This window comes from Cydia amplana, chromosome 14, assembly GCF_948474715.1.
Source record: "Cydia amplana chromosome 14, ilCydAmpl1.1, whole genome shotgun sequence".
Taxonomy (NCBI): domain Eukaryota; kingdom Metazoa; phylum Arthropoda; class Insecta; order Lepidoptera; family Tortricidae; genus Cydia; species Cydia amplana.
In genome coordinates this window covers 5577054-5649142 of record NC_086082.1, presented here as the reverse complement: position 1 = coordinate 5649142, position 72089 = coordinate 5577054, and the positions used below count along the sequence as shown (strand labels likewise).

At 37.5% G+C, this 72089-nt stretch overlaps 2 protein-coding genes across 2 annotated transcripts; both read left to right on the top strand.

Moving 5' to 3' along the window:
• Positions 1–45456: 45456 nt before the first annotated feature.
• On the top strand, positions 45457–46559 carry LOC134653975 (enhancer of split mbeta protein-like). Its single transcript, XM_063509343.1, has one exon. The coding sequence runs from the start codon at positions 45630–45632 to the stop codon at positions 46371–46373; it is 744 nt and encodes a 247-aa protein (XP_063365413.1). The 5' UTR covers positions 45457–45629; the 3' UTR covers positions 46374–46559.
• Positions 46560–68498: 21939 nt separating this feature from the next.
• On the top strand, positions 68499–71706 carry LOC134653974 (uncharacterized). The gene is made up of 3 exons (XM_063509341.1): positions 68499–68633; positions 68960–69104; positions 70190–71706. Exons 2-3 carry the CDS (start codon positions 68967–68969, stop codon positions 71258–71260), a joined length of 1209 nt encoding a protein of 402 aa, XP_063365411.1. The 5' UTR covers positions 68499–68633; positions 68960–68966; the 3' UTR covers positions 71261–71706.
• Positions 71707–72089: the final 383 nt, after the last annotated feature.

Sequence of the window (72089 nt, the reverse complement as noted above, 5' to 3'; positions counted from 1 at the left end):
TCGTCTTATAAAACGACATTTCTAGTTACGGGTTTCGAAGAAAGATGACGAAGCTTCGTTTTGAATTCACAATACTACCTGGAAGTGACGAAAAAACAAATGTCTGTTGTATAACCTCAATAACCACCGAGGACAACAAGAGTTATGCATTACCGGACGGACTACAGTCAGTTGGTCATCACAAAGAATTGATAAAAACAGCAGCATATAGTAAAGTAAAGAATAGTTTATCAAAAAGGTACCAGACAAGGAGAATCTGGATCTCGCTAACCGAGGAACTAGAGCAAATTTATATGGATGAGGACGGTAATGTGCAGTTTGCAGACAGATACCTGGAAGAATTGAATCAGGACCAATGTGCTTCTACCGCACCCACTGCTGCCGGCACAAAAGGGGCCAATACCTTAGAAAACTTATTAGCAAAGTTAATAGAAAGTACACAGGAAAGTAAACAACAGAGCTTGAAGAATATTGCGGATAAGTTTGTGATTGAGAAGTTTACTAGCAAACATTCGAATGCAGCTCAATGGATGGACATTTTTGAAAAGGAATGTGAGCGTTACCAGATATCGGATGAAAAAAAGATAGAAGTTCTTAGGCTCTTTATGGATAAAAGTTGTGCAGATTGGTACAGTTCCATGATTGTAAAACTGACTATGAATGCAGAATGGTCTGAGTGGAGGAAAAAATTTTGTGAATCATTTGTCAACAAAGGGTGGAGCCCAGTTACATATGCATTACTGTATAAATATAAGGATGGCTCACTGTTGGATTATGCTATAAAAAAGGAAAAGCTTTTACTCGATATGAGGAAGTCAATTGATTCTGGTACATTGGTGGATCTTATCGCAGTGGGTTTGCCGGAGTACATATTAAACAAAATTGATAGAGAAGCGTTGAAGGACACAGTTGAGTTGTTCAATGAAGTAAGCAAGTATGAGCATATGGTTACCAAAAAAAGCTACATATTTAAGAAGAAATATGGACCCTCAAGAACAAATTTCAGGAATGAGGAACTAAAGCCATGCAAAATTTGTGAAGGGTTAAACAAAGGCACCCGCTATCACGCTGAGACTGCATGTTGGTTTCGTACAAAAGAAGATGACAAAGTGAAGAAAAACTTCATTAAACATGTTAATAATGCATTGATAGAAGCAGAGTTAAATGAATCAGTTCCAAAAAACGAATACTAACACCACTGATAAAGGTCAAATTACTAATTAATGATAAACATCTGATAAATGCAGTCTATGACCCAGGCTCAGTTGTTTCCATTATAAATTCTAAGCTCTTAAGCCTAAAAGGGAGAGGAAACGAATTAAATGAAGAAAATTTAGTAACAGTTGGTGGTGTTAAAAAAACTGACGGTTTGACCAACCTAAAAATAAAAATCTTTAACAAAGAAGAGAATGTTGATATATCCATTGTGGATGAACAATATTTCAAGCATGATTTTCTGATTGGCTTGGACCTAATAAAAATATTCCGATTAACTCAAGATGAGAATTTGGATATACATCAGGTACTGGGTACAAACATAAAAGATAATGAGAAAGTGGAAGTCTCAAATGAAGAAATAAATCATAACCAATCAAAAGTTCCTGGGAATGATGAGAACACAACAAAAGAATATTATGTCAATTTTAATGAGCATATAAAGGAGGAGGATTTTAAGATAAAAATTGATCATTTGAACAAGGAGCAACAGTCTGAAATAAATACATTGATCAATAAATATAACTCAGTGTTTGCAAGGCATAAATATGATGTTGGGACTGTCAATGGGTATGAAGCCAGAATAGACTTGTTGGTGGATAAATATTGCAGCAAGAGGCCATACAGATGTACCATGGAAGATAAAAAAGAGATAGAAGAGCAAATTGGAAAGTTACTAGATAATAAGTTAATAGAGGAATCCTATAGTCCATTTGCTGCACCGGTCACATTGGCATTTAAAAGAGAGGAGAATAAAAAATCAAGATTATGTATTGACTTTAGGGACTTAAATAAAATAGTAATACCACAAGCTCAGCCCTTCCCACTGATCGAAGACCTTATGACGAAGACTAGGAATTGTAAATTTTTTTCGACACTTGATATCAACTCAGCGTTTTGGTCTATTCCTTTACGGATTGAGGACAGAAAGAAAACAGGATTTGTAACCCAGGATGGACACTTTCAATGGACCTGCCTGCCTTTTGGGTTGAAGACCTCGCCAGCAATCTTCCAAAGAATTTTAAGCAACATATTGAGGAAATATAAGCTTACGGACTTTGCAGTTAATTACATTGATGATATCCTTATATTTTCCAGAACGTTCACCGAACACATTGAACATTTAACAAAGTTGCTGGAAGCAGATTAAAATTTACGAAGTGCACATTTGCATCTGACTTAGTAAAATATTTAGGTCATATAATACAAAACAATTCAGTTAAGCCATTGAAAGATAACTTGACCTCAATAAAGAATTTCCCTATTCCTAGAACGCAGAAAAATATAAGACAGTTCCTAGGGAAAATTAACTTTTACCATGAGTATATTCCGAAGAGTGCAATAATACTAGACCCATTGCATAATCTATTAAGAAAGAACCAGAAATTCATATGGACCGCTGAATGCCAAGATGCATTTGAAAAGATAAAGAATCTCTTATGTTCTCAACCAGTTTTGGAAATATTCGATGAAAATTTGCCGATACAAATTTACACAGATGCTTCATTAGAAGGCGTCGGTGCAATTTTAAAACAAATACAGCCTGATGGTAAAGAAAAACCCGTAGCCTATTTTTCAAAGAAATTAAATCAAGCTCAGAAGAAGAAAAAAGCAATATATTTAGAATGTTTAGCCATCAAGGAAGCGGTACGATATTGGCAATACTGGTTAATAGGTAAATCATTTACAGTATATTCAGACCACAAACCACTAGAAAACATGAATTTGAAATCAAGAACCGATGAGGAACTAGGTGATTTAACTTATTACCTGTCACAGTATGATTTTAAAATAAAATATTCTCCGGGGAAGGGAAACTTAGAAGCCGACTGCTTAAGCAGAAATCCTGTATTAGAACCTAATGAAAATACTGAGGAACAATTGAAGATAGTAAATTTAATAAGTCTCAACGACATTGTAAGGGATCAGAAGGAAAATCCAGAAGTACAGAATAAAAGAGGAAAATTAATTGAAAGACACAATGTATACTTAAAAATGGGTAGAAGAAGAGGAAAAATTATTTTATCAGAGGAATTTAGTGTAAAACTTATGAAATCTATACATGCTGACCTAGGTCATATTGGAATAGGACAAATGCAGAAGACGATTGGCCCGTTTTATGCAGCTAAAAACTTGATACAAAACATAAAATCAGTGTGCACCGACTGTGAAGTTTGCATTAAAAATAAGTCGAGAGGACACAATAAATATGGATTTATGTCACAGCTGGGCCCAGCTACCAAACCATTCGAAATCATGTCTATAGACACTATTGGAGGTTTTGGTGGTTCAAGATCTTCAAAGAAATATCTGCACCTGTTAGTCGACCACTTCTCTAGATACGCATTCATTTCTACTTCAAAAACCCAAAATGCCAATGACTTCATAAAGCTAATTAAAACTATATCAGATACAGAGGATATTGGTATGATTCTTACAGACCAGTATCCAGGAATCAATTCGAAGGAGTTTAAAGATTTTTTGAGAAGCAACAATATACCTTTGATATTTACAGCAGTAGACTCACCTTTCTCAAATGGATTGAACGAGAGACTGAATCAGACTTTGGTGAATAAAATAAGGTGCAGAATGAATGAGAAAGGCAACAAAAGAGCTTGGACAACAGTAGCTCACGAATGTGTAAAGAACTATAATCAGACCAACCATTCAGTGACCCGTTTCTCTCCTAGTTATCTTCTAAACGGTACAGATGTCACATTATTACCAAAGGAACTAAAGGAGGAAAAATCGCTTAGTGACTGGATCAAGGACAGGGAAACAGCATTAGAAAACACAAGAAGATCACATAACTACAATAAGAAGTTATTTGACAAAGATAGAAAACTCTTTGAATTGAGTGCAGGTGACATGGTGTATGTTGAAAATGGAAATAAACTGAACAGGAGGAAATTGGATGAACTCAGAATTGGACCATATGTGATCATTGAAAAAATCTCAAATTCAATATTTAAGGTAGATACAGGACACAGAAAAACAGAATCCAACTTCTTTCATATTACAAAATTAATTCCATGTCATAGGATACAAGAAGAAGAGGAGTAGTTTAGTAGCGAAAATTTTATATAAAAAAATTTCTCCTTCTAGGGGGGGAGATGTAAAAAAATAAACGATATCGTTTACCTTTTTAAATGTGGCCACACTTTGCTTTGACTTGTCAATGTCATGTCATACGTCAAAGGTGGAAAGTGAGGTTAGAGAGATTGCAATGCCGCTTTAAATAATCGTCGTTATAATTGTTATTTGTTATTGAGAAAGGAGTGACTAAAGCAGGAATAAACTTTAAATGTCGTTTCTTTGTTTACAGGTCGGTATTTTTTGTAATAGTACATACATTGTAGGTTAACATTAAATCTTGTAGTATAAAAAATAAAACTTTGTTTACAGAGCAACACATGAAGTTATTCTTTCGTCCAATTCATATCAACAAAAGTGAAATCGTCTTATATGTATTTATTATAGGGACAACTACAAGGTTTAGAACATAAAAATGGTAAACATTATTTAAGTAATATATTTATATAAGCAAATTGTAAGTAAAAGTATATTGTAAATTTACTGAACAATTAATCGGCTTTATTACCACATAATTCACAAAAATCTTAATAATTGTATTGCTAAATTAATTAGTCAAGTAGGTACGCTGCGTAATAGATATCGGTGGCTTATAGTTAGTACTGGCTACCTTACCGTACACACTTGACATAATTTAAAACAGTAATAAAGATCTAGCAATAAGCTACATGATGTATTACACCGTAATCAGTTGGAATATACGTTACATAGCAATTGTTAAAAGGTCATCAAAGGTTGTAACGTACATACCATCAGACTATAACACAAAGAAAACATAAAAGTCATAAAAACACAATAAAATGGATACTTAGCTTCGTTTGTCGTTGTTAGCTCTCCAACTGAGAAGTGAGCCACAACTGTCAGACACCCGCTTATATTCGATCAGACTTCACCCCTTCCACCACTTCTTGGTAGGAATAACAAGTAAGATGTTTCCTGCACATCCGGTTATCATAATAATTCAATTTAACAAATGTATTTGCTACATTTTAATTTAATTTATTATAGAATAATTAATCGCAAATTAATACGAATTTAATATCATGGCTTATTATTATAAGATACTTTATTTACGTTACTAATGTTCTGACAGTTATGGTCAAGAAATATACATGGAGGGTAGTTGTGTAATTAAACAGCAGTTCTAACTTATTATTTCGATATACGTATTAGCTTAGCAAAAGTGGACTATTTCGTGAAAATGTAAGTGTGATCTTTTTATACTACGTATCTCACACATCCATCCCACCTACATCACAGAATAAATAATAGTAGTGAGTCTAAGACTCACTCACTAACAAAACGCGTCTGTTACGATCAGCACAGATATGGCCGCTAGATGGCGACAGCGCCACGCGCGGCTTATGGCTTTCCCCAAAATTGAGGCCGAACGGATGTACTTTTAGCTACCTGTAGCAAAGCGACGAAATCACGGAGTGAGACACGCCTGCCTACATATAGACATCAAACATCAACATTTATTCAGCAAATAGGCCACAAGGGCACTTTTACACGTCAACATGGAAATACAAGCATAAACTATAATAATACATAGTATTAAAAAAAGCCACAAAGATACAAAAACTATGTACAATCTAAAATTATTTAGAGGTGTAAATGACGAACTATAAGTCATTACCCATTGCGTCAGCTCCATGATCTCTGGTGTTAACATATAATTTACAAACCAGTAAATTGTCCCGATATGAACCACATTCTTCCCAAAGTGTTAATTAAAGAGTGTCCTACAGTGTGTGCCCGCCCTTACAACCGCACCTGCTTCAAACTCCCACGGTGTGGCTTTATTTTGCTTTTCTTTTTATATTTTTTATATTTTTGAAGCACTTTCGACAATTTTGCAATTTTGTAGCATACTTTAAGACCTTTAAGTGCCGTAGTCAATTTGCATAGCGCTGTATCACGACTGGATATCGGTAGTTTTAATTAATGTACCTACCTACTTATATTTTATGTTATTTTATTCGGGTATTTTAATTTTAAGTTGGACGATTAATGCTTTAGTGATAGTCCACGGACAACTTAGTTGAGTATCACCCAGGCGCCACATTACTTTTTAATAGATTCACTTACTTATAACGTTTATTATTTATTAACTACAAATAAAACCAAACGAAATTTCGCAAATAAGAAAACTGCTTTATTTCGATCCCCAACTACATATATACCTATTTAACTACCAATATAAAGCTGCCAGCCTATTATGGATAGCTTTATCCATCTTTATCCACGTGATAAAATAACTGTCACTGTTTAACACCGTGGGAAAGAAAGTGACGGACACCGTTTTATCACGCTGTCACGTAGACAAGAACGACCATCATATCCGTACAGGTCAACCAAATCTTATCAGTAAAAAAAGGCGCGAAATTTAAATTTTCTATGGGACGCGATCCCTTCGCGCCTACATTTTCCAAATTTGCCGCCTTTTTCTACTGTCAAGATCTGGTTGACCAAGTATACGTATCGAAATAAAACCCACTTAGAATTTTTCCTCATGGTAGGCATTATCTTTACTTAACAGGCTTTTGTGTGCAATTAAACTATTTTTCTGTAATAACCCATTACGATCTACTTAACAAATAAATGTCTATTTTTTTTCAATAAATAAGATCTGAAAACCCTCAAGCACGCAAAGTGCTAGGAATTTATGGATTATTAAACCGTTCCAGAAATTTCTAAGTAGGTAGGTGAGGGTGGGGAGGGTCGATCCCTAGGGGACACTTGGTAAACTTCATTTTTAATCAAACCAAACGAGATACATTTTTTTGCACTGGTAACACTCATTCATTCGTTCCTTACTTCACGTTCTGTCATGGCACTGTATCGGAAAAGTCAGTGGTTCAAAAATGGCGGACGGTGAAAGATTTTCTGCGTACTATATTAAACTTTCGGTAAGCTTTAACTGGATTTATTTTATAATATGAGATGGAAATGATGTTAGTATATATAATGTAATAATAATGTGAGCCTATATACGTCCCACTGTTGGGCACAGGCCTCCTCTCATGCGCGAGAGGGCTTGGGCTATAGTCCCCACGCTAGCCCAATGCGGATTGGGGACTTCACATACACCTTTGAATTTCTTCGCAGATGTATGCAGGTTTCCTCACGATGTTTTCCTTCACCGAAAAGCTAGTGGTAAATATCAAATGATATTTCGTACATAAGTTCCGAAAAACTCATTGGTACGAGCCAGGATTTGAACCCGCGACCTCCAGATTGAAATGATTGATGAATGATTGAATGATGTTAGTGAGTGTGCTTATTTTATTTGTTGTTTATTGAAGTGATGATTAACTTGGATTACATTGATATACGCGAACACACGTTTCGAGTACGGCACGTTTTATAATCTTACTATGTATGGGGAGACTGTCTTTTTCTTCAGGGGAGATATGATTCCGGGATCATGTCACCCCCAAAGCGATCAAGTATATACATTGTAATAAATTTACTTACAAAATGATTCATAAAGCTATCATAAATATTTTCTTTTCTTTAGTAAATCATGCCGCAAAAGTACGACCAGAGAAACACTGATTTAAACTTTCAAGGTTTTTGACTGATTATTGTTTATTAAAACGGGATTTAATGGCGTATAATTCAGTTTTTAATTATACAACCGACTCCGAACTCCGAAAACGGAATTATCCCCGTGGCCTTTGAAAAGACTAACTAAAGTTGACATCAACATTTTACGAACTACCCGCACTTGGTCTTGTTTATCAAGTTAAACGTTTTACACACAGGGGATGTTACTCGGTCGATAAACAACACTTATAACGATATTTGGTTTTCAACCGGCGATATTTGTTTTTATGGATGAAATGCTATTTCAATGGCTTTCCGACCTTATGTACTATAGAACCGACGGTCCATAGAAAGGATTTTAGGATTATGCAGCTCAAACACCGTCCTCGAAACGTGAGCAGTAAATTTCTAAAATTATTTATTATAGTAAACAATAACGACCAGGGATAGGTAAAAAATTTAAAATTGCTGTAGGTATCTGACGCTAAAAAATACCTTCATAATAACTTTAAAAAATTTAGCTTGTTACAAGAAATGTTATGTTAATAACTTAGATTTTTGTTTTTTTTTTACTTTTTTTTGGTTCAAAAATTGATTCCTTATTTTATGTTGTTTTATGGATAATACGATTACATTGTTTTTTAAAAGTATAAGATTATGGATTAATATGTGTTAGATATCTTCATATATTAATTTTCTGTAGATAAAGTGAATAAATTAATGTAGATACTACCCTCGAAATATGACATTGCCGCTTAAAATCTTTTTACCAAGTGTCCCCAAATCTGGAAGACTTGATCCCTTCGGCTTAGACATCTGATTACCGGAAATACAACTTCTAAGCATGGAAGATGCAATTTAAATATGTTTGCTGTGTATTTTACAAATTATAGATGCATTGCTAATAGCGATCCGAGTTATATAATCAATGAGAATCTGGTATGGGGAGACATGGTAAAAATCTGTTTACCATGTGTCCCAAGAACCAGGGTCACTTGATCCCCCTAGGATCAAGGCTCCCGACCAGGCGTAAACAAGTCTCCCTTACATAGGGGACACATGGTAAAAGTCAACAGTATGGGTTTTCATTAAATAATGGTCTAATTTATTGCACAAATCTGTTCTAATTCAAACTATTAATGAAGAGATAAATTCTGAATCGTATGGTCTATAAAGTTTTTCAATACTACAAATAGTTAAGAAAATGTATGCTAAAAACAAAAGGGGTGATCAACCCTCCCCAGTTTCCCCTATCTTGCGGTATAAATACCAATTAGACAAGTTTAATAATCTCACGAACCGGCTTTGCTCGATAATTGGTCGAATTATTGTTTATAAAAATAAAATAAGGAGCCTGCATAGCATGGATCAACCTCAAGAAAAAAACCTACAAATTTGAACTTTATTTTGTTTCAATTAAAGGTGATAAAAACTGGGATAAGTGTGCTATTTACTAACTTATTAGTACATATTAGCAATATTATATAATATGTAATATAATCTGTGGTATTAGTATTACCTACCACTGGTAATTTACCAGGATATACTAAGCTGTTTATTACTACAAATTATTTATTGGTACGAGCGCATAAGAATTTTCGGTTGAAATGAAATATTTTGGCGCTTGAACGAAAGGAAGAGAGAACTACCTAATTCGATAGTGAAATGTCTCTTTCACCCATAATTTTAATATTTTCTCACACTTTTTCACGTCAAATACGAAAACAGGGACATTTGCAACTATCTATAATTTCTAAAAATGAATAGTGGATTTTGATTTTTTGATGCAAATGCAGTAGGATTATAAATTTACTCATGTCGTTAAAGTCCTTGCCTTGATAAACCTTAAACCTTAGGTAGGTATATACTTAATCCAGTCTTTCAACTAATACCTATATCTACCAACTTAATATTACATTACTAACTAGTTCCTATATATAGTTACCTAATAACTAGTGCAGCCCGACTACACTAACGAATGCTTACTTGCTAAACGCTATTACCTACATTTAGGTAATTGTATGTAGTTATGTATGTACCTAGTAATAGTACCTAAGCAATAAAAAATGACATTTGACACTTTTTAACATAAAACAAATACAATTATTTGTAAGATAAAAGTGTAAACACAAGTTTCTATTACACAAAAGTCCAAGTCTAACTCCCTACCGAAATAAGTAGGTAGGCGTATTGTTCGATTTCAATTCAAACCACGCCCTCTTAAATCAAGTTAATGCGCTTTCTTTAAGAACCCTTTATGTAAACGTATGAAATAATATCTCATACTCACCACATCGAGATAAGATAACACTTAATCAAGAAAATTATTTCATTATTATTAAATGAAGTGTTTAAATCGGTTCGCCAACCTTTTTCCGGCCTTAGGAAAAGCGGTGCGGCCAACCTCTGGCCGTGATTGGTGGCCCGTTAGCCAATAGAAACGTAATTCGGCCCATAGGCGTTGCGCGCGCACGCCCTCACGATTCTATTTTTGAATTTGAATAGATTCGTTTGTTCTAATAGCGGATGACGGTTATTTGCCTGCTTTTGTTAGGGCAGTGTTTTTCAATCTTTTTCATGACGCGACCCCTTTTGTATGAACAAAATATTTCGCTTATGTAATTGCCTCACAGCTGGTAGAGGATGCGCGACCCCCAGGGGGTCGCGACCCACAGTTTGAAAAACACTGTGTTAGGGCATGAGAGAGATGAATAAGATTTGTATACAAGACGACACATGATGTATTTACTTACCTATAGGATATCATAATCTTTCCTAAATGATTAAACGTTATCTTTTGATGTTACTTCGCTGTTAATATTTATACAAAATGTTTTCGTTTTATGGATAAAATATTCATAAATCTGTTCTTTTTAGGGTTCCGTACCCAAAGGGTAAAAACGGGACCCTATTACTAAGATTCCGCTGTCCGTCCGTCCGTCCGTCCGTCCGTCTGTCACCAGGCTGTATTTCACGAACCGAAATTTTCACAGATGATGTATTTCTGTTGCCGCTATAAAAACAGAATAAAATAAAGATTTAAGTGGGGCTCCCATACAACAAACGTGATTTTTGACCGAAGTTAAGCAACGTCGGGCGGGGTCAGTACTTGGATGGGTGACCGTTTTTTTGCTTGTTTTGCTCTATTTTTTGTTGATGGTGCGGAACCCTCCGTGCGCGAGTCCGACTCGCACTTGGCCGGTTTTTTTTCTCAACAAATAACCAACAGTTCATACGAACAGTAGGTATACCTCCTTACCTATACGTACCGACAAAAAAACTTATAAATTTTCCATTACCTACACATACATTTAAACACAAGTTAGTACCTGTAAGTATGCTTAACTGTAAGTTACAACACGCCAGAAATTACATTACCTACTAGTAGGTAATATGTCATTATTTATAAAACGTAGGTACAACTGCAAATGTAAGTATCTTTAGCTGTGTCTTACCTTATTTAACTACATAACGGAACTACATATCAAACTACCTAATTCTTCCATTATAACTAAATTAAAACATTTTAATCAAATTCTCATCTCAGAATTGAGTTCCGATTAAATTAATTGTGTATCATCCTAATCCAGTTATCTTGATTAATGACGAGTCCCACGAGATTTAGACGAGTTTACCAATACCTACAAATATCTTATGAATAAATCAATCTCATTTGACTTACAAATGTATCGCCCACTCGCTCCTCTTGTAATTAATTATAAACTGTATTAACAACTTAAAGGTATCAATCGGTTTGTATGTTACCTAAATAAAGCACCCTAAACTGTAAAGGGGTAAATTGCAAAAATAATTGTACATCCTAGTTAATAATAATTAAGGACCTGTAACATGTAATTATTCTGAAGTTAATTGATTTCATTGTGTTACGACCATTAAGCCAATGCTATTTCAGTTACAATACATGAAGGTTTGTTAGCGTAAGCTATAGACATATGAAAATGTGTGTGTAACTGTGTAGTACAATAAATACAATACAACACAATTTACATGGTTAATTATCGTAACACAATTGAATCAATCCGACCTTCACTACTGGAGGGCTTCGTTCGGCTTTTTCTTTAATATGACATCTATTTCAGTTTATGACTCATTCAAATTTAAAATTGGAACTTCACAGCGTAGGTACCTATTTGTCGCGCACCGGCAGCCATCGGTAACGCGAACGTATGTTGTGATAACAACCGACGGCACCCGTGCGGCGCCGATAACACTTCAGTGTTTGAAAACATACACGTCGTAGAAACCTTTCTTTGCGGCCCACGAGTACGTGCTGTACCTGTATGAGTACGATGTATTTAGGTAGGTATAGTTTTATTTTGTGAAGACTGTAGGCAAGGCCGTCTTAAACTATGCTGGGACCCTTGGGCACATAAGAATTTAGGGCGCTTTTGGAAAGTAAAGAAAGCTAATTACTTAAATTGTTTATGTTTAGTAATACCTACTCGTTGAAATTCTTTGTTATAGAGGCCCAACGAAGCCGACATGTCTTTTTGATAAAGGCTTCTTTTAAATAAGTATGTAGATAAAAAAAAAAACTTAAATCAATATTTTTCTACTATGATCTTCTATTTATTATGGGTATTCAAATATAATGTTACTTTGAATAATTTTACGGTTTAGACTCACTTGTTTTAAGTCACTCGCGCGACATGTTAGTGCTTGAGAAAGGAGACCTGGGCTCTCCGAAACATGTCGCGCGAGTGACTTAAAACAAGTGAGTCTAATGGTAACATTCCATTTCTGACCGCAGCTGCACTACTGGTACTGAACGCGTCGCTGTTACTGTCAATTTCCATAGTAAAATTAACAGTAGTGCAGCTGCGGTTGGAGATGGACTGTCACCTTAAACCGTAAAATTATTCAATGTTAGTCTCACAACAGTTTAAATTCGATTATAATGTTACTGTTTGTTTTTTGGAGCCCCTGAGGGCCGCAGTGTGCCTTTATGGTAACGCATGCGAGCTTAGTTACTTACATTGCGGACTAATGGGGTTAGATCCAATTTTAGCTTCAGCCGACCGATCAAATACCGCAATGTAAGTAATTAAAGTCGCATGCGAGTTTTCGCACCGTCTAAATGAGCCCTAATGGTTTTTTTGTTTCATTTCGACTAATTACTTAGATCATTATTCAATTAAAGTGTCAAAGATTATCAATAGTTATTTGCGATACAAGTGCGGAAAAGATGAAATTCGAAACGAGTGGCCATAAATTAAAACACGACCGAAGGGAGTGTTTTAAATCGGCACGAGTTGCGAATTACCTATTCGCACGTGTATCGTACAACGTTTTACAGTACATATGGCCCTTTAAATTTTCGACATAGGCACGGAAACTGCTTATTCCCGCACTAAAGTACATATGTACTGTAAAGTAAAATACATTTCTCACTGTTCTGTCAAATGATAGAATTTGTTTTTATGATAACTACCCGTATGTATCTAAATAATTACCTACAGAATAACTGGGCCAACCGGTAAGTCAACAACAACATTATGGAATTAATTATATGACTATAATTATATCACGTTCATAATTAGAAAAATAACATAAGATGAAACTATAATTAACTCTTTCAAGCTCTTTCTAATTCAACATACTAAAACTATTAAAATTATTTTGTTTCCTGCGCCATCTAGAAAGGTGGCGATGAACTAAAATGCTACCAAAATCAACCACAAGCGCTAGCGTCGTCAACCATCCCCTTTTACATTAAGTTCCTGAAAAGTTTGGAAATTCAGAAAGTATTTTTTTTTCTGTTTTTGTTTAATTTTAAATTCACTGGGAACTCTAACTTAAGAAAAAACAATGAAATTTGTAAAAAGATTTATACATATTAAAAAATATATATACCTACCTATCCAAATGCTTTATTCGAATTAGACTTCTGTTTTTTTAGACGGTTGTCTTGCTAAATTATTGTTATTCAAATAATAATATCAATGTCGCAACAAATCTGTGCAAAAATCGAGCTAAAGTTTAGCCGACAGCGCCATCTCTGGAAACTTCCGGGAAACAACTGCCGAAGCGTGCCCTGAAACTGCCACGAGCCAATCCATCTCGCTTCTCGTTTCACCCGCGCGCGCGCCGCATCTATCTCTCTCACACCTTATTTGAGCGCGCGTCCCTCTCTTATCGCATCGATCATTGATCTTTGAAATTCAAATGCGGTAACTCGAGCGCGCGCGCACACCTTCACCACTTGTCCCCTCTCGCTCGCTCGCGGGCCGTTCGCTCGCGCCGTCTCGTGTTTCTTTTATTGCCGTTTTATTATTTCTTGTAGATCACGCGATTGTAAGCTGTCGCTTGGCGCGCACACGTCACGTTCAGCGTCTCGGTCTGGCTTGGGGGTTTCTGTATGTTTCGTCTTTGTCTGCGGGGCGCATGTCTGACTCGCTGCTGTGCGTCGATGTTTTGGGAAGTGCACCCGCCTGGCGTTCCCACGGTTCGCCTTCCTTACGAAAAAACAAACAAGAGCACTTTGTTAAAGAAAATCGACGTCTGCCGGTCGCGGGGAATGATTAAATACAGTTGAAGCACGCGGCTACCTATCGGGGTAATAATACTTAGCTCTTTATTAGACACGTGGTCGCGCGATGTATTGTGACTCAGGTTTTGACAATAGACAGCCGATTATTACCGTAACACGTTAAACGTAGTTTGACGTAATTTAGGGAAATAGGAAATGTAACAGTATTTTGGACCGTCTCTGAGTTATGTTCATTGATGGAGGATTTACAGGTAGACAGGTGCGGCTTTTTGTAATTTTTAAATGTTCACCGATATTGGTAAAAAAATTAGGTACCTACAATACCTACCTACGTATATTAGAGTTATAAATACAAGTAATTAATCGTAAAATTACGTATTTGATGCATGAGGTAAGAGAGAGTGCAATTAGGTAGGTATTAAGGAAGGAAGACTAGTAGATAAAGTTTTTTTGAACCCATTTTCATCGTCATAACCTAACCTAACCATGCACATAGATTAGTGAATCTATCTATGTGCTACGAGATTCGTAGCGCTACGATAAAGTTTATGGGCCATTTTATTTAAAGTTGTCCCCAACACTTTTTTTTTTTCAAATTGAAATTTGGGATTTTTAATGTTACTTCTACTCAGAATCACGAACTCTTTTGATCCTAATAGCAGAAAAAAAGTGTCCCAAAATTTCCATACATTTTTCAATCTTTCCATTCCGTGACCGCCATATAGGGATTGCAATCCGGTCTGGTTTTGAATCCGGCCGGATCCGGCCGGATTTTGGCCTCAATCCGGGGATCCGGCCGGATTGGTATTGCGGATGAAAAATTCGTCCAGACACGTATATTTTATTATGTTTTTTAGCGTTATATGCGCAGATAAGGATATTTTTCTAATGGGTTACTAAAACGACAGTTTCAGGTTTCAATAATCAACGTTTTTATTACGTAGGTAACCACGAAGTCTTATTACAATAATCAGTCTCACAAATTAAAATCTTCTTTTTTTCTTAAATATCTATAGCCCCACAACTCCCACAGAAAGGTGCTTTCAATTCTTCGCTTTATTTAGTAGCATAATAATAACAAAATAACATATTCTATTTACTTTAAATTCGACAAAACATTTAAAAAAAAAAAAAAAAAAAAAAACTTAACTTAACTTGACTGCTGAATGAAGTCTTATAAATATTTTTTCATTCTATTTTAAATGCAGTTAACACTTATTATAACTGGGCTATAATGTTTTGTACTAAATTAAACGAAACAACATGTACGATATATTATCATGTAACAACACAATTAATTCAATATAAAACAATTCAGTACTTACTTACGGTGCACGGGAATCTCAATTCTCAACCAACACTACGATGACACATATTTTGTCGGTAGAAGACTGGCATCAACTAACAAACAAGTTGTTGTGTTGCTGTTTGCGAGCGGGAACGCGGGGACGGGAGCATTAAAATAGAATTACGTTCGAATATTGGCGAGAACTTTTAAATTGTAGCAGTGTTTTAAGCTGTTATTTTATATTTTAGCGCTTTTATTCCTTTTACCGGATCCGGGACCGGATCCGGTGAAATTTGCCGGATCCGGTAGCTTGAAAAATGTACCGGATCCGGCCGGATTCCCGGTTTCGCCGGACCGGATTGCAATCCCTACCGCCATACAAAGTCTATGAAAAATGGTAACGGAATGGAAATAAAAACCTTGGGACATTTTTTTTCTCCTATTAGGATAGAAAAAGCTCGTAATTCTGAGTAGAAATAACATAGAAATTCACAAATTAAAAAAAAAGTGTAGTTGACAACTTTAAATAAAATGGCCCTTATGGTACTTGTAGTAGATGCCATAAACACCAAGCTCGGGCTAAATGATAATGTAAAATACTTAAGAGCATAGTGGACGGCCGGTTTTCCATAAAAACGTAGTACCCATTTTCCTCCCTAGATAATGTAATGACTTTATGAAAAACGTTTTTACAGGTCCACGTTCATCTTAATTTACCATCAACATATTTTACTATAATAAAAGATTCCATTTAAAATCATTTAGTAAAAATCAAGACATGTCAAAAATTATAATACAAAATAAAATTAACATAGGTACATACACTCTAAAAAAAACGTCAAGTAAAAAAAGTCTAATTATGACAGACACAGTTGACACAGTAGTTACCTAACTAAACTACGGTAGCGGGTTAAGCGCCCACAGAACAAGTAGAATGGCGATGCGAGCAGGGTACGTGTCGCCGCCGGTTATGAGCAAACGCTCGCATGCTAGTACTCGCCCGCGCTGACCGAAAAACGTAAACATGCCTTTTGCGCCACATTAACGTTCAGATTAAGAAGCCAGACATCAAATCTGTCTAAAGGAGGCGTATCCATTCACCAGGCAGACAAGTTTTTACTACCGTTGCGCGAGAAATGTGGAAATGTGGAGAGGAACGAGCGGCGACACCGGTTCCGATACTAACTGCGCGCGATAGCCGTTCTAACCTCTTTAATATGTTCTGTGTGAGCGCCGGTCACCGCAGCGGTAGTAAAAGCTTATCTTTAGATCGATCTATAGTTACTTAACTTATTAAAAAAAGATATCAATAACATAAGCAGGTTGTACGTACTGTAAAGTAAAATATTATAATATAATGATGTTACTTTTAGTTAAGTACGGCAGATTTAAGTAGGTACAGAAGTTTAGTTTTCTATTTAGAAAACTAATTTCAGCGTATAGCGAAACACCATCTTGCGGTAGCTGAAACTTATCTACTTATCGTCAAAACTGCCTTTAAACTGTGTAAATTAGATATAATATTCTTTAATTTTACACTGTAAAATGTAAAAATAGGCACTTCTACAAGACGACAAGTTTACAGTGAATTTATAAGCCGCGGTAGCGAATTATAGGTAGCCAAGCGCCGTCCAGCGGTAGTCGGCGGGGCTTATCTATCATCAAATCGATCGATTGAGTCATGCGGCTGCTTAATGATTCATTACGTAATGGTCGTAACAGTCATTAATATGGCTTTGTGTTGCCGCTATTAAATGAATAGGCGATATTACTGTGGAAGCCAATTTGATACACTTGACTTGTAGATGGATATGGTTGTAATAATTTTGTGTAATGGTGTTACATACATACATTAATTGAGACTTTTTCATTTAAAGCTTAAAAGAAGTAAGGTTACATTCAGAGATCATCTACGGTTATAAAAATATAGTACCTAAGTTTGTGGTTTCATATGTAATTTACTGTGTTAATATTTATACTAAGTATAATAATTTTCGACACATGTTAGTAACTACATTCAAAAGGTTTAACGGGTGTCAGACTTAGGGCTGCTTGCACCATCCCACTAACCCGGGGTTAAGCGGTTAAACCGTTAACTCAGTGTCAAATTGTACTGGTAACCATTGTAACTCCAGGTTTAACCGGTTAACCCCGGGTTAGTGGAATGGTGCAAGTGGCGCTTAATAGTTTTATTTAGGAATTGTAAGTTAGGGATTAGAAGTAGAGATGAACTCTATGTCAAAACTTATCTTATCTTATCTTAGTTAGTATAAAGTTTCAACTTTTATTATGACTCCCGTATTTTTAATATGTAAATTTTGCCTTATTAAATACCTAACAACCAAATCTTAATTGTTATCTTTTACCAAAAGCGGTAACCTGTACCTTGTTCTTCGTTAAAAAATAAAGTTTTCTTAAAACTGTTTTTATAATGAACATTAACACACCAAAAAGGATTCGTTTAATATTTGTCTCACTTGTGGAAACTTTTAAATGGGGTAGTAATGTTCAACACTTGATAAAAAGCTCTGAAATAGTTATGTACATACGTATAGGTTTTTAGTCTTATGAGGAGCTTTATCAAATCAAATCAAATCAAATAATTTATTTCAGAATAAAATTCCATATACAATGTAAAATTACATATATCTTGCAATGTAAGGAGACGCGAATGGAACAAATGGTGAAAGAATCAAACTTCGTAGTATTCTTTCACATACAGGTAAGATGTAAGAGTTTTAGGAAATGTGCGTTGCCGTTTTTTATGGTATAAGTAGGTAACACACACTGAAGTAGACTTAGAAAAATATTTATAAGTTAAAACAGAAGTAAAATTATTTTGAAAGATTTCAGTAGGTACCTACCTAAGGGAGCTGCGGAAGTTGGTGTATGTATATGTGACGTCCCACGGGTAAAGGTACCTTATGGCGGTTGGCGCCTACGCTATTATTAACGCCGCTCCAATACAATTGCGGTGCTATGCGACGTAAGCGCCAAGTGCCTTAAGGTACCTTTTCCCGTGGAACGTCACATATTATCCAAAGTATGAGTGGAGTTCATCGCGAATTAGTTGTATTGCGAGATTAATAATTTGATTCTGGCTAAAAATATATTTACATACTCAATCTATGTTTATTATGGCCTAAAACAAAATAAAACCGGGTACTTCCCCGCGTCAGTCCTTGTGTTGTAAGTACTAACTGAAATCTGGCCTATTTAAAATTCTAAGTAGTCTACACTAAAACATAACGAGGACCTTAAGCATTCAGACTTAAGGGTTGTTTTAGAATTACAGTTTATGTTAGTGTGCTTTGCAAGCCCGTACGGCGCGCCGCCGCGGCGGCAGATGGCGAGTCTTCCTTTTATGCGGGACGCGCATTCAATCAAACGGGAGTGAGGCGGGACTAGGGTGGATAAGACCATAATAGCTGTAACAGTTACTGACTTACTGCAAGAATATTGAATTTTATAATATTCAACATGCCTTGATGTCATAAAAAATCTGAACGTAGCGTAGGCACGTTAAGTATTAAGGGAACGTTAGAAGTAATATTTCTTTAGTGTTCTAAAATGCAAGGATAGTTTAGTTATAGTTTTAGACTTATACAGGGTTACATAGTTTAGTGTACGCAACTCTGTAAATGCTAAATCTTGATACTCTTTTGTCCATAATCTAGCGTAGGAATGACATGTCACCTCTTTAGTGATAAATTGTAATTAAACGTCCTTATCCTACAGTCTGATCTGAACTGCACGGTAATACTGTAATTTCTGCAATTGTCTGTAACTTGTTTTGTGAGCCAAATAAAAAAATGCCACATTTAAGAAACATCAATCGGACACCGGATTTAAACGTAGGACCTTGACATAATAGAGATTAATAAATCTTAGATACCTAGTATATTTTATACACACTTAACCAAATGAAGCCGAATAAATGATAAAAATCTGTTCAACGCATTTGTCTATCAGTCGTTTACGTCAATTAGAAACAATTAGATCTCTTTTCACGTAGACGGAAGTTACGGGAAGGTACGTAATTTAGGTGTTTAAATGTTGCACACAAGTATTATATCCTGATTTATTTATTTTATAGCAAAAAGTAATATTTAATAGATACCATACTTTACTAATATGATAACTACGTTGATAACGATCGCTGAATATCTCGTAATCAAGGTCGTATCCATACAGCGCGCGCGCGCCAGGCATGTGCTCAAGAAACAATATCCCTGCCCGCGCGCCGAGACGTTCCCACCCCACGCCACGGTCCGCACACGTGGCCCGAGATATTAGCCGCATTAGCGTACTGGTAATTACCTACTTACGCCACAAACAAGCCCCTGAATTAAAGTGCCGATTAAGTATACTTTTTAAATTTAGTATGATTTTGAAACGGGGAAATGTAGAGGTAGGTACCCCATCGTGCACATTCTATATTTTTAGAATGAAATTTACAAAAAGGCAGGCAACTGTTTAATTAATATGTAGTAATAGTACCTAATCTAAGATGACTATTTGGAAAAAAAACATACCTACAAAAGTCTAAATCTCTAATTTTTTTAAGTACACAATTACAGAATTTCAAACTGACATGTTTGTATTTCAAAAGTTTTAAATAAATTTATAAAATGCAAAATATCAACGAAGATTAAATTCAGATTTACATTATCAAAAAGACAATTTAGCTTTTTAACAATATAATTAAGATAAATAAGGAAATCGATAAATCATACTTTGAAAACATTAAAATTTAAAACCTAAAAAAAAGTGCTAAAGATTTTAGCAAACCAACCGGCTCATGACTATAATAGTCCGACGATACTGTTATACGATTTACCTACCTGGCTATTAAACAAACTTCATATTATTAACACTTCTAAAACCAGTAACAACAGAACATTAATGCATATTAAATGGAAAAGTTCCATAGCTGGCTATGAGAATTTAATTATGCTGTCAATTTGCTATGTAGTTATAGCTAACTAGACAGGTACTCTACAAATTAGCAACACATTAAGGTTAATGTGGATCAAGCCTTGTCCAATAAGTGAAATGGCCCAGTCGACTCCCCAAGTAAGGACTATACTTAACCGGCTTGTCACGAGTCTACTTCGTTAACTATGATCGTAATGAAAACTGTAAACAAGCCTTTGTTGAGTAACACAAAACAAAGTTTAAAACGGAGTTATTCATGAGAACCGTCTAACTAATTACTTTAAGATGGGATAATGTTCATATATCCCTGAAGTTTTAAGGCAATAGATGAAAGTAAGAACCGCCTATTGTTTATTCTAATTATATTATGGCCCATTTTAAAATAAACGGTACCTATTCCAGGAAAAATAACATGAGCCTTACGCAATAACTTCACATAAAATAAACCGTTAGCGCAAACTACCTGCTCATAACGTTTTGCACTTCTTTGGCTTATTCCGTAACAAAATACCCTTTTTTTACGCCAATATTCAAGGCCGAGTGGAAGTGGTTGTGATTTAATCCCAAGGAACTTAAATGGTTTCTCTCAACTCCGCACTTCACTTTTCAATAAAGTTTTATAGCTGTTTTGATACGTTGATGCGCATAGCCTTTAATTATTATAATAAGCGTCAAAAACCACTCTTATCTCAGTGGTTACTCAACGGATTATGAGGCATAAAATGCACACGTTTAAGTATGTTTTTGCTTGTGATCGGTTTGTAATTAAGACGTTGGCGCTAGCTGGCGCGATAAGTGACAACACCTGTCTACTTTTCCCACAGTGAGCGGATGTCGCTTGTCACGTTATCTGAAACACGCGAGAAGGATTTACTTCTGGGAGAGAGCGATAGGGACTTTTACAATTTGTTTAATTGCAATGAGGTGGTGAATGTGGTGACTGTAACTGAAACTTGCAATTGCAATGCGGTTTCTTTTTGACATCGTATGCAGGCATAAATATGTCTAGTTTTACACAGCCCAGTCTATAAAATATGCTAAATATAGAATTTTGGCATTAAAAAAGGGTATTGTTTAACGGTAAGCCAAAGAAATGCAAGCAATTTGTCCTAGCGGTTCAGGTGTTTTTTTTTTCATTAAAAAAGAATCTTTTTTTATAAAAGTTTTTACAACTACATATTGTAGATTTTACAAACCAAACTTTTTTTAAATAACAAAAACTGTATCATAACATTAATTGAAGCTCATCATTAGCGGCCTACAGGTGTTTCTTTATTAATTACAGTTTCGGTTTAGAAATCGGACCACCATGCAGGCCGTAGTATAAATCATTTCGGAAGCCATAGAGCAGTTAGTTAATTGGGCCGTTGTTGGCCGCAGGGATTTTATACTACATACATATAGTTTTATGACGCTGGGAGATTGGAGGGTAATGTTTCATTGTAAGGATGCTACAATTATGATCTTATAATTAATTAATAATTGTGCAGTTTAACTGTTTATAAGTATTTAACTCCCATATTAATTTTCAAGTCCCATTACCCCTTAGACAGAGGATGAGTTAGGTACAGGGATAAAAAGCGGCCAAGTGCGAGTCGAACTCGCCCATGAAGGGTTCCGTATTTAGGCGATTTATGACGTATTAAAAAAAAACTACTTGCTAGATCTCGTTCAAACCAATTTTCGGTGGAAGTTTACATGGTAATGTACATCATATATTTTTTTTAGTTTTATCATTCTCTTATTTTAGAAGTTACAGGGGGGGGACACACATTTTACCACTTTGGAAGTGTCTCTCGCGCAAACTATTCAGTTTAGAAAAAAATGATATTAGAAACCTCAATATCATTTTTGAAGACCTATCCTTAGATACCCCACACGTATGGGATTGATGAAAAAAAAAATTTTGAGTTTCAGTTCGAAGTATGGGGAACCCCAAAAATTTATTGTTTTTTTTTCTATTTTTGTGTGAAAATCTTAATGCGGTTCACAGAATACATCTACTTACCAAGTTTCAACAGTATAGTTCTTATAGTTTCGGAGAAAAGTGGCTGTGACATACGGACGGACAGACAGACGGACAGACAGACAGACAGACATGACGAATCTATAAGGTTTCCGTTTTTTGCCATTTGGCTACGGAACCCTAAAAACGTATCTTATGTTTTATGCAAACTGTAACATTTGCGTATTATATCAGTTTTCCTGGAGAATGGTACGACCATGTTGGCCTATCCCCTTTAGGTAGGTACTTATTGTAAAAGTAAATAAACGTAACTAAAAACTTTTTTGCAAGTCGCTGTTGAACCATAAATACCTATTATGATGAACGTCTTATGATGAACAGGTATTTTCAAGGTAAAACTATCCCATATAAGGTCTCAGTATCGTAACTTTTCACTAGATTTTACGAATTTCGCACCCATCGTGAATACAATTTTATACACCTTGTCTGGCAAAAGAAATTTGTCAGTTACAGTAAAGTAATAGTACATTACATACCTAGGGAGGTGAATTCGTGAATGCTCCAGATCGCAGGTGTTTGTGGTCCGAACCGAAGGCGAGGGCCATAAATATGCGATCTGGGGATTTACGAATTACCGCCCGTGGTTTGTCTAAAGTCTAAAGTTTTACGTCTTGCCTTGGCCAGGAAGTGAGATTTTCTCCTCGCGTAGCGGTGGTACTCCAGGGTGACGTAAAAAACTTTACTCCTTCTTTTTGGGATTATAAAATTAGCTCCATTTACAAGCGACTCTTACGAAACAAAACTTCGTACCTATAACTGCAACCCCGTATATAACTTTCCCGTAGTCGCGTGACAGGCAGTTGACAATAACGAATCCTAGACTCAACTTCGACATGCGATGAAACAATTCCGATGCCCTCGTGAAAGTCTTTAGCGTGTCCCACGATGTACCAATATGGCCTGCAAAGGTCATTGCCGTCTAATTTAGGAGTAATTTAATTGCAATTACTATTTCATTCCAATTGTTGTATGATTGAATCATGTCGTGACCCATCCTGTGGCGGTATTCGGTGAGCGAAAAAAACTGCAACGTACTTAGAAAGGAAGGAAGATTAAATAAATATGTAAAAATTAAACACAAATATTAGGAATCAGTATACGTAAAAAATGTGTGTACAATAATCATCACAAAGCCACAATAGGTAGTGCCGCGGTTAGTGGTGACGCTGGTTTTCGGGAAAAGGTTTTGAATCAAACTTTAATTCGGGATTATAACTTCGGTATTTTTAAATAGTAATTTTCAAACTCTATTGAGGAATAATTTTAACTAAGATTAATCGTAGGTAAAAATATAATTTTGGCTCAACAAGCGTTTTTGACTAAGTATCCTGATTATTGTTTATATTAAGCTGAAAAAATACAGATAACACTCACACTCGTGTTTTAATGCTTTGATTTTGTAACAGTCACATAAACTACTATTTGTATTGTAATATTTTTTATGATCCACCTGAATACCGCTGCTGCAATCTGTGCATTTGTCGGCACGGGATTACTCGCTGAATGAAACAAATGAAACGTCGTAAAACAGGCGGTTACGGAGTCGTTAAACCGCGATAAGCGCCCGGTTATGGGCTGATGAATGTCTCCAGTAGTGCTGTGGTCGAGGTCCTTTAGTGAGAAAAATGATGGCAGCAAAGTGGTAAGAAGTTGACAGTGTGATGAAGATTTTATTGGCGAATTGATGTACGTAAATGAGTCTCATTTATTCAGCATGCTTAAATGTCTTTAAGCTTAAACCGCTTAAGTTTGAGTCGAATTAAAAGGAAATAGGATAGTTTTTATAACGTAAATCATGCCTTAATCACATGCCTTTGCGTCTATTGCAGACGATTTATGCATTGCTGTTTAGACAATGGGTTTGGTGACTGTGGAGGCCGATGCGTGAGCGGCACGACCTCCCACATTTTTGGCAGAGAAAGCTCATGCTACCTGAGGTTCCAGTCCCGGTCTGCTTTCTGTGACACCTGCTATCTAACGCATTAAACCAGGCTTGGTCGCATAGCCTTCTCCCCTTCACAAAACGCTTGCGCCATCCATCACGGTCTTCAGCTAAGGTTTCCCAGGCATGGTGGTCGATTTCAAATGCTGACATGTCTCGCTTAACCCTTAAATGCATTATGATGTAGATCTACATCATAATGTTCATCATGATGTTGATGCCCCGTGGCTCAATATGCAGGTATCCAAAATGACATTTATTCTTATGATTCATATATGATGGTTAGAATTTTATTTATTTTTAATTACTATGATTTTTTTCTTGATTTTTCCCACAATCTATACAACATTACCCATCTATTTCAATGTATTAGGAAATTACCTATACAAAAAATCATGCATTTAACGGTTAACACAACAGCAACAGAGCCAATTAAATTATTTAAATTACATATGCATAAAGATAAATACGCGTAATTTTAACAGTGACATGTCTTGGACATGTCATTAAAATAAATCTGAAGAGGTCCGTCCCGTGCTGGAGACGGGAGCCGGAAACGGACCGTAAGATTACTTAAATTCTCCGGTTATCTAATGATATTCTGTCTAATCTATTATGATCCCATAGTTCTATGAATTTTGATCAAGTATCGGGTAACAGATGTGTCGAGGCTTCTGAGGTTTTATCACGCTATATAGCTATTTCCTATTTCGAATTTTCGATGTCAAACTTTATCTTACCACTATCTTTCTGACAACCGAGTACCTGAATTGAATACTTTCTATTTGTTTCGTTTAATGTATGTGTTATTTCGTTTCAAGCGTCATTAAAGCTTTAATTAAATAATCAACTGGTAGAAGGAGAACCAATTATTCAATATATTAAGAAAGTATCTTCTCCAAATCAGAACACAGATGTGGAAATGTAAATAAGTTAAATAATGAAGTTTACTAATATATTCACTTTTGCTAAATAATCCAGTCTCTGCCTATCCAGAAGCTTGTAAAAGCTGACTTATAAGAGTTCCAAGTCCAGCTGGGTAAGTAAAAATAAAAATAAAAACTGTACACATACCTATCACAAATATATTACGGCAATGATATTTGTAATATTGATAATAATTACTGGATTGGTTCACTAAATAAATAATTGACTCTTGTTTAAATAACTTGATCAATCGTCATCAATTTACTGATGGTATGGTTGATACTCGTGCTCATTCTTTTATTTGATAGCTTCAGGCACCAGACAATTTAATATTAATCTTATTAAATGAATCTAATACCTTTAAACGAACAATTCTTGTTTATTTATATATATATATTTCGGGGATCTCGGAAACGGCTCTAACGATTTCGATGAAATTTGCTATATGGGGGTTTTCGGGGGCGAAAAATCGATCTAGCTAGGTCTTATCTCTGGGAAAACGCGCATTTTCGAGTTTTTGTATGTTATCCGAGCGAAGCTCGGTCACCCAGATATTTTAATATTAATCTTATTAAATGAATTTAATATTAATCTTATTAAATGAATATAATATTAATCTTATTAGAGTAAAATGTGACATATTATTTAAAATGAAAATAGTAATATTTATTTTATTTTATTTGATATTCTTATATAGGTACTCTTATATTCTAATTTGGTCTGTAGAAATCGATTTCATTTAAATTATTATCATTATTTTATTTAGAAGATTTTGACATTGATATTGTTCCTAATTCCATAACTTATCGGTATTGTACATATAATTTAAGTTTTGATTTAATCCGATTTTATTTTATTGTATTTATTGCAGTTAATGCATGGTAGACACTAAGTAATGTAATGCCAATTAGCACGTAAGGTTTATCTGTAAGTGCTGATTGATTGAAGTGAATAAAATATAAATGAAATGAAAAAATAATTTCATATTTTGTCAACCCAATGAAGAAACGAACCGGACGCGACTTGTTATCGAAAGAATAGTCTCCAGCGTGTAATTGGGAAGTAATTATTGGCGCGATTACGTTTATGTTCCCTTTAACTACATACGTGCACATTGCACAAATCGCAAGGCTGGGATATTTGTGTGTGTGTAAGTTTAGGTGAAAACCAGCCAAGAACATACCTGCCATGCAACGTGTAGGATTCCGTAGCCGTTAATACTTTAGGTAGGTAGGTATAGAGCGTCTAGTAGTGTAGGGCAAATGGAACAAGACCGCGTAAAAGGGTAACTATGCGATGAACTGACCCGATTTTGAATTTGCTAGAATGGCCAATCTGGCTAATTTCGTCTTCCAACCGCGGAAAATGGCGAGATTCGAGATATTGTAGGTCAAGCAACATCTGTGCCTGATATTAGCAGTTGACCACGACACTACAAGGAATACAGAGAAGAAGAGGTAGGTATAATCAACACTTTGAATGGCCTTCATGTCACGACTACATGTGGCAATCACGTTAGACGTTTTAGTACATAATTAGACTTTAGACGTTTAGTACATAATTAGAACGAATGCAGTCTGCATCTTGTTTTATATGATTTTTTTTTCACGTGTTTAAAACAGCAATTCAGTTGTCACGTCACAATATGGCGTAGATGAGGGAAAATATGTAGACAAGGTACTTTTCTTATTTCTACTATATTTCTTGATTTTCTCCACTTATTTTTTATTTTATTTTTATTTATTTCATTAGACAGCACTTAAACAGCATATATTCAGTATGTGAAATTATGCAGGTGGACAGGGCGGATGGCTAGCTGTACTTCGTAGTTGACTTCGGAACCCTAAAAGGGAGTGAAGTGAGGGTAAGCTCGGGAGTAAATGGCAAAAAGCACGTGTCGCGATGTACGCACACCAAGGTAAAGTCGGTTGGTGCTGATTATCTCGGTGAATGATACGCGAGATTTTTCGACAATTGTCCGTTGCGTGACAGAATATCCTGTGGTATACGTGGTCGATTTTATACAGGAGCGTCATTTTTCGCAGTAGGTAATAAATAGGTATACTTACGAATTTTAAAGATTCTAGGGAATTTTACTTAGGCACTACATATTTTATAACCAAAAACAATAAGACAAAAAATTCTAGTTAACAAATGAGAAGTCAAGAGAGATGATTAAATATCGTCGGGTGACAACCAAAAGTCACTAACTAACACCATTGAAATTATTGGACAATAAACCGTATTACAAGTGTGCATTGTTGCTTTAATTTTTTGATAGTACTTAGTGACTTTTGGTTGTCAGCCGACGATATAATGCAACTTTGAATCAATATGGCAGGAAAATTTTGCTCAGAAAAATTTGATACTCGTAGTAATTAGATTAATTAAATAATTATCTCATAACATTGTATTTAAAAGAATCTGTCAATGGCCAATTATTATAGACGCAGAGACTTATCTATTTTCGAAAAGCTATTAAGGGGCCCACTGAATATCAGTGCGCTGGCATCAGCCTGTCAGTTTGAACAAAAGAATGACAGTTCCGAACAACTGACAGGCTTAATTATATCGTCCAGCTGACTGACAATCAGTGGGCCCCTTTACAGGATGGCAGATACTTTAGATACTTTCGACGCGTAAGTACATTTACATCCAACCATGACTATTGATGCCGATTGTAATGTGATCAAAATGTTCAGTGTCCGGCTTCAGAGATCACCCTGTAACTCACGCCATTTTGGCAGCTGCAGGAAATCGAGCTAATAGCTGCGAGAACGCTAAAGTGCGGATACTTACCCGTTATTGTTCAATGTTTACCGTTATTATGACTTTTCCCATATAGCCCTTTTCCGGTTGCATACTACGATTTCGGAATCCGCTTGGCATTTTGATCCCAAATTTTGAGGAAAATTAGTCTCCTAAAACGACTACAAAGTGCACACTGACATTAAGAAACTGTGCCTAGTTAAAGCACAGGAGTTTTCTTTCAAGGAAGAGTAACAGGTAAATTAAAAGACTGGCGACACGCCCCGGCTTCGCACAGGTTACAACACAAAACCTTGACATTTTACACACCTTCCTCACTCTATTGATAGGTAAAAACCGCATGAAAATCCGTTCAGTATTCGCGGCGGGGACTTTGTATTTAGAACATTAATTCAAAGAATTCATTGTTACGAGGCAGGGTTTGCAAAGTCGCACGCCTTACCGCTCGGCTTTCGTTACTGCAATTCTCTCGTAATATAACAGTGCAGTAACTGTCAGTATCGTTTATACATTATACGTCTTTTGTCTTCTAAACTGTAGATCATTGTTTCATGCGTGACAGAGCTGCCAGTTTGAAACACGGTTTTGTTGGAAAATCAGGGTGAAATTGTTTTTTTGCATTTAAAATAGCCGCTGAGGTTTGGCCTGCATTCTTTAATGTAGAGTAATTTTACGCCAGTGCATCAAAGTAAATTATTAAATGAATAATAAGTGTTTTTAGGGTTCCGTAGCCAAATGGCAAAAAACGGAACCCTTATAGATTCGTCATGTCTGTCTGTCTGTCCGTCCGTATGTCACAGCCACTTTTTTCCGAAACTATAAGACCTATACTGTTGAAACTTGGTAAGTAGATATATTCTGTGAACCGCACTAAGATTTTCACATAAAAATAGAAAAAAAAAAAATTTTTGGGGGTTCCCCATACTTAGAACTGAAACTCAAAATTTTTTTTTCATCAAACCCATACGTGTGGGGTATCTATGGATAGGTCTTCAAAAATTATATTGAGGTTTCCAATATCATTTTTTTCTAAACTGAATAGTTTGCGCGAGAGACACTTCCAAAGTGGTAAAATGTGTGTCCCCCCCCCCCCCCGTAACTTCTAAAATAAGAGAATGATAAAATTAAAAAAATATATATGATGTACATTACCATGCAAACTTCCACCGAAAATTGGTTTGAACGAGATCTAGTAAGTAGTTTTTTTTAATACGTCATAAATCCCCTAAATACGGAGCCCTTCATGGGCGAGTCCGACTCGCACTTGGCCGCTTTTTAAGTAATATCTAAACTAGTACCTAGTTATATCATAATCGAACTCTCAGAGCGTTTAGTTTATAGCGATTAAGTTATTTTTCTTTTTTCTTTTAAATTTAAAGAAAACAGAAGATCTTTGGGGCCTGTCAGTCAAAGTATTACATTCCATTATTGAATCGATAACACCATACTTGGCTGAGATTTTCAACAGATGCATTGATGCTGGTATTTTTCCAGATATTATGAAACATAGTAAAATCATCCCGCTGTTTAAATCAGGAACGAAAACAGATCCAGCGAACTTTAGACCAATTTCAATACTACCGGCATTAAGCAAAGTGTTCGAGAAACTTATTCTGAATCAACTATTGTCACATTTCAACAGAAATAAACTGCTGGATAGCAATCAATTTGGTTTTACCAGAGGTCGATCTACTACTGACGCCGGTGCGGTACTTCTAAAACACATCTTTGACGCTTGGGAAAAAGCTCAAGATGCTGTGGGAATTTTCTGTGATCTGTCAAAGGCATTTGATTGCGTTGATCACGAAAATTTAAAGAGAAAATTAAGCCGCTATGGGATAAAGGCTAGTGCCCTTGACCTAGTCTCATCGTACCTTTCGGATAGAACTCAGCGAGTAGTTATTAATGGAGCTCAATCAGCGGGGTCCCCGGTAGCCCTCGGAGTGCCTCAAGGTTCAATTCTTGGTCCCTTCCTGTTTTTGGTATACATTAATGATTTACCAAAAGTTGTGCAAGATAGACATGATATAGTGTTATTCGCAGATGACACTTCCCTTATATTTAAAGTGGACAGAAAGGAAAATAGCTTCGATAGCATTAATGAAGCGCTATCTACCGTAGTAAACTGGTTTACGGCAAACAATTTGCTTTTGAACGCCAAGAAAACCAAATGCATCAAGTTTACGCTACCTAACGTCAAGCAGGTAACTAACAGCAAGATTAAAATAAAAGGTGATACGCTGGAATTTGAAGATCGAACTGTTTTCCTGGGAGTCACTTTAGACTCAAAACTGCAATGGCATGCACATATAGCCACTCTAGCGGGCAAACTCAGTTCAGCAGCCTATGCAGTGAGGAGAATCAGACAGCTAACAAACGTAGAGACGGCCAGGCTGGTATACTTTAGTTATTTCCATAGTGTTATGTCGTATGGAATTCTGTTGTGGGGAAAAGCGGCAGACATTCAGACAATATTTGTGCTGCAAAAACGAGCTGTACGTTCCATCTATGGACTGGGCGCTCGAGTATCTCTGAGAGAGAAATTCAAAGAGGTTAACATTCTTACCATTGCATCTCAATACATACTTGAGAATATTATGTATGTTCGGAAAAACATCCACGAATTCAAGCTTAACAGTGACATCCATAACTATAACACTAGAAACAAACATAAACTTGCTGTGCCCGCCCACCGCCTCCGTAAGGTTAGTACGTCTTTCGTCGGGAACTGTACACGTTTTTATAACAAAGTCCCTACTGACATAGCGAATTTACCACTTACCAAATTTAAGTCACACATTAAGCGCTCCTTGTTAAGTAAGGCGTACTACACTGTAAATGATTTTATACACGATAGAGATGCCTTTAAGCCTGTAGCTTGATTTCGATAGTATGATAAGAGTTCAATAAATATTGTTTTTTCATTGTAAATTAAATATGCTAGTGTCCAGTAGAATTGACACATGAGACAATCATGTTCTCGCTTGATTATATTGTTTAATTTAATTTTAGTTTTGGACACTTGGAGACCATATACATCTCTAAGTAATTATTTATTTTATTTTTAATGATTCTGACACTTGGAGACCTTTACATCCCTAAGTATTTATTCATTTTATTATTTTTATTTTATTGTACATACTTATATTTTTAATGATTCGGACACTTAGAGACCTTTACATCTCTAAGTCAATTTAGGCTAGTAATTATGTGAAGCTATACCGTCTTTTATGTAACATACGAGCACAAAATGCTGTGTCTCACAGCTAAGTGTTATCACTATTTTAATATTAATATAGGCCGGTAGCTTGAACATGTCATGCTCGCTTAAAAGTCTTTGCTTACGGTGGCGTCGTTGATCGGGTCGCCACTTTCCCGAATGAAGGTTGAGGGAGGCGATGGCTGAGATACGCGTCGTACTTGTGAACGGGTGCTGTTTGTGGAGACGGGTCTGTTTAAGCTAACACGAATATATTTAGTAACTTTATTTTTTAATTTAATTGCAGTGAGACGCCTCATTCGGTTCTCGTATGTTTTTTTTTTCTCGTAATGTGTTAATCATACAGGATTGTGACTCTTGGAGACCCTATACATCTCTAAGGATAATTTGATAAACTATGTTATTTTTTAGTTCTGACACTTAGAGACATTTACACCTCTAAATAAGTTTAGATTTTTTTTCCATGTATCTGTTTTGTTTTTATTTTAATATTATTATTATAGTTTTTTTATGTAATTCGACATTAAGAGACCTTATACATCTCTATGTAATTGTATTACGTTAGTTTGATTTGGTAGTTGTAGTTGTATTTAATAATTGTTGATGTATAATTATTATTATTTTGCTTTTATGTAAATTCAATGTTGACGTGTAAAAGTGCCCTTGTGGCCTATTTGCTGAATAAATGTTGAAGTTGAAGTTGAAGTTGAAGTTGCGCAATGGGCGATTTACGTCAAAGATTGTGAACCGAGTTTCCTTGTAATTCATTAGATGTCACCACAAATGATGGATCGACGAAATGACCTTATCAAAGTATAAATCAGGGCAGGGACAGGAAAATCTTATAACCTATAAGGTAAATCTACCGTACTCTCACAAATTAGCTATTATCATGTAGAAACAATAAGCTAAAAAAATGCTGGAATCTTGTGTGTAAATAAAGGAAGTACTATGTCGGAAAACGGCCTTCAAAGCAGAGGCAAGGATTCGGCAGTTGTCCCACCAAGAGCGAGTAAGCGATTAGCTATTGGCGATTTTTTCGCCCATGAAACGAACAAAAGATAGGGATCCTGTGTTAGTAAAAGAGATACATATACTTATAGTTCATCGCTGGCTATTCACACTGCCGGCGAGAACACTCGCTCTACTAGTTTGTCGCCGAGATAAGAGCGATGAGATAAAACTAGCTCAGCGGTACTCGCTCGGCGATGCTCACTTGGTAGTTGAACTCAAGCTGCGAGACCAATAGCCCGTCGCACTCGAACACTCGCCTATAGCCGAGCGACAAAACTAACTATTGAAGCTAACACTCGCTTCTCGCCGCTCGCCCATTCGTTTCTAGGTTATCGTTCTACTCGCTTATAGCTCATCGCTCGCGGTGGGACAACTGCCTTAATCTGACTGATATTACCTACCCCTATAATGTAGGGGATGGGCAGAACGAAAGAAATTGGTATACTTAGTTGTACATTATTTGCACCAACATAGAAATATAATTCTGTAAGTTATAAACAAGGATATAAAGTAAAAATGCGAACTCTACTTAACCCTTTATAGCAATGTAAGGTCACTGCGGGCAAGACCGTCTATAGGGCAAGTCCGTCAACACGTTATAACCTTTGAATTTGAAGGCGTATGCCGCTTTGGAGTCTAGTAGATTAATCAGTTTTGCGCGTTAGTTCCCACACTCTAAAACAGATGGCGCTGTGACAACCAATTTCAGAGCAATCCGCCTAAATAAGTCACTTCGTGTTTTGAACTCGAAGTCATAGTTCGACAGCCGTTCGAAAAAAAATTATTAAAAATAGTTTTTGAAAAGATTGTGCATCAGTAAGTACCTACGTAAGTAGCATAAGAACCAGTTATCTTTATTCTGTGTTTAAAATATCAGAATTTGGCTTAGTTTTGTAATTATACGTTCCACCATTTATCACATTAAAATTTGACTAAGTTTGAAAGTCCGTCTATTATTTACAAGGCAAGTCCGTCATATGCCGTTAAATCAGAGATTACCAACTGTTTTTGCGATTTTAATATTATAACGATTTGACAAGGTATCGACAAATCCTCCTGACATTACGCATGATGTTAGTTTCCTAAATTTTCATCTCAGTAAATTAAAAGAAACGAATAAAGTACATTTTAAAATTTCTATTGGTCTTTTATTTCGGAAATCCAAAAAATGATTAGGTCTAATTATTAGCCATAAAAGGTTTACCACCCCATTTTCGTAGTATATGCCGGACTTGCCTTTATATTAGAAAAATGGCGTTTATTTCGAATCAGAACCCTATATTAACAAGTTGAAAGTACACTTTTCATTGTCTTGATTCATTCTTTTTAGGAATTCGACTACGAACATATATACACCCATAGATTGGCTGATATCATTACTAGACGGACTTCCCTTAAACTACAAGGGAAGTCCGTCTACTCGCCGATTTTTTAAAAATACTAATGTTTTTGCTTAATTTATGATTAAAACGATCTGTCACTATGGCTAAACTATTAATTATTAAATTCTACATCGTATGCGATTACAAACGGTAACGTAGGTGAATAATTAACGCAACTAGATCACTCCAAAGTAGAAAAAAAATAAAGTATGCCGGTCTTGCCCGCAGTGACCTTAATTTAAATTCAAATGTATAATAAGATTATAGTGCACGATAATCATCACAAATACGCACATACAACAAAAAGTTCTCAAGAACCTTAATTGACGCAAATCACACAGCCCCATTACGAGCGATCTACATCCAGCTTCGCGCCATTATCAATACTACGCGTGTTTTTGCTCCGATACAATAAGTCACCGGCTGTATGCTTCTTGCTGTCAAACTGCGTGTGCATAATTTAAATCGCATTATGGAGATAACTCAATTGTAGCTTGTAGACTTAAGAGCCGAGATGATGTAGAATTACATGCCAACGGACTCACCACCAGGGACGCCGAAGATCGGGCAAAGTGGACACGAAGGAGTCGGAAGGCGGACCCCGGGTCCTCGCGCCCCGCGCGGGGGCACAGCTGGGATTGAAGCCAGGATGATGATGATGATGATGATGATGTAGAATTACATACTTATCAGTGTCAGTAAGAAATACTAGGATTTTTTAGCAGAGACTTACATGATAATGTGATATATGGAAGTGGACCAGACGAGGCGCGAAGCTTTCCGATATCGCCAAAACCAAGTTTGAGGAGCAGTATGTCAACTTCACATGTTGGAGAGGCACGGTGTACTAATGAAGATTAAATTACTTTAAAGTACGACAAATGGAGGTAAGACTACATAAACGATTTTGTTATTGGTGCAATAAAAAAGTACCGTAAAATTAAATTTTTGGATATGCCTGAATATACTTCAACATTCTTATTGAATAATCACATTTTTCATTAGAAGATATACATACGTGTAAGATGTTACTGTAACATACTGTCACCAATCCATAACGCTTGTACTCTCATTCCTCACATATCGCAGTGTTAGAAAACGAATGTTCACATTAACCGCTTCCCGACACCTCTCAACATTCCCAGCGCTGCATCACTTATGGAAATGGGACCATTAAGCCTGATTTAAATGTTAGCGTTGGTGTTGTATTTTGTACTGCAGCCCTTAAGGGTAATTTGTCAGGGAGGAATTTGCCCTGTGGATATGCCACCGCGTTTTAAAGCCCGGTGTACAAGTATTAGTAATAATTTTATGTAGCTATATATTTTTCATTATAAAAAAGGTAAAAGGTAATGGGTTTCCTTTAATTATTATTAGTATAAGAAGTGCATCTTCCAAATAAGTAGGTAGCACAATAATCTCCAGCACATAGGCATTTGAAAAAAAAAGGCTTCCCACTCATTTAAAATTACATAGAATAAACTAAGAAGATGATTCGAGTCCTACAGACCAGTAGGGATGGAGAAACTAGAGATTTAGATTACCGATTTGTGGCAAAAACAATTCTAATTATGTTGATGAATAAAAGTTAGACTTGTTTTATGTTCCATTCCTTTTATTTTTTATTTGCCTGGTTAATAAGTACCTATACTTGGAACTTTTTCTAGCGAATACAAGGGATTGACAAAATGAAATTATTAAAATAAAAAAAAAGTCTGTATTATTTTAGAAACTGCTATCAGTTGCAATATATTAACATAACCCTATTTTCATAGTGTCAGTATTCTTACTGTGTACACCAGCTTTACCATACTAGTATTATCAGATGGAGAAAATCCGCCCTGTGTCGAATGCCGTCATATTTTAATGTGTAAATAGTGAGTAGGGCTAAGATGGCCGGCTCTTTATCATTTGTCACCATGGCTGTCACGTTCTAACAAATATGTAAGTGCGAATGTGATGCATGGCATGACATGTGATAAAAATGCGACCATGATAGCTGGTCTGATAGGGATCGTCAACGATTTCGTTCTTGCTCTCGTATGTACGAGCAATATCTAATCGCTTTATAACCGAGCGAGTATTAAGTCGTTAAGTAACTTATAAAAGGCGAAGATTTTGAAGACCACGTATCTACAAAAAACCAGCAGTATACATCTCACGCAATTTTGAGACAAAAATTCCGTAAAACATATTTTATTCTGAATATGAGACCAACTATTTATTTATGTCCGTCAGCTCTCGGATCACCACAATTTTGTGAAAGCCTGTAGGTAATAATAAATAATAATTCTTATTTTTTTAAAGACAATGCACAGCCTAAATCGTTGAAGGTGAAAGATAATATTCTAAAAAAATGTATGGACCCCTTAAGAATATCCATTATAAAAATAGAATAAGTACCTATTATGTTCCAGGGAAAGACAATCAGTTGAACGTTTTTAAACAATCATCATAAGGGATCATCCATTAATTACGTCACACGAATTTCTAGGTTTTTTACCCCTCCCCCCCTCCTTGTCACACTTGGTCACATTTTGCAAACCCCTCCCCCCCTGGTGTGACGTCACATTTTAGGCAATTTTGTTTTCAACGAAATCGACAATATTAACTCGGCATTATTTTTTTAATAATTTTTTTTTTTCATATATAAATATTAGTAATTTTATAACACAACGAAAGTTACATCCAAAATCTCATTATTTAACTGTACCTACAGCGAATAAAAAAATATAAATTAATTTTCGGTTACTGATGAAGTTAAAGTGACATCACATGTTTGTGACTCCCCCCTCCCCCATGTCACAATATGTCACATTTTCTTGACCCCTCCCTCCCCCTAAACGTGTGATGTAATTAATGGATGACCCCTAATAAGTTAGATACTTAGTTAATGTTACTAGGTCAATTAATTTATTAAACACGTGACAACTTAGGTTCATTAAAAAGTACACTACCAAACGTATTAAATGTGAGAAAATTTCCGTCATGAAACCAATTAAAAACATATAAAACTTGTTATCTTAAGCAAGTGCCTAAGTGCATATAAAATCACCAGTAAAAAGTATAATTCCGTTGAACGGCATCTGGGTTTTTTTTAAATCGGATAGAATTTAATATTTTAATAAAAATCGTACTAACATATTTTGAAGTGGTTCAGCTAGTTCTATCAATACCTATGTATGTCCAACCCTCCAAGTATATGGTTTTTGTCTTTATATCACTATTGATTATTTTTGGCATGTTTCTTATTTCAAAGTAGTGAGTTATGTTGAATAATCATTCCGTCGTATTTACCTTATTAAAATTTGTTTACGTCAATAGATGATGGAATGTTAAGCCCTGATAAGATACTAATAGTGTAAACAGATTTATTTCGCAGTTAATATCAGCAAATTAAACAGAATGCATACCTAGATAGGTGTATAACTGTAAACCTAAAACGCTTAACAGAACTACATAGTGTTATTTTAAAGATAAGAAGAAATGACAATGCTTGCAGCTGCATCTTTGTAAATTATTACATTTACCACCGCAAGCTAATAATTTAAATAAAACAATATAATAAATAACCACGTTTCATTTTTAACACCACACTAAGTATCAAAGTATACGAGTGCCGTATCGCTTCGGGGCGGTCTACCGTCCTACACTACCAAAACGTAATATCTAGAATATCAGTGACATTAAATTTGAATCTTAATACTATGTCGATACCGGTTGTTTTTCATTCAATATGAATGTTGTACTGGCACGTGCTAAGTCGGGAGCTAGCGGCTTTGCGATAATAGAGACAATGGCCTTTGTTTGAAAGATTAAGGCTCGAAGCGAAAAATTCACCTGAGAAGAGCCGTACTATACACACAGCTCAAAGCAAAATGTATACCCGACGAATATTCTGCGCTTTGGCCAAGAGCACAGCCGAATATTCGGGACCTATTAGGCAAAACCAGAATTGGACTGTTTTTTTATTATTATAAGTATTGCTTTATTATACTAAAGGTTTGGAACACGACTAAATCTATAAGTAGTAAGTACACATGTACCAGTCATACCAGTAAAACCAACACTCTTTTGCTTTTGGTTTTCGCACTTACCATAATAGATTATTAGTCACCTTGTGCGGAGTGTCAAATCTCTTCACTTGAACATGTTATTATACTTATTATAATAATAGTATTTTAATTTCGGAATAAGCAAGATCATCTCTATTAACACAGACTTAAGAGTAAATTTCCAATACGTAACTTGGAAGTAAGATAGAATAAATGATGTTTAATAATCGATATGTCCACTGTCCGTGTTCACACGTTCAGAATAAGGACCAACGAGGCATGACAGCAGATATCCTGTGTACTTTACTACTGAAACTCACTTTCAAAACTGCTAAGAATTCACATGTGATCGAGACAATTTACACCCGAGTCAATGTTTTTCTTGTGTGTGTTGTGTTGTTTTTTGCCCCGACGATATTTTTTATTAAAGTCATTGGAAGCACAATTTTATACCTTTTTTGCTATTGTTTGATACAGCATTGATAATCAAGCGACATTATTTTAATCGCATTAATCATATATATCTATACAGAAGAAGGTTTACATTTATTACCTCACATATTAAGTAGGTAAATATATATAGGTAGAAATATGAATAAAAGTATTTTTGAATGATGAATTTTGAGATACTTACTCAACATGTTATTCAAATTATCAATTTAGCTAGTGAGTTCTAGATTGCAACTTTGGACTGTGAAACGAAAGACTTTTTTAATTGGGTACCTATATGTACTTAAAACTAGCTATAAACTCAGCACTATAAATAGGTAGTAAGGTAGCGTTCGATATAGTGTCAAATACCTATTGTGTTTGTGTGCTAGTTGTTTCGGTGTATCCATCCAGTCGACAGATTTATTTATCCAGTCAACAATGAAAAAATCGAGTCAAAAATGAATTCCCTGAGTAGTCAATGAGCCTCCTGATGAACCAGTGAATGAACAAATTAGTATTAGGTTACTATTTCTCAATTTCTTTCATGAAATTTTATACGTCCACATATTACTTACTAACATTAAATGCAACTAGATTTCCTAGTCTTTGTCAGCGTGTTAGGACTGACCTAAAGTTATTCAAAGTTTTATGTTTTCATGTACCTATAATGTAGTTATAACTTACATAGAAAATTATATCGCTCTGAGCGACAAGGCTGCCTGTTATTAACCTTCTGTTTTTTCTATACTAATATTAGTAATTATTTATTTTATTGCTATATTTAATGAAATAGAAAAAAATCCATACCTACAGGAAAAAGGGGTTATCTTCGCGACTTCGTCAATTCAATAATAGGGTGTTCCAAAAACTTTTTATTTTTATTTTCCGACAGGGCACCCCTTATTTTGTTTCACTTATTAAACCGATAAAATACACCAAGTTTTCTTACTTTATCTCAACTACAAAGGGGGTACTCAAGTACGAAGGGGGTGCTCAACCACATTGAAATTTTGTATAATGTAAAAAACTAAATTAAAAAAAAAATGTCAACGTATTTTTGAGTTGCCCTGTGCATGTTCAGGTTTACGAATATTTGTGTCTTATTAAAATTTGAGTACCTAGTATATAATAGGGTATTAATATGTACCTATTTACTCATTAAGATACAGATACAGGAGGTCGATTCATTGTGATTAATTCTGTATTTTTCACTCTTGCGGGTAGAACCAGACCATGCTAATTAAGCACAGACTTTGTAATGATTTTCAAATGAATTTCACTTTTATAGTACCACTTTCACACCTAACCATTTCAAACCCTGTGCAGAGTTAGCTTAGATCTCCCCTAGTTTATGTTTAGTCCTTGGCATTGCACCTATCACTGATTAATAATGAATAAATAAGCCGAGAAGCGTATTATCAACTGGCGGTCTAGCCAAGGTGACAATCGCTTGCGCTTCGCCATCGAATCGCTTTGTGTCTCTCTATCACTCTTCCATATAAGAGTGACAGTGACAGTTGCGTTTCGATCGCTACGGAGCCTTAGCGACTGGCATGTTGGCTACGCGGCCTGTTGAAATAAACAATTTTCACTATTTAGCTATTTCCTAATGATAGCCATGGTCAGGACATTAAAAAGTTACGACACGAGCAAGACACAGTTATACTAAAGTTAATTATTAATATGACTTGATTTGATATTGTATTGTATACTGTGGTCGCTAATGACCTTAGCTGTTTGAGCGACCTTAAATAAATAAATTAAAAAAAAAAACAGTTATACTAATTTTTACATTAAAAAGGTAGGTACGGATTATTGAAGATTCAGTCAATGAATTTCACCAAAGACTTATACAATTCCGAGTATGTAGGTAGCAACGGGCCGGTCTGTAATTCTGTATACATTCGCTGCGCACCGCATGTTTGTACAACGCTGTTTGCGCGGGCGTGGCAGTAGGCGTCGTTGTAAGGTTATTCAGAAATTGTACTGTACGCACTTAAAACCTCTGCTTTCAGGTTTGAAGGCCGGTAGCAGCTTAAATACACAGTCAACTACTGTAGTAGGTATGTACGAAGCTCGAAAACGACTGCAGTTTTTACTGAATTACTCAAGCCAAAGAAACTGTAGGTATTGTTTTTAATTGCTCTTCATAAGAGAGTGATATTACCTATAGATGAATTTCCTGGGTAAAACAACAACATTAAAAATGTATTTAATTAGTAAGTAAGTTTACAGCTTAAACTTTGTATATTTTTAAGTAGGTTATACGGTTTTAACTTTGAATCGAACCAGCGTCCAGCCTGGGGCACTGGAGGCCTTAGTCACTTTTTCTTAGTATATGACATTTATTTAAAGTTTATAATTTATATAGTAGTGTGTCTACTAGATATAAAAAAAAAAAAAACAAAAAAAAATATTTTCTGAATATAATTTAATTTGTTCTAATACATCGGTTTTAACTTGTTTATTAAATAGCATTTTAATTTAAGATCAACGACCTACATAATGTGTAGTTACAACTATTACGAAGTCTACGAAGACTCCATTTTTTTTCCACAAAATCGGCGGTACTATTGCGTCTGAACGCACACCTGTTTATTTCGAGAATTCTTTTAAGTTTAAACCTGTAGATAATAAATTCACCATATCAAGTGCCGACTGTAAATATTGGTTCGGCCCAATGTTGATTTTTTACAGTTTATACTGCGATATTGTGAGCCGAGTCAATAAAAAAAATCGCTCAAATCGCTCGACTCGTGAGTTCAATACCCGAAAATACAAATATTTGAGGATTGTTACTAGAAAACGGATTTACTTGCTCCTGCAGCCTAACTTGGACTGCTATCTGGTAATACATATTTATGTATTACCATTAGCTTATGCGTATTATCTGCAATCCAAATGGTATCGGGGCAGTTTAAGTATTTACTTTATCGCCATTTAATTTTCTTGAGACTATGTAGTGTTATCAGCAAAAAGTTTAGTTTTTCAAAATAAGAAAAAACATACCTATGGCAAGATATTTTTAAGATAATTTTTCTGGGCCGGTAGGTCGGCCCAGATACCGCTGGGGAGACAGTGTGGAAGCAGATCTGCGTCAGCTTCAAGCCGAGAATTGGCACGAAACGGCGCAAGATCGGGAAAAGTGGTGTGCTCTCGTTTCGGAGACCAAGATCCTCTTTGGGTCGCTGAGCCATATTAGTTAGTTAATATCAATCAAAATGCGCTCAATCAAATAGATGAAATAGATACGGACTGGATATGGAATACGGATACGGAGTGTGTGGACTGGATGTTACCATTAATTACATTATACATGTGAATGTCGTTTCTCCGTGACGGTAATTGTGGAATGTGATGAAATTTAACCCGAGCGGTTGAGACCCTTTGAAATCAATCCTCAACATGTGACAGCGCGATAGTGCCTTACAGTTTAAACTTACCGTTTCAATTACTGGAATTCCTTGGTACTTAGCGTCCGTATAAGCTAACTCAACACATACTTTGCGACGTGTGGGAGTGCTACACATAATTGTGTTAAACTCCAAATCAGGACTTTTTCATTTATGGGGTAGGTACGGTCCACACGCCATGAAATTTTGAATGGCTAGACGCCCTTGGCTAACTTTAAGGGCAGTATTATTTAAGGCCTGTGCACACCGGCTGCGTGTGCGTGACGTGCACGTGCGCGTGCAGCGTTGTAGTATACAGAGGGCCTACCGCGAACCACGTTCGACGTGTTGCCTCCCTGTCACACTTACGTACGAATTTACAAGTGCGACAGGAAGACAACACGTCGAACGTGGTTCGCGGTAGGCCCTCAGATCCTTATGAGAGACGGCACACCGCTTGCGTGACGTGTGCGCGTGCGGCTCCAACATTTTAGCGCACGCGCACGTGCACGTCACGCACATGCAAGCCGGTGTGCACAGGCCTTTATTCCAAACATCTGAGAATTCAACTAGAACAACGAAGAAAAAAAAATACCACAAATGTAATCGCCCCAAGTTGACTAGAGATGTGCTAGAAAGAAAGACAAAAGAAGAAAAGAAACATACTTACAGGATTCTTAAATGTATGCCTATTGGCTACGTCATATGACAGTCTGAGCTAGGACCATACCATACGTCACTTTTACTGTACATTGTTTTGTCACTAATAAATACTTAAGGATTAGTCACTTAAAACTTTCCTGTGAGAACCGAACTTGCTGCGTCGCCATTCCGAGCGATGACACCAGACTCCTTCGACATGAATAACATTCCTGACTTCAATCCGAAATTTACATTGATAAGTAAGTAATCTTTGTACCTATTCAAGTGGTCGCGTGGGCGATATGATGTCCGTCGATGTCCTCGATCTTGTAGATTCTGCGTTAGCCATTGCGTCGCGCCATAGGAATTTATAGCTTCAGTCATAAACTATATAGGTACGTGATAGAAAAAATAAGGAGACAGGGTCCGACCCCATGCTTACGTCACCGTGTCGTGTCAACAAAGCGGTGCCCACGCGCTAATGTATTCAACGCAGCGATTGATGAAGTATAAAATTTCTTAGTACCGTCTCACTCACAATGGAATTATGATAATTTATCGGTTGGCTTGTGCCGGCCGAGTGTGTGGGAACGCGCGCGGCACGGGCTTTCCCACGACGCCTGCTCGCGGCGCGGAACGTCTCCGATTCCAAAAGAAGTCACGTCTCTTACGCCTAATCGCGTTTCGCTGGTTTTCAATCCTCAATACTAAAAGGACGTAAGAAGCGAGACGTCGCTGCTTTTTGAAGGCTTGAAAGGCGCGTGTTAACACTTAAGACGTTCTATGTCTATGGTTTGTGAGACAGAATTGGAGTAAGTAGCGTCACGGCGGTGTCGACCGCACAATGGTCGATGTCGAGCGACTAGCGGTCTCGAGTCTCACACCTCCGCTGGTGATCTCCAATGTTATTGTTTTGACTGACTAATTAGGGATGTTTTATATCCATCCGGTTTAATACCGGTTAATATTAAGCATTACAGTTACAATATGAAATTTAAGCAAATTGTACTTACCTAACGAGATGGCCGCTACATTGTTGTCGCAACACATGAGTAAAGTTTTATTAGTAGGTCGCTCACTTATAAATTATTAAAGTGGGTAGCCTATTAGGCACAGGGCAGGCAGTAAAAAGTTAGTGCGTTTCTATTCGTCACCGTTGTCTGTATGGCCCGCGGAGGCGATAACGTAGTGTCGCGCGGACTTGCGCCCGCCGCTGAGCGCTAGGGTTGTCACACCCACGATGAAATTATGACAAAGTGAAATTTTACAAACGCGTACTAAATTACTACATATTTGATAAAATTGCTTTGTCTGTATAATGTTTGGTTAAGAAACGATAAAAAAAAGTACCAGAAAGAGCGTTAAGCGACCTATCCTACAAATGGTAACTAACGTGTGATTTTAAAAGTACAATAAAGTTAATCTTTATATTTTTTTATCTTGCAATGTCCGAGAAAAAATACAAAAGACGGACCATTTTTCTGACGAAAAATTACAATTGTATTAAGTCCTATTTAATTTTTTACTTATTCTTCCTTTAGTTAAATTGTACTGTAACGTCTTTTTGTACGAAGGGGAAGTGTGTGCATTGTCAGTGCTTTAATAAATTGCCACGAGTCTGTGACGTCACTGTCTTGGGGGACGTGACATCACGTCGCGAGGGGATCGCGCGCCGCGCCGGCGCAGCGTGGGAACGCGTGGCCAGCTGAGACTTGACAGCTGTTTGGACTTTAACGGTACCTACGTTTTGAGAATGTTGTAATAATAATACGTTTAAAACTTGATTTTTAAAAACTATAAAAAATCTACAAAATTACCACCACTTTAATCATCATAGAATGATCATACTTTATTTACAAAATCATCAATATTAAGAATGACCAATAATAATGCGTTACTATTACTAGGTACCTACGTTAAATTTATTAGATTAGAGTATTCTCATTTCCCATTTTGTTTTTGATTTTATGTTTAAAGCAATTAATTATATTTAATTATAGGGCTTGTTTTGATAGCAGAAAACAATGCCATTCTAATATGAGTGCATAGCAATTACATTATATATATATATATACTGGATCAACCAAATCTTGTCAGTAGTAAAAGGCGGCAAATTTGAAAAATCGCGGGTTAGCAACACTGTGTTCGAATAATTCCAAAATCGCGTGTCATATGTGTGTTATCTGTGGAATGTGAATCGTGAATGACAGCCATCATCTTATTGTTTACATTTTGAATCGTTTCTATTTCAAGAGAAATTCCTGCTGTCACCATTAAATACCAAGATTATGCATGACCTCAAGCAAAGCTAAGGTGCCTACAATGTACAATCATGCTCGTTGAGGGAAAACATTACTAAAATTTGAGGTTATGATAATTCACTCAAACTGACGTATGAAGGGCGGAAAAATAAACACGTTTTGGTTCGATGTACATTGCAGCTTTTCTTAGCGCAATTCTGCTCTTTGAGTGTTACATGGTGTTACCCTACTTTAATTTGCAGTACATTGCTACTGACAAGATTTGCTTGACGCACTATATATATCTATATTTTGTGTGTGTGTGTGTGTGTGTGTGTGTGTGTGTGTGTGTGTGTGTGTGTGTGTGTGTGTGTGTGTGTGTGTGAGTATATTGATTAAATTAAGGACGAGAATGTACCGAAGCATTGTGGGCGTTCAATTTAAGTACCTTATTGATAAATATTTACGTATTTCAAAAGGATTGTTTATACATAATATATAGTTATGTAATCCTAAAAATCGAAAAACCTTCTTTAAAATAATGTTTCATCCTGATATTCATCACTTACTTATTTATAGAACTACATTTTTAATCATTATCTAAGCTTTAGGTTGTTTTATTTTGATTATTTAAATAAGTAGGAAGCTAGCTCAATGTATTTTCGTATATGCGTTAGTATTCTTGTAATAATAAATACTAAGTCAAAGTAAGTTGGTACACTTTATTATTGATTAGAGAAACTAGGTATATTCGAAAATAAAATATGTTGATGATTTTAGATTACTTTTGACGTTATAAAGCAATATGTCTAATAATATTCCATGAGACAGCTGTTACTTAAATCGTAAAATAAAAATAGTAATATTGTCGTGTGTGGCACCCCTGCTTTTATCACGGGCGTTTTGCCACAATCGGTGTAGGGCGCATAAAAGCGACGCGATACTCGGCGCGCGCTCCATTCGCTCACAGACCGCCGTGCGCGCCGCACCAATGATCCTCCCGCGTACCATGTCCCCGCCGCACGGCGCTTTCCACCCGCCGCACGCGCACCCCGACGAGGAACCCGTCTCCCGCACCTACCAGTACCGCAAAGTCATGAAACCCATGCTCGAGAGGAAGCGAAGAGCCCGCATCAACCGCTGCCTCGACGAGCTCAAAGATCTCATGGTCACGGCCCTCCAAGCGGAAGGAGAAAACGTCTCCAAACTAGAAAAAGCAGACATCCTCGAACTCACCGTCCGACACCTCCACAGTCTCAAGAGAAGGGGTCAGCTCGTGTTGAAACCGGAGATGTCGTATACAGAACGCTTCCGTGCTGGATTTACACAGTGTGCTACTGAAGTGTCACAGTTTATTGCCAACGCGACGTTGGCCGCTAACGCGATGCAGCGTCAAGGCCCAGTGGACCCCCAAGCCGGGGCGAGGTTATTGCAGCATCTCAGTGGTTGTATCCGGAGGTTGGAGAATCCCCAGGTTGTGCAGCCTCAGCCGATCGCGCCTAATGGAGTCGCGCGGCCGACGCCGCTACCGGCAGTAGCGCAAACACAGCAACCACAAGCACCTCAGCAGGGTCCGGAGAGGACGTCGTTACACGAGCGAGGGTTGAAGAGGCCAGCAGAGGCGCTGGTGGACGTGGAAGCGGCGCTTGCGAAGCGAGCGTACGCGCCGCCGTCGCCGCCCCACAGCCCCGCCTCCGAGCCCGACCCCGCCCAGTCGATGTGGCGGCCCTGGTGACGGCTGTGGCATGAAGACGTCAGGACTGTGTGACCCAAGTTTAGTGTGATACGAACTTCGTTTATTTATTGTACGTTCCTAGAACCGATGTGTGTTATCGTTAATCTTTGCATGGTTAGTCGTTCTGCTCGCTTACGCTTGTTGAAGTTTGTGTTTGGAATTAATAAATAAGGGTTTTGTTTTTAATTCATAATTTTGTTATTTGATATCCTACTTCAACACGTCTTCCGCGTCGGAAATAGCATTTAATACTTGTTTAGTTACATAGACTCTTAATGGTAGACTAGAATAGTGCCTAAGTTAACTCTGTGATATTAAATGGTCTTAAATCATGGAAAGTTTTTAATATGCAATAGTAATTGACTGCGTTTGATCCGCAATTGTTAATTAAGGAAAAATAAACATTCAGTAATGATTCCTAAACTCCTTGTTTTGTTTAATACCGATAAGATATAAGATACATGATAACTGGCTGAAGGCTAAGAACGAAACAATTTAAAACTACCCACATGAAAATGACACACAATAGGTTCGACTCGATTTCTATCATCTAGAGAAAAAATACTCTTAGAAATTAATTTAACGGTGAATTTCGTGATTTGTCTAGATTGTTCAATCATAATAATAGTAATTCAAAACCAGACAAAACTTTAAATAAAAACTGCTGACATGCTGACAAACTCATATCGATCCCACACAAATTAGGTACCGTTACCATTATCAGTTAACATTTCTCAGTAACTCTGTAATCATCAAATGATAATTCAGCAATTAATTTATCAGCTCCCAGTGCCTATCGTTTAACAGCTGAGTACAATGGGCGATAAAATGATTAGGGCGATAGATCTTTTATGAAATGGTGTAAGGAAACTTGATTGTGTTGGCGAAATGTCAGTTCTCACGCGCTGCCCGCCGTGGAGCGCTAAATTGCACTGAGCATCAAGATAAATCACAGATCTGTACCCCGTTTTTCTAGGATTAGAATAACCTCGAAAGTAGTGGTAATTTCGAAATAATAAGGTTCGTATGATATCTAATATTGCGGTACACTAATAATTATGTAAACGGCGAGTTACTCAGATTTAAATAATTTTGGAGAAAAAAAGTTGCCACTACTTTTGAGGTTATAAAATTTCTAATCAGAAAAATCGGACTATAGTATACAGACATTATCCACATATTTCAACGGAAAATTGTATAGTATACAGCGACAATATTAAAGACCGCTGTCACTTGTCTTATCTTGTCGTTAGATCAGTGCGCACAAATGATAAAGCCGCATCGCGTCACATCGCTTAGGAATAGGTTGCATTTGCATCGCGTCGCGTCGCGTCGGCGCTTAATTAGGAAACCATTGACCTATAATATCTAAGGACGGGCTAATGGGGCACTAAAAATCGTACTAGGTCAGCGGTGTTACCCACGAATTCCAGCCAATCGTGCAGTCTAACGCGACTAGTTGCGACCAATAGCGCGCGTAATGCGAACTCGTCAACCAATCGCGCTCGTGATGCGAACTCATCAACCAATCGCGTTGTAGCGATTTCACACCGCTGTACTGGCCCCTGTCATGCCTCATTTTTATTGCCCGTAAAGCCAGTCCCTAGATATCTATGTCAATGTAGGAAACGGATAACACGACGGTCATTTGTCACGAGCGGTTTTTTATTAGGGTTCCGTAGCCGAATGGCAAAAAACGGAACCCTTATGGATTCGTCATGTCTGTCTGTCTGTCTGTCTTTCTGTCCGTCCGTAAGTCACAGCCACTTTTTTACGAAGCTATAAGAACTATACTGTTGAAACTTGGTAAGTAGATGTATTCTGTGAACCGCATTAAGATTTTCACACAAAAATAGAAAAAAAAAAACAATAAATTTTGGGGGATCCCCATACTTAGACTTAGAACTGCAACTCAAAATTTTTTTTTCATCAAACCCATACGTGTGGGGTATCTTTGGATAGGTCTTTAAAAATGAAATTGAGGTTTCTAATATCATTTTTTTCTAAACTGAATAGTTTGCGCGAGAGACACTTCCAAAATGGTAAAATGTGTGTGCCCCCCCCCCCCCCTGTAACTTCTAAAATAAGAGGATGATAAAACTAAAAAATATATGATGTACATTATACCATACAAACTTCTAGCGAAAATTGGTTTGAACGAGATCTACTAATAGTTTTTTTTTAATACGTCATTTATCCCCTAAATACGGAACCCTTCATGGGCGAGTCCGACTCGCACTTGGCCGCTTTTAAGGCGACTGGAAGAATATTCACTTTTAACGAAACTAAAAAATTATTAATCTTTGTTGTTCATCTGATAACTTGACTAAAGTTCTTGCAAGTGATATTCTCATGATACCTCAAAGAAAATATTAGTTTTGACTTCATTTGAAAAGTCCTGTTTAGACATAGGTACTTATAGTCTGTCAAGCTGGATACCTGTGTAGCAATGTAAAGCAAACTAAAGCAATGTAAGTAGGTACAATGAAATGTAAACAAAACAGTTCCACAGATTTTAAGAGAGGTCAAAAAAGGCGAGTGGCGTGATTAACAATTTGAGGCGAAGCCGAAAATTGTTAAAAAAGACGTCACGAGTATTTTTTGAATCAGTTAAAGAACGAAGAACTTACTTTGAAATAAAATTGTAAAAGCAAATATTTTTCATTCAAGAAGTAGCAAAGAATGGAGGGTACGGGCGGGAGAATAATGAATGAAATAAAAAAAACATGTTTATGGTTCACTCATCTGTCAGAGATGACAATTAAAATTAGGTTGGCAACAATGTATTTCATACAATATTTTTTAAGTGGTGATTACACGAAGTATCGTAAAAGTGCCAAAAAGATACTGCGTGTATGCACAAATACTTTTTTGGGGAATAGACTAAAGACTTGTCTTGACAACTATAAGATAGGGGTTTAAAGGTGTGTGCACGACCCTTTAAATGACAAATAAAAGTACGGGAGTAGAAAAAGATATATTATAAATGACACGCGATTTTCGAACAATGCAAACGTAGTGTTTCTAACCCGCGATTTTTCAAATTTGCCGCCTTTTTCTACTGACAAGATTTGCTTGACCAAGTATAGTTATATTATTAGTGCGTAATTATTGTATTTAATCTAAAATTTATGTGTTGTTTGTATTTACTATTATATTTCTTCAAAGTCAACCTATGTATAATGTTTTGCAATAAGGGATTTAAAGTTTGAAGTTAAATTTCGCGCCTACCTGAAAAGTAGTAGGTAACCCTGAAGATCCATGGCCGTGGTGCTATCTTCGCGCAGGGAATTAGTTCGACTCACAGAGAGCTGAAGGCCTACCGCGAATCACGTTCGACGTGTTGTCTCTCTGTCGCACTTGTAAATTCGTACGTAAGTGTGACAGGGATGCAACACGTCGAACGTGGTTCGCGGTAGGCCCTCTGTTGCGTGCGCGGCCGTGGGAAGCCGGTGAAAATGATAATTGTTATTACATTGATAATCCATTTGCTCAATATTTATACGAGTTAGAAAAAAGCAGCCAAGTGCGAGTCGGACTCGCCCATGAAGGGTTCCGTAAATAGGGGATTTATGACGTATTAAAAAAAAACTACTTACTAGATCTCGTTCAAACCAATTTTCGGTGGAAGTTTGCATGGTAGTGTACATCATATATATTTTTTAGTTTTATCATTCTCTTATTTTAGAAGTTACAGGGGGGGGGACACACATTTTACCACTTCGGAAGTGTCTCTCGCGCAAACTATTCAGTTTAGAAAAAAATGATATTAGAAACCTTAATATCATCTTTGAAGACCTATCCATAGATAACCCACACCCCACACGTATGGGTTTAATGAAAATAAATTTTTAAGTTTCAGTTCTAAGTATGGGGAACCCCCAAAATTTATTGTTTTTTTTTTCTATTTTTGTGTGAAAATCTTAATGCGGTTCACAGAATACATCTACTTACCAAGTTTCAACAGTATAGTTCTTATAGTTTCGGAAAAAAGTGGCTGTGACATACGGACGGACAGACAGACGGACAGACAGACATGACGAATCCATAAGGGTTCCGTTTTTTGCCATTTGGCTACGGAACCCTAAAAAGGAGGTAGAAGGGAAAATTGCTGACTTTTTTATATTTGTTTGAAACTGTGTGCAATATTTTATACAGCAGCAGTATATAAAACTGCAAAAAAGACCTACTTTACACTTCGTTTCATCCGTTATTTTTTATGTTGACTGTAAGATCGCACTCTCGGCCCCTTCCCAAGCCAAAATACATCAACTAAGCTCTTCTCCAGATATATCCATAGCGAAAAGCTTATGACTTTTTTGGCTTTAACGCTTCGGTAAAAGTTCTCTGTCATCTTGGCGAGATCATTCGTCTCGTCTAAAAAAAAAAAGTCTATTTTTTTATTCGGTAGACTGAAATGACAGTTAATAGAATGAAATGACATTTCATGTTCATACAATTAACTGTCATTTCAGTCTACGGAATAAAAAAATAGACTTTACCTTGTTCCGAGCTTTCCCACCAGAAGAACTTTAATGTATCTGCCCACTACCAATCGCTGAGCTGTCTCGGTTACCATGATTTTCCTGAGGATCTTCTCGTTTTAAATGCGGTAAGTAATGAGTAATATTTTAAGTAGCTTGCTCATCGGATCCATCCGTATAAGGTACGGTGATGGTGATACGGTCGCATTTTGGGCTTGTCAACGCCACTGACATATTTAGTCGTACAGTACAGTTGTTGGTGATCGAGTCTTAAGCTCTCGCTTTTTGTTATCATTACAATTACAAAATATTACTTAGTAAAAATAATACAAAATTTATTCGTACTTACATACTTAATTACAACAGACGAACTAACAACGAAAAGAAAAGTTTTAAAGGTGACCCATATTCGGACCAAGTTAACTCTACACCCCCCACATTGACGTGACAAAAGTGTAAAAGGGTTAGCATAAACGTCAAATTTCTACGAAGATATCACGTTTAGCGATAAGGAATGCACGGCCGATTGTGTACTCGAGTGGGAGCTATTTAGTTTTACCAGCTAATTTATTTCTTGTAGAACTTAAGTAATCTCACTTGTAATTTTATATAAATATCGATTATCCTATGTATCACAACAATGTTTAACGTAAAATGTATCCACGAATGTCGTGTCGGTACAAACCCGATAGGGTATCACGGCACTTTTCTGTTTGATTCATTATAAGATTTTAGTATAGAATAAATAAATAAAAAATAAAATAATATTTTGTCGTGTCAAAGTCTGTTCTCTGTATCACTAAAGGGACCGAGTACAACATCTACTAACGGTAGTCTACAAGTGGTAAGTACAAGTCAAGATCGCGATCTAAACTCTCGCACTGTCGACTCCCGCGCACCTAGAATTAGTTCGGGCCGTAATTGGGCGATGTTGCGTGCGCCGCCGTGGGAAGCTGGAAATGCCACGGATCGCCGCAATTTGAATTTAGTTATGGCCGAGAGCGCTTTGTTACCTTTTTTCTGGTGCCTCTGGCCTTGTAGTAGTTCTTAGCCGAGTTCCATAATGGATCAATTTGTTGGTTACTTTTACCTGAAGTGGTGTTTAAACATATATATGTAAATCACCATCAGTCATACTTGTGATATGAAGAGAAACGAAAAGAAAATTACCAGATAGGCTCTAATGGGTAATAATTTTAGTATTTCTTCTAGCTTATTTTATGCTATCGAAAATAAAATAGGTACTCAGGTTGGATCCTAATTTCTCATTCATCTCGACAGATCATATGTAGGAACGTATCAATTCTACTATGTGTATTACAAATACAAGATAGCCGTTATATGAGAAAATGAGAACCTAAATATGATGCTCTTGATTTTGTGTAGGTACTGACTTGTACTACTAGCAGTCCTAGAACTTTCTCAGATCCTAATATAAGTACAAATTATAGTCATTATTCCAACTGACACGATTTCAAATTATTTTAACTACTCCTCAGATGGCCTTTGTTGTTTAAATTAACTATAATAACGGGCAGGGCTTCATCGAATAGGTCACGGCCCTCCTAGACTTCTGATACACTTGGTTGAACAATATCGCTCAGCAGGCCCTTCTTTACAAAAGGGCCCTTCTTTATTTCATAGGCTGATTGTTACGGCCTTTTAAAGTGTAAATCTTAATTAGATAATTATTGTCTAAGATTATTTATGCATTCTTCTGCCCCACCTTGATGCGTAATTCTATTGTAGGGCTTGGTCCTTAGCCCGATTAGAATTGTATGGTGTTGCACGCAAAAGAAAGATAAAATGTAACTTATTTTGCAATTGCGTGAACTTGTCAATAATAGTAATTGCTATAATTATCGGGGCGATCCAAGTTGCTTAAGGGGCCCAGTGATAATCAGTCCGACGGACAATATCGGCCTGCCAAACAAATTGCCATTGTTTACTTATCAATATCGACATACACTAACAATTAATATAGCAAACACGTACTCTTACATAGGTAGATAAGATACTTAAAAGATATTTAATCGTGACAATCACGAACATGTTCAGAAAACAAAAGCAGTGAAACAGAACATTAAGTTCGCGTCACGAAATGGACCTCAACCTGGAAACTCACATAATTCTTGAACCAGCGCTGGTCTTCAGTAGGGCCCTAACACATTAGCATTAATATTAAGACCACGTCATGAAAGTACTGCAATACCTACCACTGCTAAAGCGACAAGATAACTTCGACAACCATTAAGAAGGGCAATTATAAGTTATGTCTCAGACGAGATGACCCAGGGTATCTATGAAAGCCGAACCCAATAGGAGGAAAGGTAAAAAATGAGAGAGATAGCCACTCGTAAGGCTCTACGGTGGTCTTGGCTCCAGGTGCAAACAAGTTGTGAAAACAGAGCAAAAAAAAAACCGGCCAAGTGCGAGTCGGACTCGCGCACGGAGGGTTCTGCACCATCAACAAAAAATAGAGCAAAACAAGCAAAAAAACGGTCACCCATCCAAATACTGACCCCGCCCGACGTTGCTTAACTTCGGTCAAAAATCAGGTTTGTTGTATGGGAGCCCGACTTAAATCTTTATTTTATTCTGTTTTTAGTATTTGTTGTTATAGCGGCAACAGAAATACATCATCTGTGAAAATTTCAACTGTCTAGCTATCACGGTTCGTGAGATACAGCCTGGTGACAGACGGACGGACGGACGGACGGACGGACGGACAGCGGAGTCTTAGTAATAGGGTCCCGTTTTTACCCTTTGGGTACGGAACCCTAAAAATGCAGTTTTATCCTGCGACAATATAAGGTCAGCATTATATGTAATAAGTTTCCAAGTTAGCAAAAGGAAAACTTTGCACTTAAATGCCGTAATACGTTTGCGTGGCTACGGGGTAACTGTACTAAACCTATCCATAGTTATTGAATAGGCGTTAAAATGTCCTGAAGATTCTGCTTACAAAGTTGGCGACATATAATTAGACATTTCCTTACAAAGTTACAAATTAGTTTCTAGTTAGATGGAGGTTAAGTCAATATAGCCGTCGTTAAACTCTTGCCGCACACTTAATATTTCTATGAAGCATTAGTATAGTAGGTGTAGGTAATGCATTAGAATTTAGAATCCTGTTTGATTTTATCGATGTAGTTACACTACATGCAGTCTTGCTACATCGTTAAATATATTATATGTACTATGCTAATTTGATTCGTTGTAGCAACTCCTCTTAAATATGTTGTAATACTTAGGTCATACTAACTAACATTAATAACTTGCTGAAGGGAAGGAATGAGGCTTCTTGGTGAAGAAACGGTATAATAACTAAGGATTTAAAAATTACTTTCAAACCGTGGGTCATTCAAACAATTAAGTTACACAAAACTATTTGTTATGCTGTAAAAAGTAAAAGTTTGTCTTAAACTCGTGCCCAATGCCCAACACTGCATCGAATCTGTCTCTTTATGTAACTCTTTCAATCCGCCTTTCATCTCGTCAATAGAAAGATACCCACACTTACATCAGCTTTCCTCAGCATCATAACTCGGTAACCATAATCTATTCGCCATCCAATTCGGACTCTGTACCCTTCTTTACTTTGTTATCGCTTACGGAGTCATCAATGTATAATGAATCATGAATTAGAGCTGTGGATTTACGGAAGCAGTCACGATCGATGACGTCACGGCACGTTGATCTGTTTTTGAATCATCCGGTAGCAATAAATAAGTGAGTAATGTTTCGAGGAATGGACGCTGTGATTCCGAGATGCGGATTGTGCAACGTGATACGCAAATTACTGTACATACCCGTGCGCTGGTACAGCATTTTTTTATGTAAGGTAAGGTGGGGATTGGGGAAGACTATCACCGGGGCAAGACCAACACTTGTGTGGAATTATCGTACTGTTTGTCTTGCCCCGAGCAAAATAAACTATATCCGTCTTAACCCACCTTAACTTTTTAAGAACTTTTAGAACTTCCAGAATGGATAGATAAATAATTATTGTTCAATTTAATATATCAATCTAGTCACAGTAAAGGTGACGATCGGATGACAACTGCAACCCTACTGTTGCGACATTACTGCTACGGCCATGACGCGGGCGCTGTACTTATCTATAAAATATATGTGTTTGCGTGATAAAATAGGTAAAAGGGACGGATTAAACGTCATATGTCATAATCGCGGTAATGCGGCGGCGGACTTCACTATTTTTATCAAGAAAATTAACAGATACAGCGGCGATGACGATTTGTAAATAGTAGGTAGAAAACCCTTCAGATTTCTCTAGGACACTATTGCATATGCAACTATAAGTTTGAGCAACAAATAGCAACATATGCAGAAAGTAATATCAGATTAAACAGTCCGAATATTGCGGTAACGTTGAAATAATGTAGAATAGAATAGATTTTAAGAATTCTATGTCCAGAGAGAGAGAGAACATTAATTTAACAAAAAATTGCTACGGTATTGTTCCATTTAGAGAACACAATAACAAACAATTAATAAATACCTAGTTATCACATTTCTTTGTCTTTGAGTGTTGAAAGATTTATCTGCGATAAGTGATAGTGACTAATTTGGGTTTTCACGCGTCGTTTCTCAGTGTCGATGATAAAATTTGATTGTTTTTATCATTGTTATTATATACATGTAAGTAGTTTAAAACGTGGCGTGGTTGGTAGATATTATATAAACAGGTAGTGACTATCTTACGACTCTTTTAAATAATTATAATACATAAAATTTTATCTGTTTTGTCATGTAAGGGAACACAAACATCACTTGAACGTTATGTTATCTTTTTCGTAAGTGGGATGAAAAGAATATAGGTACCCTACAGAAGATGCCTAATTGCCTATGTTTTACCTATTTTGAAACAACAACAAATTACCACGAGTAACAAAGGTTATACTGCCTCATTCTGTAGCCATGCTAACCTATTTTCACTTAGGATGGAAACGTACGTAAATTAACTTATCATTCATAACCCTTATTGTAACGAGATAAGGTCTACTTATGTTCCGTTACCTGTGTTGCTGCAAGCAATACCATGTTATATTTAAGAGCCGTCGAACTAAGCTAGATAAGTCTGCCACGGACGTGAACTCGTGAATGTCTGAGAAAGGCACGACCACACATGACCTTCATGTAACTAGGCTAAGAAGACGGCACGGGCAACTGAACGTTACGGTGCACGTTGCACGTTGCGACGTTTACGTTCATGAGTTTACGATTAGGTACTAGTATCTTCCATATGAGTTGCTTTTCGTTCGCTACCTTCAAGACCTCTAGATCTTTCTTAGCCATCTCTAGATGGTGTGATTTGACATCTCCGATACTGGTGACAGTTATAAGACAAGACGAGAATTGGTAAAAGGAAGATGAAATGAAAGGTTATACGAATGTTACGATTGCTAGCACATTGTTCAATTGGGTCTAATCTCAAAGACTCTCAAGGCAGTCTAGAAGTTCAGCGAGTTTTGGCTGTATTGCGTCAAGAAGTCGCGCGTCAATTTGCAGATTGCTGGTCTCGAGGTCCTCAACGTAGTCTAGAGGTTTCTGTCACAGTCTATTCGGGTCCCGCTGTGTTGCGTCAAGAAGTGGCACATAGAGAGTTAGAGACGCACATTGAAGGTAGTCAAGAGGTCCTCAGGTTCTCACCTGATAGATTCGTACACGGCATATTCGGGTTCCGGCTGTGTTGCGTCAAGGAGTCGCGCGTCGAGTCGTGATTGCGGCGCGCGCCGCCGTCACGCGCCCGTGCACTCTGCACGAGCGCCGGGGGACGGACTTGGCTGATTTTCTTTACTTTAGAAGTTCTGACGTGTGTTAGCAGATAGGACACGTTCGTACGTCCCAGTATTATGATAATACTATTACTTATTCTGTGCCAGTATGTATGTCTAACACTATGTTAACCTTTTCGAGTTTCAAACAGATTAACTGGGTTTTAGACATAATAGACAGAGGTCCAAACCGCAGCAATCCCTAAAATAGGTGAACTGATCTGGCTAAGATCGCAGGGCCCGGGAAACCTTTATTCAGCGCAGTGGACCTCATTCCGGAGTTCCGGAGACCACCGCTTGGTGACACTACTGTTTTGTCGATAAATAAGAAATTAAAATAATAAATAAACGAATTAATGATGGCAAATACTTGCAATGGATGCGGTGAACAAATCAGTTCGTGTAAGTTTATGACATGTTCCAAATGCACGAAAATATATGACTTAATCTGTGTTCAAATACCGGATGAGGTGTTCAATGGCCTGAAACAAGAGGAGAAGGACGAGTGGTTGTGTCCCTGTTGTAAATCGGCCCGTCCAAGAGGAGACAATAGTCACACCCCAGTCCGTAGCCGCGACTCCATTGATGGCTACGTGGCAAGAGATTGTGTCACCGTGTTCCGGGGCTCTCGCCCACCCCTCCCGATTTTGCCACCTTCTCCAGTGACGAAAAATGAAGACATTTCCGTTTGTTCTGCACTAGTCCTAGAAGTTCGTGAGCTGCGAAAAGAAGTACGAGACCTGAGTAATTTAAAACTTGAACTGCAAGAACTAAAAGCACAAGTGATGGTTACATCTTTCTTGCAGCGTAAGGTTGAAGAATATGAGGAGAAAATAGCGGCGCAAGGTCTTATCATAAGTGACCTTCAGAATAAAACTGTGACTTCAAAACCTAGCCCAAAGAGGGCCCGAAAGCAGAAGGCAAAGAAGCGGGGACAGATAACAGAGGAAACCGTCATAATAGAAGCACCCGTACCAGCACCCGTGGCAGCACTATCGGAGGGAGCGAAATCCACACCTGAAAAGCCTGCCAGCTGCCCATTGACACATGTCCCACAGGAAGGTGTAAAAAGTACTGACCTAGAAAGTTCTGTCCTGTTTTGTAACAAAGAAAAGGATGTTAACGACCATCGGGAAGAAGGCAACAGCGAGCGATCAAGAGTCAGTGGGGTTCCTGCAACTGAAAATCGATACTGTTATCCTACCTGGTTCACTGCAGATATAATTAAAAACATCAAGTTTAAGCATTTCCACTTAAAAAGGTACAGAGAGAAAGGAGAGCTTTTTAATCTGGAAATGTTTAGATACTATAGGACGCATGTGAAGACTTTGATTGATAGTGCGTTCCGACATTACATACGCAGTATTGAGAGAGATATTACTAACGATCCTAGTAAATTTTGGAAATTTGTTGACAGTAAACGGAAGGATAGACGATGTGACATCGAGTTTGTGTACAAAGGGAAGACCGTGACGGGGCAAGAAGCGGCAGACTCTTTTGCTGAGTATTTCGCCTCAGTATTTCAAGAGGATGTTCCACTCTTGAATGCTGAGTTGGCGGCGCAAAGTTGTGCCGGCCTTCCAGTTAGTACTGCACGCGTGGCAGTGGAAAATATAGATGCTGCAGACCTTCGTAAAGCAGCAAAACGTTTAAAAGCGCGAGCTTCCGCTGGACCTGATGACATACCATCTTTTCTGGTAAAAGACTGTATTTCAGTACTTGAGACTGCACTTCTGCACATTTTCAACTTAAGTCTGAAAAGTGGGCAGTATCCAGCCTGTTGGAAGGTCTCGAGGGTGACTCCTGTTCCTAAGAGCGGCACAGGTCGTGATGTGTCTAATTTCAGGCCTATAGCTGTGCTACCAGGTTTCGCCAAGTTATTTGAGTCCATAATAGAAAGTCGCATCAGCCAGCAGATACAATGTTGGTTGAGTGACAGTCAGCACGGATTTCGTCGTGCTCGGTCTACTGTCACTAATCATGTCAACTTTGTAGACCAGGTCAGAGATGAGCTAGATGCAGGTCGGCAGGTGGATGCGGCTTATTTTGACTTCAAAAAGGCATTTGATCTGGTAGACAATGACATCCTGCTTCAAAAATGTAATGCCCTGGGTTTTACGCCTCACCTACTGAAGTTTCTATCTAGTTACCTTCGTGACAGAAACCAGTATGTTGAGTGGGGAGGTTATAGTTCAGGGCCTTTTTTCACTCGGTCTGGCGTGAGTCAGGGTAGCACTCTCGGCCCAACATTATTTACGATAATGATAAATGACTTGCCGAGGGTGGTACACACTGCTGGCTGTTTGTTGTTCGCTGATGACTTGAAGCTGTTTCTGGGAGCAGGAGACAAGTCTCATTTGGAGGATCTCCAGAGGGACATCGACGCGGTGACCGAGTGGAGTGAGAACAATAAACTGCATTTTAACACCTCTAAATGTAAAGTTATTACGTTCTCTAGAACTCGGTCACCTCACATTAAGCAATACAGCATTAAAGGCGCATTGATGGATCGCGTTGATGAGGTAACTGACCTGGGACTGACCTTGGACTCGAGACTTGACTTTAGGACGCACGTTACCAACATCTGTAAGCAGGCGAATAAGGTCCTGGGGTTTATCATGAGGGTATCGAGCAAGTTCTGTGACACCCGTGTTTTGCAGCTGCTATACAACGCCTATGTGCGCAGTAAACTTGAATTCGGTGCTTGTGTCTGGGATCCGCACGAAAGTAAGTATACCCTCATGATAGAAAGAATCCAAAGGAAATTTGCTCGATTTCTGTATAGGAAAAAGTTAGGATATTATCCTTATTTGTATCCATCATTGTTTGTCAGTGGTATGGTCGGGATGGATACATTAGAGTTGCGGCGGAAGTTGTTGCTGATGGTGCATTACTATAAGCTACTGCACAACCAGGTCGCGAATCCATCTGCACTGTATAGAATAGGTCTGTCTGTGCCGCCCCCTCGCCGTCGCCCCGCGGCGGCGCCGGCGCCTGTTCGCGTGCCCGGTCACGCGCACGCGCTGGGCTGCAAACGCTCCCTCTGCAAGAGCTGTCGCTCTGTTTAATGATATGTCTCTGCGGTTACCCGAAGTGGATATTTTTTATCATGCGTCTTACCAAATTGTTAAAGGCATGTATAAATTTTTGAATTTAATATAATTGATGACTATTAATACTTATTTGCTTGATTGACATAATTGAATTTGTTCCTGTTTTTGTAACGTTGACATGTAATTTTTATAGTGTAAGTGTAACATAGCATGCATAATAACATTACTTTACTTATAAGCGCCTTGGTTTATTAGACTGTAAGCTTATTTGTGAATAAAATGAATAAAAAAAAAAATTCGACCGTTAGGTATGATGGTGAGAACAGTGTGTTCATGTCATCTAAGGTTATCTGTAAGATAAGCGTCAGGTAGCAGCATTGTCGTGAACTCCAATAATAGCGCAGCCAGGCTTAGCAGCAATAGTGACCCTCATACAAAATAGAGGTTGTACCTATCTTGCGATCTGACAGCTGATTTATCAAGCGTCTTATATGGATTTATTGTTTCTCCGTAGTCCGTCTCTGCATTTGGCTCGCCACAGGCGATAGTTTTCCCACGCTCGCAGCCGACCCGCTCCGCGGCCGAGTATTATAGCTCTGCCATTTGCATTCCCCTCCGCCCCACCACACCCCTCTCACTGCCTACCGTATTACACTGCCAAAGACACAAGCTCCAATCAAAACTTGTAACACAAGACGCCATACGCCTTCTTAAACCGGACAGGTTGCCGCGAGAAAACGATGGCCAATTCGTTTCTTAATAGATCAACCTCGTAGTGTCTACTGGTAAAACATGGCCAGAACATTGACGATCATTAGATTTGCATTAAATCGATTTGTTATCTACGCTTATAAAATAAATAAGAATGCGTGTTTTTTGAATTGTAAAAAGCAGTAAATGGTAGTCTGAGAGTAAAGTAATAACAATTATTGTTAATGGTGCTTAGAAATGGCTAATTAACTGAGAACATCACATTAAATACTTACATTCACTTGACCTCTCAGTAATTCCAATCTAAAATTAAATAATAGAGATAAGTAGTCAATTTTCAACTTAACATAACGACTGCCATTTAGTTCAGCTTGGATAAGGCACTCGACGATCAGAATTGGAATTCTTGGCACTGATTAGTCCAGCAAATTGTTCGTGATTTATTTTAGAGCCGATAACATTTAGCAATAAAATAGTTGTAATGCAAAGGTATAATTTTGTACGGGGACAGTGAAACTGTCAATACGTCTTTCGTTGTCTATCAGGGACATCGATTTAGAATTCTAAATCGATGATCGTATGACGGTCTACAAGCTCTTTCGTCGTTTCTAAAATTTGCGTTTGTACGCAAACTCCACTTACAGAAGGTCGGTAGAGCAGAAGTGCGTATACAAATACGAGAGTCCTTGCCCTATGATGACGTTCTTCCCAACCAAAAATTGCGTAAGTATGCCTGTCTTCTCCTCATTGACCTTATACGGAATCTATTGTAACAGTCAAAAGTACAAATAAATGCTTGCACTAAGCCCAACAAGAAATGAAAGTATTGAGCTGAAAACAAGTAGCTACATGCAGATGTAACTCGTAAGCAGGTCAAATGAACGCAAAAAATACACAAAATAGGTAATTGGAAAAGACATGTGAAATGAGTATTGAGTGCAATCGCTTCAATATTTAAAGAAACCAGTAAAAATCTACATAATAGAAATTGAGCTACAAACGGATTTCAACAAAAACATTTACTCTGTCAAAGATTGTTAAGGTCTTTTCCTCAACATGAATGCGGTGGACAATGTTTGCTCTTGATTCCAATAAAGCCGGTCAACCACTTAAGTACATAAAGAATAACGCGCGTCAGATGAACGGGTTTTTATATCATTTCGCGATATTTGCCTCTGGTTTTATCAATGGCGATTAACTAAAAAATAAGTCAAGATAAAGATAAAAGATAGTTATTCAAGCAGGCATAATTACAATGCGCTTATGAACGTCAAATAAAGCTACACCGGCTCCAACCCTACACCTCTGCCCCGAGAAGATTTAAATCCCCCCTCAATTGGAGGAGGGTATCCCAATATGGGACCGGCAACAAACTCGGCACTACATAATACAGTTAGATAATTGGGGCATGGATAAACGAGAAACCTGGACAAATGCAACCAAAAGTCCTAACCCGGTTCCTTGGCATCAAAAAGATTATTCGGGGAATTCCCGGTTCTCGCCATACAAACTCAGTACCGGGAGCAAACCCTAAAAAAGATCCTTTAATTACTTAATTGAAATTTTGGAACCTCTATATGAATTCCAGGTTTTTGTGTTTTTCTTAATTTTGACACGTTAAGGTGACACGACGCCTTTGTAGGTAATTGAAATGAATTCGAATGCTTAACTCCTTAACTGTTAGGAAAAGTAACGCATCTAGCATCTGCATCTAGCGTAAACACGCATAGCCATCATTGGTGCGATAGCCTCACTCGCGAAGAATGGAGCTGTCTATTTAAAACAGTCTGCGCGATTGAGAAAACAGCCCGCCTCCCGTTCCCACGCCGAGCTTCCGGCGAGGCGAATTTTGACAGATAACTTCGGATTACTAACTATATTGGTACGGACAGCAAGTGCTGCAGTTGATTTAATTTAGTTCGTTTTGCGCGTTCGTGCAGTGAGTCGCGAATGACGCGGCGGTGTGGAATTGGCAAGTAAAGGACGACTCGCGTTAGACCGGGCCGTGTCCGGGCCGGAGCTTCGAGCGCTTCGTTTTCTATGGAAAGAATCACGTGAACACATTTCATCTGTCATAGAAAAGTAAGCGCTGGAAACTCCGGCCCGGACACGGCCCGGTCTAACGTGAGTCATCCTTAAATCAGCGCTTTTTGCGTTTGGCTCTGATAATCTTGGCTTTTCTATGATATAGGAGGCAAAAGAGCAGACTAGTCGCCTCATAGTAAGCAATTAACATCGCCCGTTGACACCCCCAACACCAGAGGGGTTGGAAAAGTGCGTTTCTTGAAGGTCCTATCGGTCCGAAAATACCGCAGGTTCGCAGTTCATTCCACAGTTTATAATTATATTTATAGCTGTGGCTTCTTCCATTTATACAAACTCAAAAGGCGGGTTAATGATAAATAATCAGACCATCTTTTGGGTGTCAGCTCTTCTTAGGAGTCTTTGTGACGAAACTTTGGGCTAGAAAATATGATAGAACTGAACTGCAAGTGCAAGGTAGGACATCTTGCAACTTGCAGGACTTATATGGCTTTAAGGCGACTGAATGAGGAGTGTCTTTTCAAAAGGGCTAATTTTTGTATGGTGTTCAGAGAGAAATAAGCCCCTTTTAAACGAGTCGCCTCGAATGATAAACGCCAAGCTCATCAAAATTAGAGTCCGCCTAAACTTAACACCTACTTGAACATAATAAAGTCCGATTTCCACGCGATGTTTACTTTCGATCAAAAACGATTGGTAAACATTAAAAAAACATATCCATGCAAATTAATTCGCAAATTTGCCCTGCTGTCGCTACTGGAATGGTCTTCAATTAGGCTCGAGCGGACTAGTCGTAAGCCTTTATTGCCCGCAGTCAATTTATTCCATCCAACCAAAACGATTCCGAACGCAAACTTAACTGTCCGTAGTGGGCGGAACAAAACGATATTGTCTTGTTTGCGATTTTGGGAACTTTCTTTGTACAATTCTGCTATTGTTTAAGAGCCCATCAACGTGCACACTAGTGCCACTGCTAAATAATCGTGATTATTTAAATTTAACGAAAGATATTTTAAAAAAGGGGGCCGTTACGTACTGTATCTTGTATTAAAGTACCTTTTGAATTCATCAAACTAGTTTCTATGTTGCCGGATTCGTCAATTTACGCGTCTAAAGTTAAAACGGCCGTTTTTGTTTTGAGTTTACAGTCGTAAAGTCCATTGCATCAATAGGTAATGTTTTTATATATACAATGATAGGAGGCAAAAGCCTAAGCCCACTAGGCAATACTCGTATTGGGAAATCATATAGGCTCTAGATGATGATGACTACGATGAATTCAATAGGATTCAAAAATATGTTTCTATAGTTCACATACCTACATACCAGGAGGCCAATAAATGATATCATTTATTTATCAGTCGAGCGTGCTTTTCGCTCGTATCCGTCCGTACGAGACGCACGGGCAAATTATGGCAAAATGACATCAATTTAAAGTCTGAATGTAAATTTGAATTGGCCTCCAGTTCAATATACGGGGCTGTGACTTATCTTTCGGCCTCGAGCTGCAACAGTAATGAAATGTTTCTGTCACTTATACTTTGCCGACTACGTAAGTACCTACACAAACAATAAAGGTGACGAATAAATAAATAATTTAAATATATGTACCCTCAAACCCTAAGTTACGATTTTCAAATAAGTAGGTACCTATACTTATATTATCTATTTCTTATTTTCTATCATAAAAGGACAAAAGAAGCTTTTTAGCACGTGCCATTTATGATAGTTGCTTTCAAAGGCTTTAAGGTTCTGAAGGATTAACTGCATTATTGTTTATTTTAAAGTTTCAAGGATTAAGGTAAAGGTATTTGTTATTGTTGTGTTTCTATAGAAATAAGACAATAACTATTTGCTACGCATAGGAATCTATGCGTAGCGTAGGTAAGTGGGATTTTAAAGTATTGCTCGACGCTAGGATTTTTTTATCAGAGGCATTTTATCCTCAAAGCTTTAACCGTTAACCCGATTGTATATTATATATATTTTTTACGCAAAGACGAATGAAAGAATGATATAACTAGGGTTGCAAGCCTGGATACATAGATTGTGTTTTTTAACTTGAAAATTTGCATGGTGCTGTAATCGTGTACAGGAGCAGATGAAGTTTTGGACTTTGGACAAATGCTAGTGCCAAAATTAAACCTACATCATCTTCCTGACGTTGTTTCGGCTTTTTGTCTCAGCTCATTGGATAGCCTGGGGTCTGCTTGGCACTAGTTTTTACGAAAGCGTCTGCCATCTTCCGACCCAGAGGGGAAACTAAATAGAAACTAGGCCTTATTATTGGAATTGGTCGACTTTCAAGTATAGTGAATGCTTTCCTTCAGCGAAAAGCGACTGGTAAAGATAAAATGATACCTATATCATACTTGAATTCTAAAAAGCTTTTTGGTTATGACTTATGAGCCGCAGTTTGAACCTGCGGGCTCCAGATTAGCACGCTCTTATCGCCAGACTAACCGTCAGCGCTTAAACCTACACGTATAGATACATACGTAGTCATATAGATCGAACTGTCGCAATAGCCCGCTAAAACAAGCGACGGCATGAATGGCCGTCCATATGAGAACATTACCGGCCGCGGTTCCCACGCCGCGATAAACAAAAACGCCCACCGCTGCGCTGTCGTCTTTAATTAATGGTAATGAAGCTGTTACGCGCCTCTCTGATTTATCAGTACCGTCACAGATAATAGTACTAAGTACAGAAGACTCACTCTCTAACAAAACGCGTCTGTTACGATCAGCACAGATATGGCCGCTAGGTGGCGACAGCGCCGCGCGCGGTTAATGGCTTTCCCCAAAATTGGGGCCGAACGGATGTACTTTTAGCTACCTGTAGCAAAGCGACGAAATTGCGGAGTGCAACACGCCTGGTAACGTTACGATTGACCTGGCTATGCGGTGATTTGCGTTTAGTGTGATGTCCTGGCTCAGCATGGTTCCATTTTTATCGACTATCACTATGCCCGTCACTTTCGCACTTACATACTTGTTAGAACGTGACAAACGATAAAATTGCGACCGTGCTACTAACTAGGGCTGGAGTAGGCGAGCAGCCGGCAATTAATAATTAGGTAATTAATTATCTATGGTGATTAGGTAATTACCATACATAATCGTGGTGGTGCCTAGATTATAAGGCCCTGGTTAGAGGATTCCACTGATAAATTGTTACCTGTTAGGTACCTACTTTTGGTCTACATTTTATTATAATTACTAGTTTTGTGATATAACTACCACCTCCAAACCAGCCCTAGTAGCACGGTCGTATTTTTATCGTTTGTCACCATGCCTGTCACGTTCTAACAAGTATGTAAGTGCAAAAGTGACGGGCATAGTGATAGTCGATAAAAATGGAACCGTGCTGAGCCCGCAGGGCTGTATTTTTTTTGTGTTTAAGAGATTAAGGTATGAATGTAGTTTAACGTATATGTAGGTAGTTTAAATTAAGTAATTGCGATTGGTACTATTACGAGTATGATTAGATTAGTGGATACAAACATGTAAGTTAGACCTCTATATATTTTATAAACATGTATAACACATTTATATTTTATAATAAACTTTCTAGAAAAAATATATAAAATACTTGAAATAATGATTCAGCAAACAAGCAATGTGTTAGAAGAATGATGTTACTAGCGCCATCTATTATCGCGTACTCGTATCAATAGTTCGTAGTGGTTGCACTATGTGTTTGATTAAAACATCATGCACATTGCACATAGACAATCATTATCTAACCATTTTAATAGACATACGGGTATTTTCCGCCGCAATCATAACTCGATATTATAATAGCAATTAAAACAGAGTTAAATTTGATTAATCTTAATTTTGATTCTGTTTCGACTTTAATAAGTGTCATATAACGCATTTATTTACATTGATTAGATGAATGTTAGTAGGTATGTTATGTTTGTAAAGTACCTACTCTGTATGCGTCACTGTGACTCAGAGGGTGGGAATTTCATGGTTTAGTCTACCCTGGGGTTCACATAGTCGTAAATTCTTGCATGGAATTTTTGTAGACATAATACATTCTTTTACTAAGAAAATATTAAGGCACTTGAATAAAAGGATGTTGTTTTATCTATGAAATGCTGGAAAAGTTAACGGAATAATTTTGTATTTTATGGCAATTTTTCTAATACAATAGCTTTAGGTATATAGTTGTTATTATTTACTACATACTGCCGTATTCGAACTTCAAGATATTCACAAGAGACGACACGTAGGTACTAGATCCATTCTAGATACGTTATAGCTTAGATTTCAACTAGTTCTCTTTTGCAGCGCAATTCGGGCAACCAATGTCACTTTTACGATAGATCGTGTTAGATATCTATTAGATGTGAATTAGATCTCTAAGTAATATCTTGTGGAAATCGTTCAAGAGTATCTTCAGAATCGCGGAAATGTCAAATTTGACAGGTTAGATCTTAAACATATCGTTATCGTATCTTGGCGAGTTCTAATAGATGTCTATTACAAAATCCGAATCGGGCCCATATTTGCATTATTATTTAATTATCACCACGAAGATACCAGTGGATTTTGTGAGGAGATTATAAAAAACCGGCCGAGTGCGAGTCGGACTCGCGTTCCAAGGGTTCCGTACATTAAGTCCGACTCACGCTTGACTGCATATTTCTAATAGGTTTTCCTGTCATCTATAGGTAAAGAACTATTTTGTGTAATGTTTCAAAATTTTAGACCCGTAGTTTCGGAGATAAAGTGAATGGTCGGACAGACAGACAGACAGACGCACGAGTGATCCTATAGGTAAGGGTTCCGTTTTTTCCTTTTGAGGTACGGAACCCTAAAAATACCATTAAAGTATGGAAGAAAATGTCCATAACACGACCACACAATTTCTCACAATCACTACAGGAAAACGATATGTAGAATTGTAGATTCGGTTCGGTTGTATACCTATCTGCCATTCATTTATATTAGTAGATAGTATAAACGTTTAAATTTTTCTCAAAATTGCAATAAAGATAACAAGCCGCTTTGATGTTGCCGTTTCAAAAAACAACGATAATTTTCATTGTATTATAATGGTCAAAACGTTAGAAAGGCAGTCCCTGCAGCCCTGCACCATGCACGCGCGCATACCTGGGGTCCATGGTCCCAAAAGTCCCGACGAACAGTCCATTTAACGTGTCCCTTTCCGGATCATGCCATTTATTGCGTGGGTTTTTAAAACTTTTGTCTATAAATAAAAGCCCTTTGTAAATGCCGACATAGCGGACCGAGATCAAATTAAAAATTTATTGCTAAACAGGCATAACCATAGTTAAATCAGACATAATCGTATACAGTTATGGAGAGCCTTTTGTTTATAATGCAGTAGTGTTTATGTAGCGGTCAAAGTAATTGTTTAAGGGGCTGTTAGGGCTATAAAAGTGTGATATACAAAACAATTTAAGAAAAGTTAGCGGTACCATTACTGTTCTTTGTCGGTACTTGGTTTTGATGATGTTTATTTTTAAACTAGGTATGTTTAATTTTTAATTCAATGATACTTACATAGGGAAAATTGGGATTGATAAAACATGCTCTTTTTTAATTTATTAAATTTTTTATGATTTTAATATTTTAAATTAACTTTTATGTCGAAATTAAGAGTTTAGATTATAGTTATCTGACACATTAGTTTGCACATTCCATACGGCCTTATTAATTACATATATATGATAAACAGAGTTCCCAAGTCAAAATAATTAAAATTATGGTATTAAATACTGCTATTACCATACATGTAAAAAAGGCAAAGCTACACTTTGTAATTAACTTAGCTTTCTGGTATACCGCCTATCATGAACATGTGAACTAAATGACTACCACAGTCGTCTACATTGCCATTCACGAATCCAAAACAAGGACTTCCTTAATTAAATAATAACTCCCAACAAAATTGAACAAAAGCCAAATAAATCCCACCGTATGCATTCCATGCGATAGTCGAGGCATGGTTGAAATCCGAGCGGCCACACGTGGTCATGAATGGGAGGCAGGCAGGGCGCAGGGCGCGGGCGGCGGCAGGCTTTTTTCAGGCAGTGCATTCCGAGACGCCGACGCAAGCGGGCGGCCCTGCGCGTCCCAATTTTGAATTTGTATTTTGTGTTTTGTTTTTTATGTTAGTGTTGTGAATTTTAAGGTGAGTTTTTGTTTATCTATTATCTTTATAGGGGTTTAGGCTTTTGATGAGAGCATTATTTATTCGAACTTGTAGTTTTCTTTCTGTTTTTAATTTTTTATGTCTTGATTTTTAACAAATTTAAAGTGGCTATGTATATAAAAGATTACCTATTTACAAATTGACCGCTATACCTAGTAGGTAATAGGAGAGGCTAATGGTCTAGCCTAGCACTTAGACCACACAGAAAGCAATTAATTAGTAGTTTGACACCGCAGGCCACACCGCAAGTGTTTTCTAGTGATATTTTTCGTTAATAATTTACAAAGCTTTCTTATTTCTGTCAGGTTGAAGATGTCGTTCGACCCAGCCCCGCTGTCCAAGACAGCCAAGTACAAGAAGATCACCAAGCCCCTGCTCGAGCGCAAGCGGCGCGCGCGCATCAATCGGTGCCTTGATGAACTGAAGGACCTCATGGTCGGAGCTTTAGAGGTAAGAACAAGAACATTACTATACTATCTTATACTATACTACCTAGTTATATTATTTATTTGTTATACAAATAAACTAAAATAAACCTAAGAATGAGTAAAACCATACTACCTTCTATTTGATTACATCAAACATCAACATTTATTCAGCAAATAGGCGACAAGGGCACTTTTACACGTCAACATGGAATTTACATACAACCAAAAAAAAACACATCAATAATTATGAAATACTGCTTCTGATTAATTTTACAGTAAGAAGTGTAGCATTTCTTTTTTTTTATATATTGAAAAGTTTTTAATTGCAAGCTTCGACTCCAATGCTTAGATTAAACGATATCTCGTTTAATCTCAATTCTGTGATTGCTAACACTTCGTTTGGATTTTTGTAAAATAACTTAGCAGTCAAATCGCTGACCAAAGTAGGTAGGTAGAATAAAAACAGAACGTGCCGACACAGAATGAGGTGAGCGCAAACGCATTATAAATTTAAATGTGATTTTATACTTTTTAATAAAACCTGTTAACTCTAAAAATAAAATCAAAAAGAGTTTAATGAGCTATAAGAAATCCTGAATGAGCCGCCTGGATGTGTTTATATGGCTACCTAATCACTTTCATTAAAATGATAGCCTTTAGATGTTTTGCTCGTACTAAGATCGTAATTACCACGATGTAAATTAGCATCGGACACCGGTTCCCATATACGAGCATCTACGGTCGTCGTTTACTGAGGGCCTACCGCGAACCACGTTCGACGTGTTGCCTCCCTGTCACACTTACGTACGAATTTACAAGTGCGACAGAGAGGAAACACGTCGAATGTAGTTCGCGGTTGCCCCGCAGATCATCAATGTGCAATCCATCATGCATTCACACGCCATTTATTTTTATCGCGTCCCGTCGCCCTTCTGTTTATTATAAGCAAGATCAACCCAAGCGAAACTGGATATAAAAGTACAAGTTTCATTAAAGAAACAGGAGGAGCGTGTCTCGAATAGGTACAGTTATAATGTTACGTTTGCCCGCGCATCGTGAGAACCTCGCAACGCACCTGCTCATATTGTCTTTTTGCTTTGTCCACAGATCGATGATGACAACCTGAGCAAGTTGGAAAAGGCCGATATCCTTGAATTAACCGTTAATCACTTGACTAAGTTGCACAGCCCGAAAGATCCAGTTATGGAAGCGAAAAAGTTTCAAGCCGGCTTTGGACAGTGCGCGGCAGAAGCGTGCCAGTTTATCATGTCCGTTCCTGATTTAGACTCAAAAGTCAGCCAGAACCTTATCAGCCATCTGTCGAGGCTGATTACGGTGCAGCCCTTGACTATTCAAGTGCCGGAGCGTCCACCGTTTTCGCCCCCAACTTCGCCATCTTCAGTCATCTCCGATCGACATCACTATTATAGCGACCAGGACCGATCATCTTCTGATGCGGAAGATTCTGTTTATTCCGGGGAAAGTGCCTCGAAACGGTGGTCGAACCCGAGACCTCCCGCCAGGCAGCCAAAGTCCGTCTCCCCGCCGATGTCCGGTCTGCTCACCACAGTCGATAAGCTCCCCGCGCCGCAATACAATGCTCACGAACAATTGAATATTGGCAACGGACAAAGGAGCGGTGCGTACTTCAACAGAGTCCCGGCCGACGCTAAAGACGTAATACTACAAAAAATCCGACAGCACATAATGGACAAGCGAGGGAACGACCACGTCGAAGTTAACGTTAGCCCGGAGATGCCAGAGTCGAGATATTTGCACAGAGATGACGCCTACAGGGGCGATTATGCGAGCCATTACCCAGCGGGAGTTCCGAGCAACAACGAAACGTTGGACCTAAGAAAAGTGAGGTCACCGGCGAAATCTGTTATCAAAGCCGGTTCACCAGAAAAAGCCGTCGCGTACCGCGGCTCAAATAAATTAGACGCGACTCCTTCGGCCGAAAACAAAGAGCCGGCCAATCTTCCGGAACAGTGCCAATTGCCGATGGATTACAACAACTTACCACCTAAAAAGAAAAGGAAACTGATTGAGTACCAAGAGTACAAAAAACAAGAGGAGGCGAGACGTCTGGCCGAAGGTTTTTATGCGGGGAAAAAAGAGTATTGCGACGGACCTCCGGGGGACGAGCTCGATGCCAACAAATGGAGGCCGTGGTAATGTCTCAAGGCAACATCTAGGCCCCATACTGTAGATCTACACATAGCCCTATTTTTTACAAGTTTTGACTGAAATGTATGTTTTAAAATATAGGGCCCTAATTGTGATATTTAGTCTCTTCCATGACAAAGCTTTAATTTGTTTTAATTTATATTATGTACTGTTGGATAATTCCAGTCGTGCCTTAGCTATTAAATTTAAGTTGAGAATTGGTATGCGTATTGTTAAGTCAGAATATTTGAAATTATATATGTGCCATTATTTTGATCTCGTCTTCCGAATGTGACGCGATGTCTTCCAAATGATTGAGATGTTGTATTAATGCCCGAGTTTCATATTATGTCCTACGGACCGTGTGTGTACGTGCTATTTTTAGATGCGGTTTTGTAACAATGTCATTTGTTTGTTAATGCAATTATTATAACAATTAAAATTATTGATTATATATAGAAGTTGTTTAATTAAAATAAATGTAATACCTCTCCAACTCTCCATTTGATCCCACCATAAGTTTGTAACTAAAAAATCCAAGCCTGATAAACGGCCCCATTAACAAATACAGCTGATAGTGGCAGTGACACAGACCTCAATGAGAGCACAGATAGTGAAATGGAAGGAATTGAATATACATGATTTTGTTTTTATTATAATTCCGTATTTTTCCCCGTGCGGTGTTCGATTAGAATAACGCCAACCTTTTCTTTCCTGTGGGGTGTCGCATAAGTCGACTAAAGGTACAGGGTTAAACCGTGTTGTGGCCGATGGCCTAGCAATTTGTCATTACAATATTACACTTTTTGTCGATCTTATATAAAATATATATTTATGA

Bases quoted from the DNA above. Each gene is read 5' to 3' on its own strand.
- LOC134653974 (XM_063509341.1), top strand. From the start codon at position 68,967: ATGTCGTTCGACCCAGCCCCGCTGTCCAAGACAGCCAAGTACAAGAAG. The intron at 69,105-70,189 runs GTAAGAACAAGA...CTTTGTCCACAG, and splicing joins TCATGGTCGGAGCTTTAGAG to ATCGATGATGACAACCTGAG.
- LOC134653975 (XM_063509343.1), top strand. From the start codon at position 45,630: ATGATCCTCCCGCGTACCATGTCCCCGCCGCACGGCGCTTTCCACCCG.